Here is a 59521-nt window from a genome sequence, read left to right on the forward strand (position 1 = left end):
TACCGTCGTCACAGAACTTTAAAATCCCTTCCAGGAACTGATCTAAGGCGTGGTTCGTGTAACAGACAATCAAGATTGGAGTGGCTGGTCCAGTGCCGAACACAACATCCAAGTTTTTCATGATGGCCTCCATGACCTTGAGACCTACATACGTTTTTCCTGTCCCTGGAGGACCTTGAATGAGCACCATTTCTTTTGTCAGGGCTAACACGGCGGCTTCTCTTTGTGACTTGTTTAAACACATGCTCTCACATGGCGGCCATTTTGTTGTCGTCAGTACTGGACATTCCCAATCCTCGCAACTTTTCATCAAACAAGATAAATTGTATTTTGGGACGGTGCGACTTTTGTAATAATTTAACAAATATCTCGGCGGTTTTAATACATTGCTACACTTAAGGATATAATCTGTCAATGGAAGATCTGTATTGCTTGCCTGTAGTCCCTGCATTACATGAAGATAAGGTTCGAATAGAGTTGTTGATTCAGCCATCACGTACTCATCATCTGGATGGTTGCTATAAATAACATCATATCCACTTTTCAGAACTATGGGTATGTTACCTTTCACTTTATCATCCACACCCCAGAAATGAACGGTGGCAAATACAAGGCTTTTAAAATTATCCTTAGACAAACACACAAAAGAACCGTTGATAAGACGTTTTGATACTACCCAGTTGATGTTTTTGAATTTTTCCTTGTCAATTGAAATATAATGAACTAAATCTTTCTCAACCACCTTCAAACTTCCGATTCGAATATTAGGATAAAGTCTAAGATTTAAATCTGTTGTTTTCAATTTTTTCTTGGTTCCGGATTTTCTTATTTCTAATATTCCTTGACGCAACGGAATGAGAAAATCTTCTCTCATCAATCGGAACTGAATGTCTAAATACTGGGAAACATCATCGTAAACGCCCTTTGATTTAGAAGGACGGATAAATATTGCCTCATTTTCTTTAAAATCACTCGATGCTGGAACTACTTTCACAGTTCTAAAGTCATCAGGTGGTTTCACGTTGTCGTCTTGGGGCAATTGTTTTCCTGATTGTGTTATAGCATTTTGTTTTTCAGAGCTGTGTATTTCTTTAGCAAGAGTTCTAATGCCTGTCAACCCTTCCAAAAGTTGACTTTTCCCGACAAACTCTGAAGCCGTAGTTAAAATGTTTACTAGCTGTGTCACACACGCCAACGCTGCCGAAAGTTTAGAGGGTAGAACTTCTAGAAGTCTTCGAACAATTCTTGAACTGGCTTCCATCTCTTCATGTCCAGTGTCCCACATGTCGGACATGCTAATGTTATAAAAGTAATGAACCAAATGTTGATTAAAAAACTTGGTCTGACTAATTATCTCCAACAAATTTTGTACAGCAAATTTCTGATGGTGAGCTGTGAGGGCATGGTCTACAGCTTTCAACATCAGAGAAAACATTTTAGGAGAGATTTGATCCGATTGTAAAAACTGCTCCAGTTGTTTTCTCTCAGCTGACATAAACAGTACAAGCTGCCCTGGGTCAGGCATTTCTGCCCATGTTTTTAGTCGTCCATACGTCATCGGCCTGGGCGCACGTGCAGAGACAGTCTTGGCTGTTGTCTTGGAGTCCATGTTGTCAGGAGCTTGATAAAATGTGTCTTGTTGAAGGACTTGTCTTTACAATCATACGGCATATAAGACTATTGTTTGTCATTGTAGATACCTGCTATCCTGTTGCTGTACCCATAGCCTGTACAACAGATAAATTATATATATATATATATATATATATATATATATATATATATATATATATATATATATATATATATATATATATATATATATATATATATATATATGCCCTACATATAGTAAACTGCAATCACCATCCGCTAGCGCTCACTAATCTGGAAGGAAGAATTAAAGAACCATCTCTTTTTATAATGTCGGTTACTGATATTGAAACTGAAAACGAAAATATTATGCCGATAACGACGTTATCTATTGGTGTATTCACAAAAGTCTCTGCTACAATGTTCAACAAAGGCTGCTCATAATTCGATAATATCGCCTTATCAGTAAACTTTCCTGGATAATTTCGAATCCTAATAACCACTGATGTAATGATGGGCGTTCGAGCCAATCATATCAAACTATTTTTAGGGTTGACAAAAACATTCCAACAATCAGTCATACATAAAAACTCAGGCAAGCATACATACAGCTGCTTTCATTTGTAATTAAAAAAAAAATACTCAAACACATATAAACAGACGTATTGTATTATATTAGAGGTATATTTAAAAGTAGAAACAAGATTTATAACTTGGAGTATTTGTATTCACCAGCAGATCTGTCTTGTTCTATACAAGTGTGTATTTTCTTATAAGTATCATCCCGACGAAGTTTCAGTTTTTAAGCTTAAACAACGACATACACAAAACAAATATATTTTACCGTCGAAAGAGCATGTATACATGCCTTTAAATTAAATTAAAGACACTGAAAAAAAAAACTTACAAAAGCGTAAGCAGCTGAACTTTATTTTATTTCTAGAACGATCAACTGGTACAACAAAATATGTTTTCGTGTGTATTTAAAATTAGAATAAAGATAAAAAGATGCATTAGTTTATTACCATACCATGACGCCATAACATAATATGCAAACACGAACTAACAAGATATGTTTAGATCGTACATTTGTAGAAAATTAATTTAAATTTTTTTTCAACATTTAAAAAAGAAATTAATTTCTTTAAATCTAAAATAATAGTTTCGCTGTCTGTCTGTGTATCTATCTGTGTATGTATCTGTTGGTAACGCTTTTGCTATAGAGAAAACACAAGGAAAGTAAAAACATTCATAGTAATACGAAAAACGAAACGTGACGTCACATGGAACATATAGTAGGAAATAGTCTAAAGCCGGGAAAGTGCAAAGCCCCTACCCCCACCCCTGGGTAGAAAGTCTAACCCTCCCCCCCAGAGTTTCTTCCAGGCATCTCTTCGGGGGGGTGGGGCGACGCAGCCCCCCCCCCCCGAAGAAAGTCTACCGCCCCACCGAATGAAATGGAATTTATATAGAAAGTATATACTTTTGACAGTGTCCGCCCCCCCCCCCCCCGGCAATTGTTGCCCCCCCCCCCCCCCCCGGAAAATTTCAAGTGCACCCCCGGAGAAAAAAAGTCTGGAGGAAACACTGCCCCCCCCCACCCCAAACGAATTATAATTTATAAGAAAATATATACTTTTATCAGTGTCGGCCTGCCCCCTCGCCGAAAAGAAACTCTAAATGCGACTTTTTTGTTGATGGAGATTAGGTGCAAGGTTTAGGGGTATGGCTACGACTATATTTAGTATCAATGTGCAGTAACTACGTGTAGATCGAACTTAAATTCGATTAAAATGCCGATGTTGGATAACAATCCTTTTTCAATGTCATTTTTCGTTTTCGAATTGTTTTTGCATTGTTCAAATAGAGTCAAAAAACGTGAAGAAGCTTCTAAAACAAGAACGCAGTAGTTGATGTTGCGATACTGATCTTACATTAAAATTATCCGATGTTTCTGTCTCTGTCCTGTTGAGCAGGATGGCCAGCTTACAATGTCTCTGTAAATCTATGAGTATATGTTTCAGTTTTCATTTAGTTGAAAATGTAGTTGATTTAATGTGAAGTTCTGTCAATGAAGTGGATAAAATTAAATGTAATCTACGTGTATTGAGTGTCTAGCAGCACTGCTGACCTGGTATCGCTCGAAGTTTGAAGGAGTTTGGGGACTGGACCAGATATAAAAGCCACACTTTAAATTTAAATTATATAAATTGATTTTAAATCCTACAGTCAGCAATGTGTTTTATCATTAATATAATTTATATAGTTCTAAAAAAAAAATTCGGGGGGGGGGGGAAGGTTTAGCTCCCCCGAAGAGATGCTTGGAAGAAACTCTGAAAGCAATGTTATACATCACCGAAATGTATTTTCTGTTCCCGTTTGACTGAATGTCTGCTATCAGAAAGTTTGGGTTAGCAGCTTAACCCACTTAAAACACAAGATGAGAATTTAGATTTGTTTGAACGTAGATTAACCCACAAAAGTATATTATATTCAGCTTAGAAAAATATGTTACTTATTATTAATGGTTTTAACTGTTTGCATAGTTTTAGGCTTATTCAGATTTCGACATGTCCTTTAAATAATTAGAGTTCGATATTTGACATTAGCCAATTTGATGTCACCCTTCTTCAACTAATATACAATCACATTTCTGTAAATTGCGGTTGAAATTAGTCTATTAAACAAACTTGAAAATTATCAGAAAATAATAATTAGTTCGTCACCCCCCACCAGAGTTTCTTCCAGGCATTTCGCCCCCCCCCCCCCGAAATTTTTTTAAAGCCCCCCCCCCCCCCCAAACGAAATAAAATTTATTTAATTTATATAGAAAATATATACTTTTAACAGTGTTCGCCCCCCCCCCCCCCCCGAAGAAAGTATACCGCCCCCCCGAAAATTTCAAGTGCCCCCCCCCCCCCCCCGGAGAAAAAAGTCTGGAAGAAACACTGCCCCCCCCCCCACCCCACTCCTCAATTTTAAATATTGCCTATATACGCTTTATGATGTATTCTCTTTTATCAGGCTATTAAGCTTTTTCAAATAAATGTTGCTATATCTGTGAAATGAACAATTTGTCTCTTTCGAATCTCTGTTTAATAATCTATTTTCTTTTTTTTCTGTGTGTCACACGAGGCGGTCCGCTGCCCCCCCCCCCTCCCTCACCCTAGACAACAAAACAGATGGTTGAGTGAGTGAAGCTTGACAGTTGGGTGACTTTTGGTTGGATCATTGAATGATTGAAGTTCGACAGTTGATTGAAGTCTCTCTCTCTCTCTCTCTCTCTAAATATATAGGTTACGGTCAAAGCCCGAAGTCGGCCAAAGCACGCATTGGCCGGCCAATGCGTGTATTGGCCAATATCGCCTACCATTGACCGGTCAAAGTGCGAAACTTTACTTTATTTCGGTCTTTGGCCGGCCAGTCCACGGACTGGCCATTGTGGACCGGCTAAAGTTCGAATTAGAAGATCATGAGCAGCTTTTGCGTTTTTCATACCTCAAGGACCATGGAATTAAGTCTTTATTTATTGTTCATTAAAGTAAATAACAAAAAACACTCAAATTATATTATTTTACTATAGTCTCAATCAATATTATCACTAATTACTAAGAGTTGAACTTTTATGGCATTTAGAATAACATAGTAGCTGGTTGTTTTAACGCTTGCAGCGATTTATTATGCACTTGGTTGTGTTTCTTCTTCTTCGTACTTAATTTTTGGTGTTGGAAGAGATCGAGTCTTATCTACTTTAGGGTTTGAACTCGAGAGTTTTTCGAATTTATCAACTATGAGCTTTTACCGACTCGACCACGCCTCCATCACAATTAAGGATACGTGTCAACTGGTTAAGCGCCATTGAGGCCATTCACTCTGATTTCAGCCTGCTTTTCTTTTTGGATTTGCTTCCATAGCCTTTGTCCAACCAAGAACAAACTTCAAGGCAGCAGTTGTTTAATTTTGGAGTTGTCTCTCCTAGAAGAGTGGCTGTCCCCAGCTAACGAGCCTCATCTGTCCGAGGGTTCGAACTCGAGACTTTTCTGTTTAGCAACCATGAGCTTTACCGACTCGACCACGCCGAGCCAAACTTGGTTGTGCAATTACAGTGAGTGTAGCCTTGGCCGCCGGTCAGTGATTGTAAAGGAGCGTTGGTTCGTAGTGATTTTTTATCAGTGCCAACGGACGACAATGTGAGCAGTTTTTCTTAAAGAATCGAACACTCACTTTTAGCGAACAGTTGTTTTAAAACACCATGTTCCGTTTCTAGTTCGTAGAAAGCTTGTTCAACTTACAAAGGTAGCATCGAACGTGGCAAAGTCTTTTGAACGTGACCTCTTGTTGCACGTGGTCGGTGACGCTGACTGTCTTGGATTTTGTTCTTTGATGATCAGAGTTTCTTCCTGGCATCTCTCTCTCTATATATATATGTATATACTCTTTCTCTCGCTCTCTGTTATATATATATATATATATATATATATATATATATATATATATATATATATATATATATATATATATATATATATATATATATATATATATATGTATGTATGTGTGTGTGTGTGTGTGTGACCTACTTAGTTTATTTTATGGACTTGTATACATTATATATATATATATATATATATATATATATATATATATATATATATATATATATATATATATATATATATATATATATATAATATATATATATAGGCCTATAGGCCTTATATTTATTTATTTATTTATTTTTATGTATATTTACAGTATGTGTAATATATATATATATATATATATATATATATATATATATATATATATATATATATATATATATATATATATATATATATATATATATATATATATATATATATATATATATATATATATATAATATTTATGATAGCTTGTTTTTTAAAATGGTTTTATTTATTAATGGGTATAAAAATGTAGTTATTCCGCGAGAAGGTTATCCCGCTTGAATTTCAAAATTTTAAAGTAGAGCAATTAAGTTTTCATCCAAGGGGAATAACAATGAAATCACTTCTCTTTGTAATTATACTTTTTTATACTGAGTCTACCTCCCTTCTTTTTTAGCAAACATTGTTTTCAAATTAATTTTCGAAATCAAATAGAAGTTCAAAGTGCACTAAATATCACCAATTTTTTTTTTATAATCTTATTTATTTCTGAACGTTTTTTTACAAATTAAAAGATTTAAATATTAAGTGTATCATTTAATTTCTTTAATTTCAGAGCAACGATATGAACATGTAGGCCTATATATAAACATTTTTTTTAAAAAACATTTGAAACTATTCAAACAGAAATGCTATGCTTTTTATTGTCTGTTTGTTAGTTTCGTAAAAGTTGTCCAGCTTTTAATTTTAAAATCGTTATTACGAAGCAATAAAGCTATGTTCAAAGGGGAATAACCATGAAACTACTTCAATTCCTAGCTATACTGAGGAAACTTCCTTTTATATTTTGTGTAAACATTTAAAAAAAAATAATTTCGAAATCACATAAAAATTCAACGTATATCAAAACAATAAAATTTTGATAATCTCATATATTTTTGAACATCTTTACAAATTAAACGATTTAAATCTTAAGATAATCATTTCATTTCTTTAATTTATAGCATCAGAATGAACATGTATATATAAAAAAAATTATTTTAAAAAAACATTTGAAACTATTCAAACAGAAATGATTGTGTTTTTATTGTTTATTTGTTAGTTTCGTATAGGTTGTCGAGCTTTTAATTTTAAAATCGTTATTATGAAGCCATAAAACGATGGTCAACGGGGAATAACCATGAAATTACTTCACTTCGTTGTTATACTGAGGCGACCTCCCTTTATGTTTTGTGCAATCAAAAAAAAATTATTTTCGAAATCAAATAAAATTCAATATATTACAAAATATATTACAAAACAAAATTTTGATAATCTCATATATTATTGAAAATCTTTACAAATTAAATGACTTAAATCTTAAGAGAATCATGTGGTCCAGCTTTAATTTTAAAATCATTATTATGAAGCAATAAAACTTTGGTCAAAGGGGAATAAACATGAAATTATTTTTTACTAAACACTTTCGCCGTAGTTATCTCGCATGGTTAATTTGATATAATATATTGAATTTTATTTTTTAACATCCTTAAAAAAACCACTCCCAACTTGAAGAAAATTATATCATTTATTTATTTTAATAAATGAAACAGACATGAGTGTTCGCCTGAGTTAAGAATGGCTAAAAATATATATTTTCAGATAATTTTTTTTTAGTTTTTATTTTTTTTTAAAATATTTCATCCGGGTTATTGAGGATGGAAGTGCTCCGGCGGGAACGGGTGTGTGTGGTGGGGGTGGGGGGGGGGGGGAGAGGGGGGGGTGTTTGGTGCTTGAAGTTCTTAGGGGGCTCCTGGTGTTTTATTTGCAGACGTGTTTTACTTTCAACACCCATTTGAGTATTTTGTTTCTGCTAGTTGTGAATCTCCTTAGCTAAATCTATAATATTTTTTAATGAACTAACAAGTTGATGCTTGTCTTTAAACTCCTGAGTTGCATCTAAAATATTTAACAACTGAACTATACATGCATAAGCTGTCTGAACATTGGACGGCACCAACTCTATAAGTCTACGTAAAACACGAGTGCTCGCTTCCAACTCTTGTTTTCCCATCCATTGGCCATGCTCATTTCATTAAGAAAATTAACCATATGCTGATTAAAAACTTGGTTTGGGTCGGGCATTTGTGCCCATGCCCTTAATTATCATAGGCTTTGACAACACTCGATAGCTTTCCCGTAAATCTCCATGTCCACTTGAAAGATTCCAGTCTAGCTGACATGAATATTAATATTTTTTTCAAAGGAACGTTACGTAGTCTGACTCGTAAGCTACAATGGTATGCATATTAAAAATATAATATTGGAGACAACGAAGCATTGCATGTATTTCCGTGTGCTGGTCACTTATAAATCTTGTTGATGGAGCAGCTGTTTACTAATGTTTAGATATTGTAAACATGTTTGGATTTGTTTAAGTTATTTACCATCTACACATCGATTGGCAGTAATCATGTGGTTATTTAATGATGATTTAAAAGTTTATTGTACCTTAAAAATAGCTATAAAGAAAAATTAAATCGGAAATATTTTCGCTAAATCAGTGTGCAAATAAATATTTTAAAACTTTGAAAAGAAGCCTATAGTACAAATATAAAATGTGTTTACACACCCACGTATAGCCTATATCTGCATAATAAATACTACTGTGAAATTAACATGTTAAAAGTCTGAAAGTTTGTTGGCAAATATATTTGGTACTCTCCCTTTCTCTGGGTGACATGGCCCCTTAAAAAAGCTTCTGAGTGTAGAACTGACTATGCTATATTTAAACAACATTTGAACTTGCAAAATTTTAGGACAACCGTAGGTCGTGAATGACTAGACATATAAAGCACTATTCTTACACCCTTTTTGAGTCAACAAAGGAGTGAGTGACACCATGATGATATTCTTATTATATTTTATTTAAAATGATTCTTACATTTTTCATTATAATTAGAGAGCAAAATTCTAACAAATTTTAAAGAGCGCATGCAATTAGTAGAATAACATTGAAAAAAGAAACTTTTTACATGTAGGCCTACTAATGTAATTTTTCTCGTTAATCAGCCATTAAATAAGATTAAAATGTGTGTGTCTGAGTGTGTTTGTAAGTGTGCATGGGTGCGTGCTTACGAGTATAGATGTGTGTGTGGGTTTTTAAAATTTATTTTTAAAAGATTATCATTTTTAACAGATAATAAAAACAATTACTTCTGTTTAAAAAAACAACAATGGCTTTTTTATGTTGAAATAAATTTTGTCTCTATTTTTAACACGTATTATAAATTATCAAAGTTTTTAAAAAAGTACAAAAATTAACTTTTAAGAACTCTAGTTTATGTGCACACCAATTTTATTATCATTACTTTTCTTTTTTTAAAGTGTCAAATAACCAAATTTTTTTATTCGGTAGACAATTTTGATAAAGAAATTTGCTCACTTCAAAATTATCGCTTTCTATTTTGTCTTTTTAGTTTATTTTTTTTTTCCTATTATTTTCTAAATGATTTTCTAAATGATTTTTATTTTAAAAACACACAAAAAAAAATGAAAGACTTGTTCTTTTAAAAATAAACTTCATTATATCATGAAAAATAATGTTTAAGTGTTATTTTTTTTTTGCCTATTTTTTTTTTACTTCGTTGTATTTTGAGTGTGACTCTAGCAACGGCAGATTAGATGTATATCTTGCATCAAATAAATACAATATTAAAATAAAATAATGACAATACATTTTTAAATGTTTAAAAAATAATTGTTAAAACCAGCTTTTTATCTACACACAGGCAACCATGACCGATTTTAATTTGAAGGTACCTAATCTAATTGTTTTATTTGCTGGAGTAAACACCATCGAACATAAAAGAACAGAGCCATTATATCCCAAATCCAATGTATATACGGCAGGCAAATTTTCAGTATATTTTAACGTACATAGATTTGAAGAATAATATGCAATAATATTTATGGTCCGATTGTATAAACATCCGAACGCGATGAAAAGCCTAAATTATAACGAGTTCTCTGTTTATCATTCCCATGATAAACGGTTGCATAAAAAAATAATAAACGCTGTGTAACAAGTACTTTTTTTCATTGTGTTTTTTTTTTAAGTTTCCTGAGATCATTTATTATTTTCTACTGATTTTGTACATTAAAAATACTTTGTAAAACTGAGTTTAAAATAAATAATAAAATAAAAATAAACCGGGAGTTATCTCCCCTAAACTTTCTCGAATATTCTTATATAACGTGAATAATAGACATGATTTTTAATTACGTAAACTTTTAAAAATAGAATAGAATCTCATAGAAGAAGAATTGCGCACCAAGCGAACGCCAAAACAAAATGTGCATAATAGTGCGCAATATTATTAGTACTTTATAAATTTACATGCGTTTTTTAAGAAATCGAAAATAGCGTAAATTAGTACTTCCGGTCAACGGAAATTACTAAAAATTTGACAGAAAGCAGAAAATTAGATCTTTTACCTACATGTGAAATTTCATTTATCTATCTGAAATAGTACTCAAGTTATAGGCTTTTGAAAAATTCAAAGTAGAAAAAGTACCACTTCCGGTTATCGGAAATCGCTCAAAAGTTGATCAGGATCTAAGATTTTTAAAATTACTTATATATGAAATTTCATCAACCTAGCTGTAACGGTACTCAAGTTATCGTGTTTACACACAGACAGACAGACACACAGACACACAGACATACGGACAAGATTGCAAAATTATGTTTTTCCGTATCAGTGAGGTGTAAAACGTCGCGATTTGTAAAAATCTCGATTTTTTTTTTTGCACGATTACATGACTTTCTCTATACAAGAAAGTAAAAAATATTAATAAAAGCATAATAATGAAAGCAATAATTAATGTTTAAAACAAAAGTACATTTATACATTTAAATATCCAGAGAAATGAAAAAAAAAATGTTTACGAATAGATTTATAGAAATGTGGGTATCGATGTTGTTATTAATTTTTCATACTGTTTAAATAAGTGAAATGATTTTTTAAAACTATTTCTGCTGATGACTTGTAAAATTCTAAAATTACTTTTGCGAACTTATTTATTCTCCTCTTTCTCCGACACCAGTGTATTTTCTTCATTGGCTGAGCTGGTTGACGACTTCCGCTTAGCTAGCCAATCAGAGAAGTCTCTGCCTCCCGAAGCTCCTGTGTCCAGTCTCCACGATGCTTGATCAGATTTGCCTCTCGTCGTGTAGCTACTGCTGGACATTCTCCAGGAGCCTTCTTGACCAGACGATTCAGGACCACGTCGTCTCCAGTTGAGTGAGGCTGAATTTTCTCTCGTTGTGTTTTCCATAGACGACTGAGATCTAGAAAAATTATATAAATTATTTCTTCAAATTAAAATACCAATGACACACACACAAATAATACACACACAGACACACAGACACACAGACACACACACACACACACACACACATATATATATATATATATATATATATATATATATATATATATATATATATATATATATATATATATATATATATATATATATATATACATTTATAAATATATATTTATAAATATATATATATATATATATATATATATATATATATATATATATATATATATATATATATATATATATATGCATAGTGCATGTTCCAACGCCATTAATAGTAGTTGATGTTTCTCATTATTTATTAACGGTGTTACTATTTATTTCATTAGAATGTGTGTGTTGGAAAAAAGAATTAGGACATTACCTACCTGAATTGGCGGGGATTTACAGTTCGAACGTCTTTTCTATTTTGGAATCGAATGATTTTGCGTAAGGTTTCTCCTTGAGCTTTGAGTATAGTAGCATCACTATCCCCAAAGTTATCACTAAACCTCTGTTCACTTGCTGAAGTAAGTTGAACTATCATTGAATTCTGAGAGTCGTTATTGATAGAGTTTGTTTGTTCATCAGCTCTGAGATCTGGACTTTGTTTTATTTCTTTGATTTCTTCCACAAGATGAGATCCACCAATAGCACCAGAAAGTTGTTTCAGTGCTTCTCTTCTTACACGCCGCTCCTTTAAAATGTTGTCATACCTCAAACAGTTCATAATGGGATGTGAACATTCAGGACAACCAATATATTCTGTGCCATTTTGGTCAAACGTTTTCATGTATTTATCCAGTTCATCGACATAGAAAATATGAGAACATGATGGAATCTTCAATACTAATCGCTCAGATTCTGTTCTTTCATTTATATTGGGAATTAAAATATTTTTATCAATCGGGAAAATGCGTTCACAAATGGTACAGACGCAAATTTCGTTACACAAACCAGAGCATGGATGTCTACAAAAATACGGTTTGCCATTTTTTAGTAAGAACATTTTCAGGGTTTTGGTACACTTCATCTCACATGGGGGTGTTTGCCACATTTCTTTACACAATTTTGTCATCTTCTGATGTGGACACTCGATGACAAGTTTCTTCATGCACGGCTGACATAGCTCACCACATAAAGGTTTGTTCTTGTTTGTACGACAAGATCTGTGTCTGCAGGAATTAGGACATGGCTGTTGGCAGGGTGGACAGGGTTGACCACATTTACTAGGACACGCATGACCACATAATGGAATCTTGTTGCACCTGGCTCCACATTCTTGATGTGTTTTTCTTTCATTACACTCGCCACATTTCCCTACACACGTGTGACCGCATGGTAGAATCTGGCTGCATTTGTCTTGACATTCTTCGTGTGTTTTTCTTTCATAACATTTGCTACAATTTCCAATACACTTATGTCCACAAGGTAGTGTCTTGTTGCACTTGTCTTGACACTGAGGGTGTGCTTCGCTTTCTTTACAATCCCCACATTTTCCCCTACACTTGTGTCCACATGGTAGTTTTTTCTGACATTCTTGTAAACATGTTGGGTGTGAGCTCTGGGAACAAACTCCACATTTACCCTGACATTGATGGCCGCATGTAAGTGTACTCTGACATAACTCTGTACACTGAAGATGACCATCTAAATCACACAGTCGACACTTGCCCTGACATTTATGCTCACATGGCAACACTTGACCACATACCTGATTGCATGCGACATGCTGACCATCTAAGCAATCACTACATACACCGGTACAGCAATGTCCACACTTTAACACTTGTCCACAGATTTCTTTACAGGGACTGTGACCATTGTTGGCACAATTTAAGCAATTTCCAACACACTTGTGAGTACATTTTAAGGTAAAACAACATTTCTTATTACATTGGAAGCTGGTCTGGTGGCTTACATGACAAGGTATGTCATCTACGTGACCACACGTCCAGGTGTAACTGACCTGAACAGAACAGACGACATGTTTGTCACTTGAACAAGTAGAACATGTTCCAGTACAACTGTGCTTGCAGTCTAAAATAGTTCCACACACTCTCTTGCAAGCTGGGTCTGACTTGGTCTTGTAACATGGCATCTCAGCTACATCACCACAGGAAAATGTATGGTTTACAAGAACTTGACATTGTTTGTGTTGTTTAGATTTTAAACAATCCCCACATTTTCCAGAACATTGATGAGAACATTGTAGAACAGAAGAACATTGACTTAGACAAATATATTCTTCTGGTTTCTTGCCACATGGGATCTCTACATCATGTCCACAAGGTAGAGATTTTAAAACAGGAAACTGGCATTGTCCACATTCCATTGCACATTGTTTGGTACAAGGGTGGCCTTCGCTACAGGTTTTAGAGCAAGGTTCACTACATGTGTGTATTTTTTGGTCTAAATCATACGAATGGCAAGGCAATGCACACGAATGTCCGCAAGAAAGCAATTTTTCACATTTCAACCCACATCCACTATGTGTAAGTGTTATGAATTCATGAGCAGTTTTTATTTCAATTTTATTTTCAGGATGATTTCGACAAAATATGGGAAGACCTTCACCAAACATTTTCTCCTTTTTGGCAGCACTGACAATTTTTGACCACAGCTTGCTCTGAGAGGCTAATAGATCAAAGTTCCCAATAACATACAAACCTTTTTTTGCTCTAGACAAAGCTACACAGATCCTGTTGTCCACCTTCAAGAATCCAACATTTTCATCTTCATTGCTTCTTACAAGAGAAAGTAGAATGATATCGTTTTCTTCTCCTTGGAAGTCATCAACTGCAACGATTCGCACACTGCGATCGATACCTAACTTTTTAACGTGGTTTCTTATAGCTATTACCTGCCCTGTATAAGTTGTAAGTATTGTAATTGAACTGGGACTATGGTTTTTGTTAATAAGATATTTACAAAGTCCCGCTATGTATACTGCCTCGTGTATGTTTTCTTTACTTAAGCTGTCATCTACTTGGGATTCACTAAAATTGTGGTTGATAAAAAAAACATCTTTTCCCACTCCCCTGATGTGCTCATATTTCAACACAGAGTCATCGTCTTCCAGCTCAGGGTAAATGTGACGCATAAGTTTTGATATCTCAGGCCGCATTCTGTGCTGTACCTTAAGCACAACATGCGGGACGTTGTTCTTGATGAGTCTCTCAAACAAGGAAACCTCTAGACCGTAGTGTCTGGCCAGCTCGTAGACGTTTGGTTTCGGCCTCAGCTGTTGGTGGTCACCAATCAGGATCAGATGGTTGCACTGTGGGTTCAGTGCAGTGATTATATGGGACTCAAATACCTCGGCCGCTTCCTCAACCACTACAATTCTAGAGCCAACAGCCTGGAGAACGTCTCGATGTTTTGCAGCACCAGTTGTTGTCATCCCGATTACTTTTGCTGTTTTGAAAATAAATAAAATCTCTTCATCGTCCAATTGTTTGATTCTTTTTTTAATATCTTCTATTTTTTCTACACATTCTTGAATCTGTCTAATTAAATCATCCCGGTAGCGTCGGCACCAGAGGTTATAAAGAGAAAAACGTTCTCTTAATTTTATTTTGGAAATATCACTGATAGTCTTTGCAGTTTTTTCGTCCATGGCATCTTCTGTTAGTAACTTGTAAACATGTTTGGATTTAACTCTTTGTACTTTGATCCAATTGCTTTCACCCAATTCCTTCACAACTAAATCATATAAGTCTTCAATCTCAACTAACGATTGAACCTCAGTCCTGTAATCTTCTCTAGAAAAAACAGTTTTTTCAGAATTTGACTCAGTATCTTCACCACCAGACTTTGTCACACTTGATCTTTTGGTGTTGTCATTGAAAAATCCAGAATCACGAACCTGTAGAGCATTCTTCAATATTGTTGCATCGTGTATCTGAACTTCGTTGTCGTTGTTCAGACCTAAAACCCAGACTTTAAATAGTTGTCCCATATGGTGAGACACGTGTGTTTTAACCAACTCGTTGTTTATTTCATCTGTCAGATATAGTTGAATATCCTGATCCATTAAAAACCGGTGGCTCATTGCATTCATTTTTTCTCCAAGTCTTTTAATTTCATCGTCATCCGAACTATTTTCAATGTTGATTTTTAAATCTTCCTTGTATCTGGATGCCACTGTACAGTAAAGGCTGGCTCTCTGTATTATATCACAAGGCAGAGTTACCGTCATGTCGGGAAGTACCAGGTCCCATTTTAATACCAACTTGGTGAGAAGATCTTCCAAAATGGTTTGTGGGTTATCTTCAGTTGTGCTGTGTGGGGCATGCAGCCATTGTGATAACTTGGACTTTTTGTTGTCAGTAAATTGACAATCTTTATACAGGGATAGATAGTGTTGTTCATCCATATATTTTGATAAAACGTTTTCATGCATAATTCTAAATTTTAAATTGTCTATGTGATTGCCATATGAGTCTAAGTTTATTATAATACTGTTTAGTTCGTCTTGATTTTCTTTCTTCAATACACTGACTGATTTGCCATTGAATAAGTTCTCTTTTCTAGTGCTTTGTTTTTTTTCGTTGAGATTAAACTCCTTAAGTTGTTCACTTTTACTTCCCCCGCCAACCCTAACTATACCGTCGTCACAGAACTTTAAAATCCCTTCCAGGAACTGATCTAAGGCGTGGTTCGTGTAACAGACAATCAAGATTGGAGTGGCTGGCCCAGTGCCGAACACAACATCCAAGTTTTTCATGATGGTCTCCATGACCTTGAGACCTACATACGTTTTTCCTGTCCCTGGAGGACCTTGAATGAGCACCATTTCTTTTGTCAGGGCTAAGATGGCGGCTTCTCTTTGTGACTTGTTTAAACACATGCTCTCACATGGCGGCCATTTTGTTGTCGTCAGTACTGGACATTCCCAATCCTCGCAACTTTTCATCAAACAAGATAAATTGTATTTTGGGACGGTGCGACTTTTGTAATAATTTAACAAATACCTCGGTGGTTTTAAGACAGTCCTACACTTGAGGATGTAATCTGTTAATGGAAGATCTGTGTAGCTTGCTTGTAGTCCCACTAATACATGACGGTAAGGTTCAAATAGCGTCGTGGATTCAGCCATAATGTACTCATCACCTGGATGACTCTTATAAATAACATCATACCCGCTTTCCACAACTACGGATACCAAACCGTTTTCTCTGTCATTCTTATCACGTAAGTCTACTATGGCAAATATCATTGTTTTAAAATTGTCGCTAGAAAGACACACAACGGACCCATTGATAAGTCGTTTTGAACCCTTCCAATTGACGCGTATTGTTTGCGCTGTATCAAAGCTGATCCAATGAATTAAAATATGTCTGTCTAATTCCCAACCGTCAATACGAACATTACGGTACAATCTAAGATTTAAATCGCCAGTTTTCCAATGCCTGTTAGTTCCATGTTTTCTCAGTTCTGATATCCCTTGACGCAACGGAATGAGAAAATCTTCCCTCATCAGCCTGAACTGAATATCTAAATACTGAGAAACGTCATCGTAAACGCCCTTTGATTTAGAAGGACGGATAAAAATCGCCCCATTTTCTTTAAAATCACTCAATGCTGGAACTACTTTCACAGTTCTAAAGTCATCAGGTGGTTTCACGTTGTCGTCTTGGGGCAATTGTTTTCCTGATTGGGTTATAGCATTTAGCTTTTTAGAGCTGTGTATTTTCTTCGCTAAATCACTAATACTTTTCAAATCTTCCAAAAGCTTATTTTTTCCGTTAAATTCTTGAGCCGTGTTTAAAATGTTAGCCAGCTGTGTCACACAAGCGAAGCCTGTTGAAAGTTTGGATGGTAGAATCTCCACAAAAGTTCGAACAATTCTTGAACTGGCTTCCATCTCTTCATGTCCAGTGTCCCACATGTCGGACATGCTAATGTTATAAAAATAATGAACCAAATGTTGATTAAAAAACTTGGTCTGACTAATTATCTCCAACAAATTTTGTAGAGCAAATTTCTGATGGTGAGCTGTAAGGGCGTGGTCTACAGCTTTCAACAGCAGAGAAAACATTTTAGGAGAGATTTGATCCGATTGTAAAAACTGTTCCAGTTGTTTTCTCTCAGCTGACATAAACAGTACAAGCTGCCCTGGGTCGGGCATTTCTGCCCATGTATTAAGTCGTCCATACGTCATCGGTCTGGGCGGACGGGCATAGACCGACTCCGTTGTTTTGTTTGAGTTCATTTTTATTACTTCTTCAACACAGTGTTTCTTAGAGCAATATAATATATCTTACAATTTATTCTGACATTTGCGTGACTTTTTCTCGTTGGCACTACAGATATGATAATCTGTGGTTACCCTCTGGTCCTGTAACAATAAACTTATAAATATTATATATATATATATATATATATATATATATAAATATATTGTTTGTCGTTGACATACTTCTAAGGATTTAAGTGTTAGACTATTATCGTGCTCATAGTCTAAATTTATGAGTTAAAAAATTACTATTGAAAGTGTTGGGAAATAATTTTCATTTTTCAAACTGATAGTAATAATTGTCGGCATGTTCATTAAACACAATTTTTAAAAAATAACAAAAATTATAATTATGTCTGAAAATTATTTATATTTAGTCCTTTAGCACTTACTTCCCTTTGATAAATTAGGAAAACACAATTGCTTCTTTTATAAAACATTGCATTAGTGGAAAAGAATTTACTTTTTATTACTTTGTTTTGGTGTTGGGAAAAAAAAATAATTACATAATTAGCGGGGATTGATCAAGTGCAAATGTTGTAGGTATTTTACGAATAAGCTTGGAGTATTATAATTGTTCATTTGGTTTGGTTTGGCACCTACGTTCTTTTATGTGAGTGCAAAAGACTATGAATAAGTTGGGGTACTATAGTCGATTATTAATCTGAAACAGGCGATTCTGCCCCGGGCTAGACTGTGAGCACTTTGCGTTTATGTTCGCGTTAGTGTTTTCTTTGTGTTTGGTTGGGTTTGCGTTAGTGGTTGCGTTTTGAACTGGTTCGTTTTTGTTCTTTCTTTTTTCGTTTTCGTTTGTGTTTTTTTCTTTGGGTTTGTGTTTGTATTTGTGTTTATGGTTGGTTTTGCGTTTGGATTTGGTTTGTTTTCGTTTGCTTTTTCGTTTGTGTTTTTTTCTTTGGGTTTGTGTTTGTGGTTGGTTTTGCGTTTGGATTTGGTTTGTTTTCGTTTGCTTTTTCGTTTTTTTTTTTTCTTTGGGTTTGTGTTTGTGGTTGGTTTTGCGTTTGGATTTGGTTTGTTTTCGTTTGCTTTTTCGTTTGTTTTTTTCTTTGTGTTCGTATAGTGTTTGTGGTTGTGGTTGGGTTTGTTGTTAGGTTTTTGTTTTCGTTTGCTTTTTTGTTTGTTTTTTCTTTGTGTTTGTATTGGTGTTTGTGATTGTGGTTGGGTTTGTTGTTAGGTTTTTGTTTTCGTTTGTATTTGTAATTGTGTTAGCGTTATGTTTGCGTTTTATTGTTTTGGTTGGTTGTGGTTTGGGTGGGCAATGACGGGTTTATGATGATTACTAAACACACAGGTAATGGTCTTTAACAGAAAGGTTTTTCACATAAGCCAGAGCAGGGCCATGGCCGGGACGGCTAGTATATATATATATAATAAAGTTCAATTCTGGATGTTTGTTTGTAAAATGTTTGTAATCGAGGATTACAAAGGAATATAAGAAAAAACGATACTTCTATGGATTCAAAAAATTAGATAATTAAAGTGCTCATGGTCTATATTTATGAGTTTAAAAATTAATATTAAAAGTGTTTTAAAGTAATTTTCATTTTTAGTACTTAAAATAATAATTTTCAATATGAACATTATATAAAATTTTAAAAATAAAATTTTTTATCAACGTTTATAAATTTTCAAATTTTGTCTGAAAATTATTTGCATTTAGTCCTTTAGGCTCATTACGTCCCTTGATTAGAAAAACACATACTTCCCTTTAAAAAACATCGGGTGGAACAGAATTTACTTTTTATTCCTTTGTTTTGGTGTTGGGAAAAAATAATTACATAATTAGCGTTGAGTGATCAAGTGCAAATGTTGTAGGTATTTTTAATACTGCCTTTTATTTATTCTATACACTGAACTTACTGTTTAATAATATTTTTTTTTAAATCATTACCAGTTAATAAGCCAGGTCCTACATGTCCTATATTTTTATTTCTTTCCGTTTACGGTTAAGCTTTGAGTATTATAATTGTTCTTTAAATTAAAACAGGCGCGTCCGCCGGCACCCCACCAGGGTTCAATTTGGCGCCCTGTGCTATTCTGTGAGCGCTATGGTGCATAATTTAGCTTTACACAGTGCGATAGAGTATGGAAAGGAAAGGTTACTATAGTCTTTAAGTGAATCGAATACGGGAGTCCTCATGCGCCCAGACCAGGTGCTATTTGGGGCCCGGGCATTCCCGTGTTCGGTTTGGCGCATACGTTCGTTTAAGTGAGTGCAAAATACTATGAATAAGTTGGGTTATTATATTCGTTTATTAAGCCGGCGCATGGTGCGATTTGGCGCCCGGGCTAGACTATGAGCACTGCGTTTATATTCGCGTTTGTGTTTTCTTTGTGTTTAGGTTGGGTTTGCGTTAGTGGTTGGGTTTGCGTTTTGATTTGGTTCGTTTTCGTTGTTTCTTTTTCGTTTTCGTTTGTGTTTTTTTTCTTTGGGTTTGTGTTTGTATTTTGTTTGTGGTTGGTTTTGTGTTTTCGTTTGTGTTTGTGGTTGGGTTTGGGTTTGTGTTATCGTTTGTATTAGTGTTTGTGTTTATGTTATGTTTCCTTTCTTTATGTGTGTTTTGGTTTTGGTTGGTTGTGGTTAGGGCGGGTAATGCCGGGTATATGCCGTTTATTAAACACACATGTCATGTTACTTTACAGATAGGTTTCAGAAAGCTCTTTTATAGACACCTGCACCAAACTACAAGAAGATATACAATTTTATATAATACTAGCCTCCCGGTTTGTTTTGTGTTTTGTTTGTGTTGTATATATATATATATATATATATATATATATATATATATATATATATATATATATATATATATATATATATATATATAATGTATCAAGAGAAACTAGATATTTGTAACTTACCGTGTGGTAGGCCCACTTGTTTTCTTACAAATCAGGCACTTAGCGCTTATCGAATCAGCTTTATATATAGCAGCTTTTGAAATGGAAACTGAAATCGATAATGCTTTTACTGCTAAGGTCTTTATCTAAATGTCTATTCTTAGATGTTGTTTTCTTAATATTCAGCAGTCGCTGCACATATTATGATAATGCAAATGACAGTGACGTGGCTATGGGCGTATAAGCCTATCCCGCAACACTCTCAAACACAAGCTAACATTCCAACTTACGCAGTAAAAGTCACAAACACAGTCTAAAATACTCGCGCTTGCACGCCATCACAATATGTACGAATTACTTTCTCCAATCCTGATCATAGAAAGATAACTAAACTGATACTATCAAAAACTTGTGCCACTCAGTAGTTTGGAAATGTGCACATAAACGCTTAAAATCCCGAGAAATTTTTAATTTAACTGTTTGTTTTACTGTAGCTTCGAGCCTGCTGTTTGAAGCTCGGTTTTAACTAGCTAACAATTACAGTAAAAAATTGGACATCTTCACTTGATTACTTTCCTATTTTAAGTTATGTAAATTATAATATACAACCATTTATTTATTTATTTATATAGTATAGAAATAATACTTTATCTATGTGTAGAAGTGCTCCCCGCGACACACATCCAACTTGCAACATATGGACATATGTAAAATATGTATTTTAAAGTCTGAGTGACCAAGTTGTGGTTAAAATGAAACCGAAACAAAAAGGGGAATTATTTGCGCTAAAAATAGTTACATTCGCCTTTGGGCCAGACTACAATACGTGTTCTCACACATTTTGAGCCGGTGTAGTGGATAATTATTGGGGCTAGAAATTTTATGACTTCAGAATTTTTTTAATTTACTGATGGTAGCCCTAACGTCATTTAAAACAAAACACAGAAAACTGAGATCTTTATTTTATTACTTCTCTGAGTACCGAACGTTTCTTGCAAAAAATCATTCAACTTTTCGTCATGTATAAATGAAATGTTAACACAAGGTTTTTCTGATTCATGGCATTGGATATGTAGAAATATATATCGTGACATAGTATGTTAATATCAATAATTTTTATTATAATTACTAACTAATTAAACCACACCACACACAAATATTGTAGAAACATGTTTTGAAACTTTTAATTTTAAATTAAACTAAAACAAGAGGTAAGGCTGCAACTCTGTAATGATCATAGGCTCTATGAGAATACGTGAATTTACCAACGCTTTTTAATGATCTTCCTTTTAAGAGGAATAATGATACTAACAAAGCGATTAAGTAAAACATCGCTATTATAAATAAAGATCAATTGTTTAAATATAATTGTGATAAGAATTTGGATAGTAACGTTATGGCTCATTTCTTGTGTTCTTTTTTCAATAATTAGATCTATATTTTTTCTCAACAAAAAAAAAACCCCACAATATCTGTACCTGTAATTTATATATATAATTCTCTACGTAGGACAATGCGGGACACCACCACCGCGTACACACGCCCCCTCCCTCACTCTCCAGACATGCGCAACAGAGCATATCCCTACCACCCCCACTCCCACCAATCTGGTGAGCTGTGGTTCACTCCGAATGTTTACAGTCGTAGAGCTGGTCGAATTAGTGACGGCTATTAGGGACACATATTTTAAACTATTTTAAACCAAGGGAAGGTAACAAGTTCTGCTTGATCTTTTCATTGTAGTTTGTAAACTGTCGTCATGGACGGCTGCTTTCACCGGGGTGGAGAATGCGGGAGAGGGGAAAGGGAGAATAATCGTCCTTCAAATCTACTGATAGTGCTTTAAAGCTGAATATTTTCAGTTGCAGCATTGGTAGTGTCGAATTTACAAAATTAAATTATGAATTACTTAAAAATAAATGGAAAATAAAACAACTAAATAGAGGCGTATGCTACGCCGCGGGTCACCTCGTGTTATCTAAACATTTAATGAAAATCATTTTAAACATATTATTTATATGTAATAATCAAGTTATAAATATTAAAAATGCATTCACAATACATACATAACTAAATATTCACTCCTGCTTCATTGTATTATGAAACGCGAAGAGTGAATAATGCTTAAAATATTCACACAAACCAACTGAATTATTTAGAAGAATCAAAATATTAAAATTGAAAAAAAATTATTAAAACTATTGTACAAGTGTAAAATAATAAAAATTCATTTAAATAAATACATTCTTACAGAATGTTTTTTAACCAATGTTTAAATTGCCATTTTAAAACATATAGCCTAGTTGTTTTTTAATGGTTGACAGTTTTTATCCCCTACCGCCCTCCTAAATGTTAGCAAATTATATTTGCCCTGCTGTGTGATGAATACCTATTTTTAAAAATTCCGGCCATCATAAATGTTAGTATTTACGGTTCCAGTAGGAGTGGTTCTTGCGCCTCAAGGCTTCACGTTTGTTTGGCTCTTGGGTCAAATCTTCGAAATAAAATCTAGCAGAACTTGTATCGTCTCTTTGTTCAGAGAGTGTCTGACGTTCAGCTAAAGATTCTGAGTTACGATGGTGTTGTTTAGCTCTTGGTGAAGATGTTTCACTTAAGCCTCGATGCCTTCTACTGAAGTCCCGTTCCATTGATCTCCTACTACAGTCCTCAGTGGAGTTTACCGAACTTCTATTTGCAGTAAAAGTTCCGGAGTATCCAGAACTATGACCATCATTCATGTACGCGTGTTGCTTGCCAGATTGGTATCTAGGTTGTCTGTCAAATGTGTTTCCTCTAGAGGTGACATTCTCAAACCTCGTTGTAGGGTGTAATATCATCGAGGTAGATTTGAACATCTTTCTGGAATCATACCGTTGAGTACGCACGATTGAAGGGTGTGGGCTGTTAATAAAAGTAAACAACTCATTACTTATACAACGGTAAATTAGCGGCTAATTATTAAAGTGATTTTTATCACAAACTTGAAATGATCATTGTCACTATTAAATTGTAGATATTTTTCTTAGTTAGATGTATGAGATAGTTTGTCCATTGTATCTTTTGTTCTGAAATATTTATTTTGTCTTTGAGATATTTTGTCTCGGATTTATTATCATAGTCATGGAACCATATATATATATATAAATAAATAAATATATATATATATATATATATATATATATATATATATATATATATATATATATATATATATATGTGTATATATATATATATATATATATATATATATATATATATATATATATATATATATATATATATATATATATATATAATAGCTTTAAATAGTACTAATAATTCAACTTTACCTATGTCTGTTGTGATGAAAGCTTTGTTGCTCATCCAGATCATTTAATCTACGATGTGGTTTCATCAGTTTCTGTTTGGGCTTCCGTCTTGTTTCTCTTTTTACCTCCACAAGATGAGATGCAGCACCAGAAAGTTGTTTCCTTGTTTCTCTTCTTACATGCCGCTCCTTTAAAATGTTGTCATACCTCAAACAGTTCATAATGGGATATGAACATTCAGGACAACCAATATATTCTGTACCATTTGGGTCGAAAGATTTCATGTATTTATCCAGTTCATCCACATAAAATATATGAGAACAAAACTGAAGCTTTATCAAAAGTCGCCTTGTTGTTGTCAAATCCTCTCGTTCTGCAACTTCTTGTGTCGATAAGATTTTCTGATCGATGGAACACACGCTCTCACAGATGGCACAAACGCAGGGCTCGTTGCAGATTCCAGAACATTCGTGACGACATGTGTATGGTTTGACATTTTTCGTAATGTAAAAATTTAATGTTTTGGTACATTGCTGTTGACAAGGCTTCTTTGTCCACACCTCGCTGCACGTTTTTCTCATCTTGGTGTGTTGACATTTCACCACAGCTGTGTTCTCGCAAGGCTGACAAGGTTCGCCACATTTGTGCGCATATTTCTTGTTCCTACAGGATCTGTGCTTACAAGAATTCGGACATGGATTTTGACAGGTTGGACAAGGTTGTCCACATTGACCTGTACACGCATGTCCACATAGCAGTGTTTTGGTACACGTCTCTTGACATTCTTGATGTCGTTCTCTCCGCTTACACTCCGAACATTTTCCACTACACTTGTGTCCACAAGGTAATTTATCCTGACATTCTTGTAAACATGTTGGGTGGGAGTTTTGGGAACAAACTCCACATTTTCCCCTACACTTGTGTCCACAAGGTAATTTATCCTGACATTCTTGTAAACATGTTGGGTGGGAGCTCTGGGAACAAATCCCACATTTATCCTGACATTTATGTCCACATGTCAATTCTTGACCACAAATCTCTTCACATAACTGATGAGATCCATTAAGACAACTGCTGCATCTACTTTTACAGATGTGATCACATTTTAAAACTTTCTTGCATGTTTCCATACATAAATTGTGACCATTTTTAGCACAGTCCGAGCAAATGTTTCGACACCTGTGACTACATGGTAGTGAAACATTACATACCTGTTGACATGGCGGATCAGAGCGACTTACATGACAAGGTACGACACACACGTGACCACACGGCCAGGTGTGACTGACCTGAACAGAACAGACGACATGTTTGTCAGTCGTACAAGTAGAACATGTTCCAGTACAACTGTGCTTGCAGTCTAAAATAGTTCCACACACTCTCTGGCATGCTGGGTCTGACTTGGTTTTGTAACATGGCATCTCAGCTACATCACCACAGGAAAATGTATGGCTTACAAGAACTTTACATTGTTTGTGTTCTTTAGATTTTAAACAACGCCCGCATTTTCCAGAACATTGATGAGAACATTCTAGAACAGTAGAACATTGACTTAGACAAAATATTTCTTCTGGTTTTTGGCTACATGCCATGCGTGTCTCATGTCCACAAGGCAGAGATCTTACAACTAGAACCTCGCATCTGCACTCCATAGAACAGATTTTCTTACACGGGTGGCCTTCACTGCAGGTTCTTTTACAAGGCTTGTTACATCGTTTGTGTTGTAGGTCGTATCCGTGGCAAAGCAGTTCACATGTGTGACCACACTCTGGTGGCTTATCACACCTCATGCCACACCCACCTTCCGGGCGTTTCTTAAACTCTTCTGCTGATTTTATGTCCACTCTGTTTTCCGGGTGATTGTGACAACATACAGGAAGACCTTCACCCAACATGTTTTGGCTTTTTGCGTCTTCCACAATTCTCGACCAAAGTGAACTCTGAGCACATAAAATGTTAAAGTTTCCTATCACGTAGAAGCCTTTCTTTGCTCGAGACAAAGCCACACATATTCTGTTGTCAATCTTCAGGAACCCAACGTTTTTCTTTTCATTACTTCTCACAAGAGAAAGTAGAATGATATCGTTTTCTTCTCCTTGAAAGTCATCAACTGCAGCAACTCTAACTTCTTTATCAAGATACTGGGATGCTGCATTGTTCTTTATAGCTAACACTTGCCCGGTGTACGCCGTAAGAATTGTAATAGATTTTGGGCTATAGCCTTGATTTAGAAGATATATACATAGCGCAACAATGTATTTAGCTTCATGCAAATTTTGTTTGCTACAGCTGTCATTAACTTGGGTTTCCCTAACAGTGTGATTGATGAAATAAACATCTTTTTCAACCCCCCTGATATGCTCATATTCCAACACTGAGTCATCATCTTCCAGCTCAGGGTAAATGTGACGCATAAGTTTTGATATCTCAGGCCGCATTCTGTGCTGTACCTTAAGCACAACATGTGGGACGTTGTTCTTGATGAGTCTCTCAAACAAGGAAACCTCTAGACCGTAGTGTCTGGCCAGCTCGTAGACGTTTGGTTTCGGCCTCAGCTGTTGGTGGTCACCAATCAGGATCAGATGGTTGCATTGTGGATTCAGTGCTGTGATTATATGGGACTCAAATACCTCGGCCGCTTCCTCGACGACTACAATTTTAGAGCCTACAGCATGGAGAACGTCTCGATGTTTTGCTGCTCCTGTTGTTGTCATCCCGATTACTTTTGCCTCTTTTAAAAGACAAACCGTTTGTCTTTTTGATTCTCTGTCTTTATTCATTTTCAAGTTTTCAAAATTCTTTGTGGTCTGTTGAAGTTCATTCAACAGCTCTCTTCTGTAACCCTGACACCACATGTTATATAAGGCAAATCTTTTACGTATGTCTAAACGTGATACATCTCTTATCTCCCTTGCTTGATCTTCAGTCAAAGGCGGCGTCGAAAGATTTTCAATGAATTCTTTAATATTCAATCTACGCTCGGATATTTTTTTGTCTCTCTCAATTTCATTTAATATTGCTCTGTACTCTTCTTCTAGTTCTTGTATTGCGTATATTTCTAAACTGTAGTTATTTCTAAAATAACTTTCATCTTCTTCGTCTAACATCGGGTTGGATAATTCAAGATTCGCGACACCATTATTGTCAGCTGTTGAATGTTGGATGTTCGAAGCTTGAGTTAGTGTTGTTAGATCATGTAACAGATCGTCCGTATTGTTGTTTAGTCCTAACACCCAAACTTTAACCATCGTATCTTTATCAGAACGTTCTTTTTTTGAATAATATTTTTTAATTCTTTTAAATTCAGATTTGGGCAGATACGTTTTAAACACTTTGTCTTCGACAAATCTGAATCTTAATAAATCAAGTTTTTCTTTCAATGCCACTTTTTGCTGGCCATTGCTGCATTCAATCTGAGCTTGTAATTTCTCTTCATACCGTGACACGACTGTCCGGTAGAGGCTGGCTCTCTGTTGTATTTCACTGTGTGAAGACACCCTAAGAGAAGGCAGTTCTGTATCCCATCTTAGTACCAACTTTGTCAGAAGATCTTCCAATATTTTACGTACGTTAACATCTGGAAGACCGTCAGGTGCCTTTAACCATTGTACCATTCTTGATTTTGTGTCGTCGGTAAATTTACAGTCATTACACAGGGACCTATAATGGTTCTCATCCATAAATTTCCTCATTACGCCTTCGTAGACGATTCTGTATTTTAAGGAGTCTAAATTTTTACTTAACGATTGCAGTGTTTGCTTTAGAGAATTTTTCTCTGAATAATATTCTTGATAGTTAAATGAATATTGATCACATTTTTTTCCCCATGCTTGTTTTTTTAATTCTTTCAGATTGAATTTTTTAAGTTTTTCACATTTACTTCCCCCGCCAACCCTAACTATACCGTCGTCACAGAACTTTAAAATCCCTTCCAGGAACTGATCTAAGGCGTGGTTCGTGTAACAGACAATCAAGATTGGAGTGGCTGGCCCAGTGCCGAACACAACATCCAAGTTTTTCATGATGGCCTCCATGACCTTGAGACCTACATACGTTTTTCCTGTCCCTGGAGGACCTTGAATGAGCACCATTTCTTTTGTCAGGGCTAAGATGGCGGCTTCTCTTTGTGACTTGTTTAAACACATGCTCTCACATGGCGGCCATTTTGTTGTCGTCAGTACTGGACATTTCCAATCCTCGCAACTTTTCATCAAACAAGATAAATTGTATTTTGATACGGTGCGACTTTTGTAATGATTTAACAAATACCTCGGCGGTTTTAAGACAGTCCTACACTTGAGGATATATTCTCTTAGTGGAAGATTTGTATAGCTTGCCTGTAGCCCCTGCATTACATGAAGATAAGGTTCGAATAGAGTTGTAGATTCAGCCATCACATACTCATCATCTGGATGACCGCTATAAATAACATCATATCCACTTTTTACAACAAATGGTATAAAACCATGTTCTTTATTATATGTCTCACAGAAATCAATGGTCGCAAAAACCATTGTTTGAAAACTATCCCTCGACAAACACACAAGAGAGCCTTGTATGAGTCTTTTTGAGACGGCCCAATTGATTTTTTCTGTTTGCTTTTCGTCTAATAGAATCAAATGCGCTAGGTGGTCCTTTAAATTCCAGCTCACAATCTGGACATTGTGGTATAATCTAAGATTTAGTTCTGTTGTTTTCCATTGTCTGTTGGTTCCAAATTTTCTTAGTTTAGATATTCCTTCACGAAATGGAATGAGAAAATCTTCTCTCATCAACCTGAACTGAATATCTAAATACTGGAATGTGTCGTCATAGGCACCCTTCATCCGCGCAGGACAAAGAATTGGTGCTACACCATCCCTAATATCGTCCATACATGGAACAACGTTCATCACTCGGAAATCTTCAGGTGGGGTCTCGCGATCTTCTGAGAAATTATAATCTCCTCCACCTCCATCTGTGATATTTGGTTCTGAATCTAGCGTATCGGATAACCTTTCCATATTACAGTTTGTTTTCTCAGGTTTCATTTGGTAGGAACTGTTTATAAGATAAAATGGATTTGTCATGTTACATTTGTACGAATATTTGGAATATTTGAAATAGATGTGAAAATAGGGACTGAATATATATATATATATATATATATATATATATATATATATATATATATATATATATATATATATATATATATATATATTTACATGTGTGTGTACGTATGCACGTATGTATACATTATTTATCAATACATTCATGCTTAATTATAAAATAATGCTTTGGTTTTGTTGAGAAATATGTCAAAGAAGAACCAACAGCAAGAAAAAGGCTTATGTTTATTTATGATATTGAGCTAGTCTGGTAGGATATAGAGCCCTATAGATCAATAACTGTCACAAATATGGAGAATCGGAGATTATATGTATCTATAAAATCGACATTTCATTGCTATTTACAATAAATCTATATCGTTTTAAAATCCATTTACTGAGCAAATAAAAAAAGATATATATCACGTACTATAGAGCCATTTGTGCAACGAAACAAAACTTACATTTAAATGGCATACAAGATTAATATTTCCACTTTTCTTTCGTCTTTAACGCCTGCGTCACATTTAAATCTTTAGCTGCTTTATTTAGTCTGCTGTGGGCTACTTTCTTTCAGACGTTAATCTTTTGATCTGCTCTGGCAGACTACCAAGAAACGGTCCCTTAAGTTTAATTTTTAACTATAAGAAATGCTAAAGTTCTTTTAAAGAGCCACAGCAAAGCAAGTGAAGTTTACCGAGAAAGCCGACCAGGAAGCCATACAAGGATTGTGATTACCTGTGGCTCGCGTTTCTAATGGTTTGCATGTGCTTCGTGTTTTTAATTAATGTTCCCGTGTTTTGTGTTTCTAATAACTTTTACTTGTGGTTCGAATAGAATAATTATTAAAACACAAATAAATATTTTAAAATGTTCCAAGTTTGTTCTGTTCTGTTATTATTTATAGCAATGCATGTTTGACAAGTTGTTGAACTCGCTGTTTTTTCATTTAGAAAATCAATAATTTTAAAATTAAAAATACTTGGATAAAACACCAAATAATTTAAAACTAACTTATATGTAAAAAAAATGTAACTAGCTAAGCTTAAACCAGATACAATTCTCACCCGGTTAACCGCTTTTTCGTGGCTCAGGCAGTAGTTGCATCGAGCTAGTCTGACATTAATAATTCAATACAAACTTTAGGTAAGGAGTTCTTTAGCCAGGGTAGTGCCTGGCTGGTACCGCTATGATTACAAGTATAAAATACTTTATGCCATACAGAGAAGTTTAAATACCTACAGGGACATTTCAATTCCAGTTTAAACTTAAACATTACGTCATTTGAAGAGAGTAAGATTTTTTTCTATGAAAAGAAAACGAAACTAAAATGATTTATTGGGTGTTTTCAGTAATCGATTGATTCCGAGTGTTACCTTTATCTGTGAACCTACTTACATAGAAACTGTCTGATACCTACATAGCGCTAGATACTGGTTCATGGTCGGGAACTTATAATTGCAGGCTAAAGATTATATTTTGTGATATTGACGTGTGGGTGGTGTGGTGTTCATCAAACGCTATGTTGTGTAGTTTGGTCGTTATGTGGGTGTAGTCTAGGCCCTATAGAGGTGTAGTCTAGGCCCTATAGAGGCGTAGTCTAGGCCCTATAGAGGTGTAGTCTAGGCACTATAGAGGTGTAGTCTAGGCCCTATAGAGGTGTAGTCTAGGCCCTATGGAGGTGTAGTCTAGGCCCTATAGAGGTGTAGTCTAGGCCCTATAGAGGTGTAGTCTAGGTCCTATAGAGGTTTAGTCTAGGCCTTATAGAGGTGTAGTCTAGGCCCTATAGAGGTGTAGTCTAGGCCCTTAGGAGGTGTAGTTTAGGCCCTATAGAGGTGTAGTCTAGGCCCTATAGAGGTGTAGTCTAGACCCTACAGAGGTGTACTCTAGGCCCTATCGGTGTAGTCTAGGCCCTATAGAGGTGTAGTCTAGGCCCTATAGAGGCGTAGTCTAGGCCCTATAGAGGTGTAGTCTAGGCCCTATAGAGGTGTAGTCTAGGCCCTATAGAGGTGTAGTCTAGGCCCTATAGAGGGGTAGTCTAGGCCCTATAGAGGTGTAGTCTAGGTCCTATAGAGGCGTAGTCTAGGCCCTATAGAGGTGTAGTCTAGGCACTATAGAGGTGTAGTCTAGGCCCTATAGAGGTGTAGTCTAGGCCCTATGGAGGTGTAGTCTAGGCCCCATAGAGGTGTAGTCTAGGCCCTATAGAGGTGTAGTCTAGGTCCTATAGAGGTTTAGTCTAGGCCTTATAGAGGTGTAGTCTAGGCCCTATAGAGGTGTAGTCTAGGCCCTTAGGAGGTGTAGTGTAGGCCCTATAGAGGTGTAGTCTAGGCCCTATAGAGGTGTAGTCTAGGCCCTAAAGAGGTCTAGTCTAGGTCCTATAGAGGTTTAGTCTAGGCCTTATAGAGGTGTAGTCTAGGCCCTATAGAGGTGTAATCTAGGCCCTATAAAGGTAATGTAGGCACTATAGGGGTAGTGTAAGCACTATAGAGGTGTAGTCTAGGCACTATAGAGGTGTAGTGTAGGAGGTGTAGACAGTAGCGTGTCTAGGTCGGGTGTCAGTCTGTACAACAGATAACACATTGTGTCACCACCCTACAACAGGCCACACATTGTGTCACCACCCTGCAACAGGTAACACATTGTGTCACATTGTATCAAATATATCTTGCTCCCAATTTCCAAAAATATTCACAAGGCTGGTGAAGTTTTTTTCTTAACATTTCTACAAATTAAGCACTTAGTAAAATTGAATCGTGTAATAATGATGAGTGATAAGGCAATGCATTTTTTCCCATTTAGCCTTGACGGTGCATAAATGTAATTATTATATCTAGCCTTTATAATCTCCGCCCTATGTAAAAGTGAATTCTACGCCCTCAGAAAACATTATTTCCTTCTGGAGAAAAGAGTGTAGACTGCGCCCTCTGGAATAGTGGCGGAACTAGAAAAAAAGGGTCACGCCGCAAACAATTTTTCCCATCCCCCTATCTCTCTCTCTCTCTCTCTCTCTGTATATATATATATATATATATATAGCATGTGTTAGCTGCTGTATAACATCACTACTGTAGTAGAATTCAAATCATACACATTTACTATCACATATCTTGTAAAACAAAAATAAGTAAACATACATAAAATAAAAATTATTGTTATTAAATTATTACAGAATAGTAGATCTACCAATACAAAACACGTACATTTTACATTGTAAAAATCACAATTCATAGCGGGCCCCTTTCCAACGCTATAAAGAAGCAAAAGTCGTCTTAATATCTAGCTGTCTCTCGCGCAATGGACTTAGATTTTTTTTTTCAAAAGAATTTCGCCTAAAACAGCGTGTGTTTAATTGGAGAAAGAGGACTCGGCTTTCATAGTGGTTTAAAAACAAAGGGAAAAAGAATATACAAGAGCGTGGGATGGTGTCTATAGAATAAAGATAATCCAACCGCGGCTATATTATTCTTTTTACAAAACTGCAATGAAGTTAATTTTTTTAACTATAAAAAAATTGATTATGGTCGGCTGTGGGCCCCCTAAACGGCGTGCCCCCCCCCCCCCCCCCCCCCACGCATTTTGGGGTCTGGCGGCACTGTAGTTTCGCCCCTGCAGTCGAGACCATCTGGAGACATGGATAGGCCCTCTCGATAGGTTGCTATATGCGACCTTGTAGTTAATTAGAGAAGGAAAATTATGTGTAGGTTGAAGGATACGCCAAAATATTTTACAGATTTTTATTTAATAGAAAGAAACTGCTTCATTCTTAGTAAACGCGGACATATTCAAATGAATATTTCATGTTTTTTTTTATTACAGTTGACCTGAATGTTTTGAAATTCATCTTGCCTGCCATGCCCCGTGGTAACACATGACTGAAAACCACACGGGTCCTTTTCTCATTAAGGTCGGTGTGACCCAGTCTGACCTAGATCGCTGATTGTCCCGTGATGACGTGTGTTATCGATGATGTGTGCTGGAAAACCGGTGTGTAGGTTCTGACACACCTGAACTCACCTTTTAATCTCACCTGTGTATAGTTATTGTACCTTAATCTAATTAAAAATTAGAAATTTTGGTAATTGACCTTTCCTCGTTCGTGCCCAAGACAGATTGATGAAGTTCATCAGATTTAGGTAGATTCAGGGACGTTCCATTGTCTTGAACCCGGTCTCGAAATCGAGACTTTCGGGTCAGCAGTCTAGCTCTCTACCTCTAGGCCACCCCACCCCATGCAAGAAACTTTAGGTAAATTAAACCAACATAACCCCCCCCCCCCAGATCTTAATAACTTTGAGTAAAAAAAAAAAAACCGCATAACAATCCCAACACAGATACAAAGTGTAAGTTGTTAGGGCGGAGAGACGAATTTTCTCGCTTTTCATTACAATGTGCTGAATTATGTGGCTCATAAGGGTGTTAAGTTGTGTGGCTCATAAGTGTGTTAAGATGTGTTTGGCTCATAAAGTTGTTAAGTTGTGTGGATCATCAGTGTGTTAAGTTGTGTGGCTCATAAGGGTGCTACGTTGTGTGGCTCATAAAGATGTTAAGTTGTGTGGCTCATAAGGGTGCTACGTTGTTTGGCTCATAAAGATGTTAAGTTGTGTGGATCATAAAGGTGTTACGTTGTGTGGCTCATAAAGATGTTAAGTTGTGTGGATCATAAAAGGTGTTAAGTTGTGTGGATCATAAGGGCGGGGTGGGTTGTACTGTGGGACCCGACATTTTCATAAGGTACATAATGTACATAATGATGTGCATAATAAAACTTTTATTTTCGTTAAAATTGCGATTATTGGGAATGGGGAGAGACAGGTCAGAGGCGTAGCGAGGGGGGGGGGCGGGGGGGGGACATATGTCCCCGGGCGCCGACCTTAGGGGGGGGCGCCAAATTGAAAGTTTGAGAGGGGGTGCAAATGAAAAGTTCGAGGGGGAGTGCAAATCGAAAGTTTGAGGGGGGGGGTGCAAATGAAAAGTTCGAGAGGGGGGGTGCAAATCGAAAATTTGCTCCCGAGGGGGGCGCCAAATTGAAAGTATGTCCCCGGGCGCCGGGAAGGGTCGCTACGCCTCTGAGACAGGTGGATGTAAATCTCTCTGTAGTCGCCATTTTGGTGTTAATACAAGAACTAAAGAAATAATCAGAGACAGTTCAACTTCTCCGTGTTCAGAAAACATTTTTAAATGTTGTTGTAATTTTTAATTTATAAGCTATTAAGCCTAACGGTGTCTGTTGTATATTAGGTGGAGATTGGGTGTAGGCAGTTGGCTCATAATAATATAATTACAGCAAAATAATTAATCAGTTAATCCGATAATTAGTAATGTTAGTGATTAATTATAACTTGCAATAAAGATTATAAAAAGAGAAACACGCACGTTTAAACAAATTTTTTCAATATTTGTTACTTGCAGCTGGAGGCAATACGAATGCCCTCCCCTGTCAAAATATTGTGTCTGCATCAATCTTATTTCTACACTAGCTTCAAGTGTGTAGCAAGGCTATGTGACAAACCAATGCTTGGGTGACTCATTCGACACATAATGTGTGTATGTGAGAGAGAGAAAGAGACTGTGTGACAGTGTGTGTGTGTGTGTTTGTTCGAGCGAGTGTGTGCGTGTTTTATAGGGGGGAGGGGTGAAGGTTGGGTGTTACTGATTACATGGGGTGCTAATAAATTGTAGGAGAGGGGCTTGCCAAGCTATTATTATTGATAATTATTGGATTAGGTTAAGCATGAAACAGAAGCGTCATTCTCTTTTAAAAGGCGTGTTACATTTTTTAGGATGAGAGTTAAGTCTATGGTAAGGATTATAAATCTGATTTAGGTTAAGATTTAGATTAGGTATCGTTATAAACAGTTCAATGAAAAGTGGACAGGTTGTCTAGTTTTATGCATCTTATGTAAGCAAACTTTTGATTTAAATTATACAACGAACAAAGGATTAAATTTTACAATGTCTGCCTGAGAAATTTCTATCCATGTAAAAATGTACTGAATTTTAAGCCAACATGGTCAGTTGCAGAGGTACTTTTGTCATTGATTGTGAGGGGGGGGGGATTTAATTTGCCTACGCCACTGTTCATCGTAGCGATACATGTTCATAGATTTAGGTGCTGTGGAATACTTTTATTAACTGCACGTCTTAAGATTATCTGTTTATTAGCGTACTAATATTCTCCAGTAATTGTTTATTTGTTTGTAACGGAAAACGGCATCACTGGCGCTAGTCAATTAATGACTTGTTACAATAAATTAATCATACCTATTTAATTAATTGCTTACCCCTCCCCCCACCGTCTCAGTAATTAAATAAATGTACTAGATGACTGTATGGATGGGGGGGAGGCAAAAGACAAACGACTGGTAATTGTTGTTTAATGGCTGCTTTTCCAGGAAACGTTCTAAAAATAGATCCAGCGAATCGATCCTCTTTGTAGCGACGCTACCACTCCAGTACTCTTGTCGTCTGCGGCTTAAGCCTGGGGTCAAGGTGACCAAACCTATTTTAACTACGTACATAGTCGTATATCATTTCTACTTTCGTTATCGTTTTCTAGGAATCTACCTTAGAAAATGAAACTCTTCAGAAGGTAGAACACTGAATCGTGTAGGACTGACATAATCGTTTGCCGCTCTGTGAGCAGGTAGGTTAATTTGTGATGGTAATTTTCGCATTTTATTTCAGTCTAAAACATGGCAGCTGTTGTATGTAATTTAAGTTTGGTTTCTTGATTTACATTGATAAACACGGTGTAAGAAAGTTTTGTTGATTGATATACTGTGAGAAACAGGTAATTATCATCAATAGTTAAAAAGTGTTTAAAGTTATTATAAAACTACAAAATCGCGAGTACAATTTTACAATTTTATTGTAGAGCACATTCTGTGATGAATCAAACTATCGATAAATTGATTACATTGATTTTTTTAATTTAAACATGCTTGTTTCTTTTCATGTACAACATATCTGTCTAATATCGCCATTACAATCTCAAACTGGTTCTTTACCCTAGCCCTAGACATAAGCCTAACAACAGTCGGCGTTACAATTGTTCTGTAGTTGACTTATTGGAATAGTCGATTCCCATGACACTTGTACGTCAATACATCTAATCGATACCAACCAAGCTGATAAAGTTCATGTGTATGCAATGTTCTAATAATAGCTAGGCTCGGTGCTGATAACGTTGTGACAGCTAGACCCAGTGCTAACATTGTGACAACTAGACCCAAACGTTGTGACAACTAGACTCAGCGCTAACGTTGTGACAACTAGACCCAGTGCTAACGTTGTGACAACTGGACCCAGTGCTTACATTGTGACAACTAGACCCAGTGCTAACGTTGTGACAACTAGACCCAGTGCTAACGTTGTGACAACTAGACCCAAACGTTGTGACAACTAGACTCAGCGCTAACGTTGTGACAACTAGACCCAGTGCTAACGTTGTGACAACTGGACCCAGTGCTTACATTGTGACAACTAGACCCAGTGCTAACGTTGTGACAACTAGACCCAGTGCTAACATTGTGACAACTAGACCCAGTGCTAACATTGTGACAACTAGACCCAGTGTTAACGTTGTGACAACTTGACCCTAACATTATGACAACTGGACCCAGTGCTAACATTGTGACAACTAGACCCAGTGTTAACGTTGTGACAACTTGACCCTAACATTATGACAACTGGACCCAGTGCTAACATTGTGACAACTAGACCCAGTGTTAACGTTGTGACAACTGGACCCAGTGCTAACATTGTGACAACTTGACCCTAACATTATGACAACTGGACCCAGTGCTAACATTGTGACAACTAGACCCAGTGCTAACATTGTGACAACTAGACCCAGTGCTAACGTTGTGACAATTAGATCCTGCGCTTACATTGTGACAACTAGACCCAGTGTTAACGTTGTGACAACTTGACCCTAACATTATGACAACTAGACCCAGTGCTAACGTTGTGACAACTGGACCCAGTGCTAACGTTGTGACAACTGGACCCAGTGCTAACGTTGTGACAACTTGACCCTAACGTTGTGACAACTAGACAAAGTGCTAACGTTGTGACAACTAGACTAAGTGCTAACATTGTGACAACCAGACCCAGTGCTTACATTGTGACAACTAGACCCAGTGTTAACGTTGTGACAACTAGACCCAGTGCTAACGTTGTGACAACTTGACCCTAACGTTGTGACAACTAGACAAAGTGCTAACGTTGTGACAACTAGACTAAGTGCTAACATTGTGACAACCAGACCCAGTGCTTACATTGTGACAACTAGACCCAGTGCTAACATTGTGACAACTAGACCCATTGCTAACGTTGTGACATCTGGGTCAAATGCTAACATTGTGACAACTGGACTCAGTGCTAACATTGTGACAACTAGACCCGGAGCTAACGTTGTGACAACTAGACCCTAACGTTGTGAAAGCTAGACCCAGTGCTAACGTTGTGACAACTCTACCCAGTGCTAACATTGTGACAACTGGACCCAGTGCTAACGTTGTGACAACTAGACCCAGTGCTAACATTGTGACAACTAGACCCGGAGCTAACGCTGTGAAATCTAGGTCAAGTGCTAACTTTGTGACACCTACACAATGTATTGTCTTTGTGACGACGTAAGCTACACTGAACGAGTGCACACCGTGTTGTGTATAAAAGCTATGTAGTTGCCAGCTTGCCCCTGCCAGTCCATATCACCTGCATACCCGCCCCTTTCGTGACTGTCACTTTAGGAACAAACTATACCAGGAAGTGGGTTTTTCTAGTACACAATGGCCAACTGTTTCTTCCAGACTTTTTTCTTCCGGGGGGGGGGGGGGGAGAGAGGGGGGAGGCACTTGAAATTTTCGGAGAGGGGGGGGGGGGGGTCCTACGTTCTGGCGTCGTTACAAAATTCTCAAATCCACCCTCATTAAACTGACACAAGATTCAATAATCTTCCGAAACAAATATAATTTGAACCAAAGTTATGTCCATGTCATTTTATTTTTAAAATTTTAATATTTTTTAGAATACATTTTTATTTTACTTTTCTCACTTTTTTTTTACATTTTTAACCACCACCAAGCCGTCCAGAGGCGTAGCGACCCTTCCCGGCGCCCGGGGACAAACTTTCGATTAGCACCCCTCCTCCTCGAACTTTTGATTTACACCCTCCTCAAACTTTCGATTTGCCCCCCCCCCCCCTCGAACTTTTCATTTGCACCCCCCCCCCCCTCAAACGTTCAATTTGTTGTTCCAACCCATTTTGGCGACCCCCCCTAAGGTCGGCGCCCCGGGACATATGTCGTCCTCCCGCCCCCACCGCTCGCTACGGCATTGCGGCCGTCCACGTAACGTTGCACATCATAACAAAAGTTAGCCTCCCTCACTGAAGTTTAGTTTGTGACTAAAATTAATTGATGAGATAAGCATTGGGAGTTGGGTGCCTGGAGAAAATGGTTTATGTGAATGTTACAAAAGCAACTGTTACTCCAGCCTTGCACATGTTACTTCACACTCTATAAAGCAGCAACAAGCCCTATTCTATGGACTACTGCAAATTTAATCTGTTTACATTTTGCGAATCATGTATTGATTTTATATTCTACAAACCCGATCGCTCTGTTTAAACTATTCATAAACTGTACCCTTTGACCCTGCCCCGTATGTTAAAAAAGCTCCTCAATGATTCCTTGCCCTTTTAAATTACATAGTTTAAATCAATGGTTGGTCAACGTGTTCTCAAATCTCTGATTGGGTGTACTAAAATGGTAAGTCACTGGTGAGATCCAGCTTTGTCCTGGTGTTGGGTGTTATTGGGACAATGGTTCACAAAACTCTGGTTATATGTTAAAAAATATACGGTGATTGGCATAGTTTGTCAACGGTTTACTAGTCTGTTTTTACACGTGGTTTGTTCTTGCAAAAATGCATCCCCACGTTCAATTTATTTAGATAACATACTATAACGATATCAATACAGTTAGGTGTAACTATTGCAGAAAATTGTAGAAACAAGGACAGGTGCAAAGTGGCCTACCTTGAGCTAAACGCATGGGCATAGAAGAAAGGTTAAATATTACTTAATCGATATGTTATTTTAAGCCTGGGTACTTTGTACGCTACAGTCGATTTACAGATTTTACAGGTGTTTGAATGTGTAGAATTATCACATTGATCGTTTGCAGTTTTGCGAACGTTTATAAAAATCATTTCTTTTTTAAGGGGCAGTATCACCCAGACTAAGGAAGAGAAACAAAAATATTCATACACAAAATAAATATTAGACATACACATGTCAAATGTTTACAGTGGTAGTAACGATGCTTCTGCTATAATACAGTATAAAATTTGTCGGGTATAACACAATGTTTTCTAAAAATTGATTTTTGTCATATTTTAGTACATTTCTACATTTTTTGTAAACAATTTTACGAAACCATAAGTAGAGTACTTAAAATTTGGTATAAAGTTTCCTTACGTTACAATCTATCGTTGGTACAATCATACAATTCTAATGCAAGACAAAGTTTATAGAAAATTTCAAAAGTCCCTCCTTAGCATGAAACAGAAGCGTCATTCCCTTTTGAAAGGCGTGTTACATTTTTAGGATGAGAGTTAAGTCTATGGTAAGGATTATAAATCTGATTTAGGTTAAGATTTAGATTAGGTATCGTTATAAACATTTCAATAAAAAGTGTATAGGTTGCATAGTTTTATGCCTCTATGTATATAAGCAACCTTTTGATTTAAATTATACAACGAACAAAGGATTGAATTTTCCTATGTCTGCCTGAAGAATGTCTATCCTTGTAGAAATGTACTGAATTTTAAGCCAACATGGTCAGTTGCAGAGGTACTTTTGTCATTGATTTTGGGAGGGGGGGGGGATTTAGTTTGCCTACGCCACTGTTCATCGTAACGATACATCTTCATAGTTTTATGGGAATGCTTTCATAAACTGCACTTGCTAAGATTATCTGTTTATTAGCGTACTAATATTCCCCAGTAATTGTTTGACTGAAAAATTCTAAAAAGTATAACATTTGTCACAATGAATATCTTCTAGTTCTAACGGTAGGCTACCGTGCTATGCATCTCCTTGAGTATTTTCAGCAGCAAGGGCCTAACTGTTGGAAAACCGCAGCCCAATATTTCGTATTAAAAATTTTTGAGGAAAATTATTTATAAAAAATGTTTGCATCATACGTTAAGTTTATTTTATGTGCTGTTTTATAGCTTCTTGATAGTAACTATTATGGTAAAAACAAATTATGGGTGTATGTATAATAGGTTTTTTTGCTAATTTTTTCGTCAATTTTCAAATGTCTGGGTGATACTGCCCCCTTAAAACGTTGTTTATAAGTTGGCCTGTCCTTTTGATATTGAAGAATTTATTTATTTTATTTTTGCAATCCTACTTATTTCTTATAGGGCTTCTGGTGTTGAGACCAGCTTCGATGATTGAACCAATGCTTTAGGATGAAAGAAAAAGGTCAAGGTGAGTGTCCTGATCAGGATTGGCCAATAGTTCAAAGTCGTGGACGAAAAACTGTGACACTTGAACAACAGGCAAATGGGTTGAGTTTTTTCTGGTCTGCCGATGAACTTGCAGGTGAAGTTCACCAAAATGGCGGAATACCAAACGCTCAGAGTGAGACACCAGCCGTGAAGTACGCTGAGGTCGCCAAGCTGAATGGAGCTGGAGCTGTCACTGTTCAACAAAATGGCGTTGTATCTTACCAAAGCAAAACGAGCATTACCGAATCTAAACAAGATACGAAACAGCAAAACAAATCACTAAACAAAACGCAGCAGAGTGCCTCGAGAAACGACCCAGTTCACAGCCAGCCTGATCCCACAGCCGCACACAGACCCCGCAGTAAGGGAGAAATAACGGACAAGCTGTTGGCAAGATGGCTGAGGTCGGGTAACCCGGCGGAAGTCCTTTGTGCTATGACATCCATGCAGACGGCCCTAGAAAGGTTTCTTATGTCAGACTTCATAAACAACGACTCGTTCTTTTCTTTCGTCAAGGCGGTAGAACTGGCCACAAAAGCCGCGTATATAAGACAAACTCTATCCGAACTTCTGGAAATCTTGTGTGACAATAAATTCTTTAGCAAGCACGCCATCAACTTCTTTCACCTGACAATACCCAAACACGGCTGCAATACTCGAGTGGAAGCCATGAAATCATTAGCTGATATATTGATGTGTACTGTATACGTTTTACCAGCAAAGGCCACTACTTGCATGACGACCAGCGTGCAGTTACAAAATATCAGAAATAGTTCAAAAGATTTACAAGGAATGAAAGAATTAAAGGAGAAATTCGATACACTGTACAAGACGGCTAAGGAAATGTACACATCTGTTAATAAACAGACCTCAGCCTCAGAGATGCAGATTTCTGATGTGGACCAGAAATCACCAGAAAGTTTCCGAGACCTTCCTGCATATCCCACCCTGATGGATGTCAACAGAACTTCTGACACCTACCTGCAGAAAGCTGTTGTTCAAGGCGCTTACATAGATGTTGAGCACTACCTTGATGTCCAGTTTCGGTTGATGAGGGAGGATTTCATCATACCCCTGCGTAAGGGCATCGCAGAGTTAAAGAACAATCCTGACAAGATACGTGACAAAACGTCGGATCTAACACTCAGGTTATACCGCGGTGCTAGGATAACTCGAGTATTCGATAAGCACCAGCTAAAATACTCTGTCAAATTTGACAAAATGAGACGAGTCAACTGGAAAGCCTCAAAACGACTTATAAATGGTTCGCTCGTCTGTTTCTCCAAGGATAATTTTACGACAATTATTTTCGCTACTGTGTGTAGTCGAGATCAGATTAGTGGAGAAATAGAAGTCGACATCAAAAGCGGTCTCGATGATTTACTTAGCAACAGTCCATACGATATATACATCATGGCGGAGGCGACAAATCTATTTGAACCCTACTTTCATGTACTTAAAGGATTTCACGAGATGTCCCAGTCCATGCCATTCCAACAATATGTGATCAGGTGTGAAACGACGCTTAAGCCACCAAGATATTTGCTTTCAAAAACCCAGACTGTTCCTAACTATAATTTGTCCTGCTTTATGAACAAGGACAAATTTTGGATGTGTCCAGTACTGACGACAACAAAATGGCCGCCATGTGAGAGCATGTGTTTAAACAAGTCACAAAGAGAAGCCGCCATCTTAGCCCTGACAAAAGAAATGGTGCTCATTCAAGGTCCTCCAGGGACAGGAAAAACGTATGTAGGTCTCAAGGTCATGGAGGCCATCATGAAAAACTTGGATGTTGTGTTCGGCACTGGGCCAGCCACTCCAATCTTGATTGTCTGTTACACGAACCACGCCTTAGATCAGTTCCTGGAAGGGATTTTAAAGTTCTGTGACGACGGCGTAGTTAGGGTTGGTGGGGGAAGTAAATGTGAAAAACTTCAACCATTCCTTTTAAAAGAACAACTAAATAAGAATAGAAACAACAGCACCAAAAATAGTAACCGCTATTCCATTTTTAAAGCAAAAAATGAGTGCTTTGAAAACATGAAGGAGATTGTGACAGAAATAAATCGGCTGAGTCAGCAGCTTGCTACGATAAAATCTGGTGTGAAATCTGAGGAAGAACTAAGGAAATACATAGACGATGTCCACTACGACTCTCTCTGCAATGATTGCCCAGAATCTGGCTACAACATTTCCAAAATGTCGCAGTGGTTGAATTCTGATGAGGAGGATCACCAAGACTCGCTGCGGAAAAGAATTGAGGATTTTTTATACAAACTGGTGTTAAACTGGGATTTTAGGATCAATCTTGACGAAGCGAGCAAGGTTGTTTCCATGGATATAACCGGACGAGCCAGCTTATACTACACGGCTGTTTTAAAACTTAGAGAGGTGCTAGAAAACGAGATGGCGGTTCTGTGCATGCAAAATGAACCTGAAGAGGTAGCTACAAAAATAGATGAGTTAAAACAAAAGATTGATCAGACTAGAAGTCGAATAGTACCGGATACAGAGATCGAACAGTTCTTACCTGAGTTCGAAACTATTCAACGTTTTATGAAAGGCAAGAAAGTGCAAGAAGAGGGAATGTTGATAAAAACTTGGATCATAGGACCAAACAGAGGAATTAAAGACCAGTTCGATGATATTGAGACTTTAGTTAAAGACATGGGGATTACAGGTGTAGATTACTTCGAAAGTAGCGACATTTTATGTTCCATTGAGTTGACAACAATAGACAACGACGACGTTGATGACATTGATGAATTCGACGACTTAAATGATGTTGAATACAGTAGCCTTGACAGAGACTCAACAGACGAGAGTCATGAGCTGACCATCAAAGACTACATGAACTACAATAAAATGTCGGACCAAGTAACCCGGTTACTACATCTCGTGCAGAACAGCGAAGAGAGTAGTTGGACAGTCGTGGACACCAAGAAAAACTTGCAACTCCTTCCTGGCTGGATGACAGAGGACCATATGGCCGAGGGGCAAGCTGCATCTATCACAAACATTTGGAAACTTAACGAGACTCAAAAACATTCTTTGTACAATTTGTGGACTCAGCGGTTTCGGCTGGATATTCTTGAAAGTTTGCAATCTTTGCTTGACAAACACAATTCGGAAGCTCAAAAAATGGAAGAGTTTGGGAAAGAAGAAAAACTGTTAACTTTAAAATCTGCTAAAATTATTGGCATGACAACAACTGGAGCAGCTAAACATCGTTCTCTGCTTGAAGCTGTGGGTTGTAAAATTATAGTGGTTGAGGAGGCGGCCGAGGTATTTGAGTCCCATATAATCACAGCACTGAACGCACATTGCAATCATCTTATCCTGATTGGTGACCACCAACAGCTGAGGCCGAAACCAAACGTCTACGAACTGGCCATTGAATACGGTCTAGAGGTTTCCTTGTTTGAGAGACTCATCAAGAACAACGTCCCACATGTTGTGCTTAAGGTACAGCACAGAATGCGGCCTGAGATATCAAAACTTATGCTTCACATATACCCTGAGCTCGAAGATGATGACTCAGTGTTAGAATATGATCACATCAGGGGAGTTGAAAAAGATGTTTATTTCATCAATCATACCAATGTAGAATCCCAAGTAGATGACAGCTTAAGTAAAGAAAACATATACGAGGCGGAATACATGGTGGCTCTATGTCAGTACCTTCTCGACCAAGACTACAGCCCACAATCTATTACCATACTTACAACTTACGCCGGGCAACTGCTAGCTCTAAAAAGGCTAGCAAGGGATGAATCTCTGGATCCGAGTGTGAGAATTGCTGTCGTTGATGACTTTCAAGGTGAAGAAAACGACATCATCCTGCTCTCTCTTGTGAGAAGTAACAAAAAGAAAAGCGTTGGGTTTTTAAAGATTGACAACAGAATATGTGTTGCTTTGTCTAGAGCTAAGAAAGGTTTATATGTAATAGGAAATTTTAGCATGCTGTCTTCGCAAAGCAGTCTGTGGAGAAAGATTGTTGAAGAAACTCTGAAATGTAACATGATAGGAGATGGCCTGCCAATCTGCTGCCCAAGTCACCCTGAGAACACACTTGTGATTAGAAGTGCTAATGACTTTAGGTTTCGTCCTGAAGGGGGGTGTGGAAACCCGTGTGAGAAGCGACTCCCATGTGGACATGTGTGTGATCGCCCCTGTCATGGGAATGACCCAGAACACATCGAACACAAATGTAAGAAGAGGTGTGCTAGGACGTGCAAAGAAGGTCACACGTGCAGACGGCTGTGTTTCAAGGACTGTGGAATGTGTGAGGTTTTTGTTACAAAAACTCTCAAATGTGGACACGAGGCAGCCATGCCCTGTGGACGTGATCCAGACGATCACGATTGTGAAGCGAGGTGTCCTGAGATTTTTGACTGCTCGCATCAATGTTCTGGAAAATGTGGCAGATGCTCAAGACATAGGGAGCATCCTCGTTGCGAAACTAAAGTAGCCTACCAGTTCCAGCCGTGTGAAGATGTAAACGATATTCCTTGTTACAAAACCAAAGAGGACCCACCTTGCGAGAGAATTTGTAACGAAATCTTAGACTGCGAGCACCGATGTAAAGGCATCTGCTCTGACTGTTCAAAAGTTGGTCATAGAGCTTGTCCCGAGATTTGCAATAAGATTCTTGTCTGTGGTCACGCGTGTAAAGGCAGATGCAAGAATTGCACCAGCAATGAAGAACACTCATCATGTAATGAAAAATGCAACGCGAAGCTTGAATGTGAGCATCAATGTCAAGGAAGATGCGGAGATTGCGCAGAGAACCCCCACCCGAAATGTAAGCAGACATGTAAAGGAATTCTTGCTTGCTCTCACCAATGCGCAGGTATTTGTTGGAAGTGTACAGAAAACACGCATGAACAATGTAAGAAAATTTGCAACGCTCTTCTTTCTTGCAAGCACAAATGTGAAGGTCAGTGTGGTGTCTGCTCACTCAAAGGCCACGGCACATGCATGAGACCATGCAAGAAAGAACTCGCGTGTAAACATACTTGCAATGGACTTTGCGGCCAATGCTCGGAAAATGGACATCCTAAATGTTTATCGACATGCAGTGCTACGCTGACGTGTGGTCACAAATGTATTGGAAAATGCGGGGACTGCTCAGAGAAAGGTCACGCAAAATGTCATGACAAATGCAAGAAGAAGCTGCCTTGTACACATAAATGTAAGGGAGATTGTGGCGAATGTTCGGAAAAGGGCCATAGCAAGTGCCCAGAAATATGTAATAAATTACTTCCTTGCAGACACAAATGCCAAGGAATCTGTGGCGAATGTGCAGAAAACGGCCTACATTCAAAATGTCTGAAACCATGCAGTGCTGAACTTCCTTGTAAACATATTTGCAAAGGCCAGTGCGGAGACTGCTCTCAAGGAACCCACAAGCAATGCCAAGATGAATGCAAAGCTCTTTTTCGATGTGGGCATCATTGCACTGCTGTGTGTGGTAGTTGTAAAGAGGGAGGTCACAAGCAATGCCACGCTGATTGTAATAAACATCTTCCGTGTGGGCACATGTGCCCTGGGGTGTGTGGTATCTGCCAGAACAGTGGTCAGCACAACGAGTGTCAGGAGAAGTGCACAAACACCCTCATATGTGGGCACAAATGTGCTGGCACATGTGGACAACCTTGCGTGCCGTGTAAAGAAAAATGCCCTTTTAGTTGCAGACACGGTTCATGTTGCGGCGAGGTGGCTAAACACTTGTGTGGTGAGCCTTGTAATCCATGCAGAGCTATCGATTTCTTCCGCTGTGATCACGGTGGTCAAATGATCAGAAATTGCTTTGATAAATGGCCTAAGAAACCATGCGAACTGAAGTGTGCGAAGAGAATGAAAGTCGTCTCGTTTAACAATGGGAAAAAGACAATTTGTCGACACCCGTGTGCGGGTATTTGCGGCGAGATTTGTGTCTGTAAGGTCTGTGAGCAGGTACGGCCGATAAAAAAATTTAAAGTTCTAAACATTTCTTCACCCCAAAACCAAAAGCCCATAAAACAAGAGCGGTTGATTATCAAACTCCCTTCCTGCCTTCACGTATTCTACGTGGACGAGCTAGATAATTATGTTGATAACTACGACCCCAATGGCACCAAATTTCTTAAGTGTCCAGTCTGTCAGAAACTCATCACAAACTGCCCACGATACGAAAATATTTCTAAAGAACGTTTCGCAAAAAGGGAAACTCTCAAATCCCAAGGTATCGTGTACATTCCAGGGCCTGTTAGCAGAGAACCCAAGAACAAGAAAAAGAGAGAAGATAAAAATGTGCCAACAAAAGAAGATGAAGCTGATATCCCGGACTACGTGGCGGCTGCTGTAGCAGCTACTGAACAAAGTCAGAAACGTGGGGCAAAGAAAAACCAAGCGAATGATAAAACTAACGGAGACAGTTCAGATGATGGGGCTCGAGGATCAACTGCAGTTGAAATCGACGAGAAGGGCCACAACCAGAGAGGAAATAACACTGGTGATGGTAATAATGGAAAAGACGGCTCGGGGGGTGATGAGTGTGGTGTGGAAGAATCAGAAAAAAAGAACCATAGTTCCAGAAAAAATAGGAAAAATAACAAGAATTTGAAATCAAATCAGCGGACATCAAGTTCATCTACGTGTTCCCAAGCAAGAAGTGAACAAGATACGCGCGATAGAGTTGCAAATAACGATGGCGCCAAAGGCGGAAATACGCCAGCTGTTCAAGGCAAACTGACTAAAAAACAAAAGAAAATGAACAAGGTTTTGAGCAAGGTGGGCGGTCATGAAGCGGCTGCTTCCACTTCATCTGGGACGATGACAACTGGCAATGGTTTCCAAAATGGTGATATTGAAAAGAAGAAAAAAGAATTCAACTATTCTCCGTTCAAACGTCGCAAAATGATCAACAGTGCTATGAAATCTGCCGAACATTCCTCAACGACTGATGATGCCACATCGTCTGCAACAGCCTCCGGGGGTAAAAGCTACAACTCCTCAACAGATTCTGTAGGTAAAAGCTACAACCCCTCAACAGATTCTGTAGGTAACAGCTACAACCCCTCAACAGATTCAATAAGGAAAAACAGTGAAAGCTCTGGAGGTTTTGATCACCCAGACAAAAGAAAAAATAAAGGAAAGAAATCTTTTATGGAAGATTCCAAAGCTCAAGGTGATAGACAACAAAAAGAGAAAGATGAAGACAAGGACTCAAAATCCAAGAAATTTTCTGCTGGAAAAAAGAAACACCATTGAAGTTTTCTTTTGACATAAGACAGAATAGCCGATAAAGTCTGAAAATGGAAAAGAGATTACTTTTTTAAAGTAGATCTAACTAATTTCTTTATACATTACCTGTACATTACCTGTTATAGTTAGCTAACATTGTTTACAAGTGTTGCTTATTACAATGCCTTGAATCCAGAAGAGTATTTTTATAAACCAAACTGCTTTACTAATTACTAGTATAATTCTTATTCCATTTGAGTCATTTTACTTTAAAATGTGTAGGCATACGTGTGTTTTGTTTTATTAGCAACTGATAAAGCACAAAATCTAGATACATTTTAAATATTCAATTTATTGTGTAACTTTTATAGACTTTTTTTAAAAACTTTGCTAGGTTGGCTATGCTTTCTTTATTACATAGATCTAGATGCTTGTTAATATGTTTTAAAACTGTTGATACATTTACCATGTCGTGCTGTTTGAGAGACGTAGGCCATGTAGACAAGATTAATCCATCTCTCACAGAAGCAAGCCTGCGTTTACATTTACGTGCTTTTTGTCAAACAGTGTTTTTTTTAATTTTAATTATTTCTTTATTTTGCAATTTCTTGCTTTGTTGTTATCTAATCTTTCTTGTAGGATAATACAGGGAATACTGTTTGAGTGTTACTTTAGATTTACGTGAGGAAATCATTTACTCATATGCTCAAGAATGATATTTTCAAAGTATATATTTTCGTCATTGTTTATTTAACTTTATTATTCTAGGCCTGCTTATAGTAAAGAGGGAACGGCGGGTATGAGGGACTGAGATTGTGGTGACGTCAGTTATCAATAACAATTTATTGGTTATATTGTCAAATATTTAAAATGCACTAATTATTAAGAAGTTAACTTTCATCGATATTGAATTAATATTTATCTTTATACCTCTTGTATTACTGGATTGTAATTTAATCACTTCGAAAGTAGACTTTATCAAGTGGATCTATCTATAAGATCAGTCATGATGAATACTTATATTTTTTTTAAAATAAGTTTAATAACATAAGAGTCATTATACAATATTTATTCACAATCTACTATTTTGTTTATGGTTTTATTTAGTACCCTACTTGATATAAATGTTTTTCCAACTAGATCTAGTTCTAGTCATAATTTAATTAATTTTGTATAATGAAACTTACTTGATGTTTCCATCCATACCAGATCAATTTGTAAAGTTTTCAGCCACTTTCTGTTCGTTGGGAATAGTCCAGTTCCACAATAGCATGCCATTTCTAAACTAAATATAGTTTTGTATTTTTTATTGTATATACAATATTTTATAGTTGTTTTTTTATGTAGTTTTTTTTTTAAATCTTTAATGACAAAGCTTGTGGGTTTTTTTTACGTGAACTGTTATTCTTCTACTGCAGTTTCATTTAAACTATAAACTTGAATCGCTTTGTATAAAATAAATGTCAATTGATTTTCCCACGTTTTCTTTAACTTGCTTTCTCTGTTTGTTTGTTTGTTTTTCCAATCAAATCTTGCGATCGAAATTTCTGGCACTTCCCAGTTAGCTAGCGAGCTGAAATTTTCAGGGAAGCTTTCTTTTGGATGACCATAGAATATTCAATTGTTATTATTACTAAATTGATCAATGGAAACATTTTATTGAGCATTTTAGACCGCTATATAATCTATATATATAATTCTCCTCTGCGAGCCATTAGAAAAAAAACGAGCGACGCGTAGCTCGCCTCTCTCTTGCCGCGCGCAGTGAAGCGAACGATCCCACGTCGCGACAGGCTTAGGGGCAGATAATTTAGTTTGAACCGACTTTAAACTTACAGGAGGTAACTATTACCACTGGTGGCCAGTTTGGGGGAGACGATATGGTCGAGTGGTTGGGCACACGATTGCTATCCCACTCGACACGGGTTCAAATCTATGTGTTCTAGTCAGTAACCAGCCCTCGTCCTAACCGCTATCAACTAACCTCTGACAATCATTCACTTGCGATTGAGACCGAAGAAGAAAGGGTCTCTCGTTTTTTACGAGTTGTCTTTTTACGAGTTGTCTTCGTTTACCCAAAAAAAAGTTGTAATAGATTGAAATAATTGTGAGGTCAAGGGAACTCACTCTTCTGTATTAGTATTATATTTATATTGTTATCTTGAGTGATGTCCCTTGCATGTTGTTATGTATATAAGTCTCTCGCCACTTCTCTCTTCCTCTCTTTGCTTCATGGCGTCTGTACATAATAAAGATTGTTAACACCAACGCGGCTTCTCGTCAGTCATTACAATCCACTTCATTTGGCGACGAAGGATAAACATCTACTAGAAAGAGCACCTACTTACGCAAAAAAGAGGTTTGCTAGAGCTTATTAGCTAATTATTTCTAGAATTATGGCGCTGTATGGCCAAATAAAAGAATTTGATGCGAATGATGAAATCATTCAAGATTACCTAGAGAGGTTAAGCTTTTACCTAGAAGCTAACGACGTGACGATAGAAGCCAAAAAGAGAGCTGTTTTGTTAACAGTCATAGGGCCTCAACAATTTAGGCTACTAAAAGACTTATGCGCACCAGCTAGTCTAAATACCAAGAGCTTTAACGAGCTGAGCAAATTGCTAACAGACCACCATGCGCCTACCCCATCAAAGTTTTTATGTAGAGCTAGATTTGACAGTAGGACTCGTCAACCAAACGAGTCAATATCAGAATATGTTGCTGCTTTACGTCATTTAAGTAGATTCTGTGAATTTGGAGAAACGCTGTCTGACAGACTATGTGAAAAGTTTGTGACAGGTGTAAACAGCCCTGATATTCAAAGAAAGTTGCTGCTCGAGTCAGATCTAAAATTAGAAAAAGCAATACAACTTGCAATGTCATTCCAGCAGTCATCAGATGCGGCGAAATCTCTTACGCCTTCAGGGATCCATGCAGTAAACAGCAGGTTAGTCAATAAACATCAACCCCATCAGAGCATTCCAACTTATGCTAAACAGCCTGCTCGTTCAAATCCTAGATCTAAATCTAGTAATAATTATCAAAAATGTCATCGATGCAAAGGTCCCCATGCATCTCATCAGTGCAAGTTCAAGTCTGCAACTTGTTATAAGTGCAGTGAGCAAGGTCACATTGCTAAGGCCTGCTTTGCAAAGTCTTCGTCTGTTGCTAAATCTAGCCAGTCAAGACAGTACCGCAACCAAAGGCAGCACTATGTTAACTCTCACCAAGACTACCTAACCCAACCAATGAACCACTCTACCTGTGAAAATGCTCAAACTGATTCGCAGCCGGATTTCAGCCTGTTCTCTGTAAAATCAATAAGTCATGCTCCCATCAATGTACCAGTTAATATCAACGGTAAGAGCATCAGCTTCCAACTTGACACTGGAGCATCTCTAACAGTCATAACAAAGAAAGATTTTGACGCTGTCACAGAAGGATCAGTGTCTCTACAGCCATGTCACAAGTGTCTAACAACATACACTGGTGACAATGTTCCGGTAATAGGAGAGTGTATGGTTCATGTAAGTTATAATGGTCAAAGTGTTAAACTTCCTCTTCTTGTGGTTGAAGGAAATGGACCGCCATTACTAGGTAGGAACTGGTTAAGTGATCTTAAGTTAAATTGGGAGAGTATTTGTTCATTGAAGAATGTAAAAGAATCTAGTCTTACTTCACTAGATAAAGTAATATCTGAAAATAAATGTGTTTTTGGTAATCATGGATTACTAAATGATAGAACAGTGAAGTTAAGCATTAAAGACACAAATCCAAGATACTGCAAAGCTAGAGTTCCACCTTATGCAATGAGGAATAAAATTGAAAATGAGCTAAGTAGATTGGAATCTAATGGCATTATAAAGAAGGTAGACTATTCCGATTGGGCAACGCCCATTGTGCCAGTGTTAAAGAAGGATGGTTCTATAAGAATTTGTGGAGATTATAAAACTACACTGAATAAGCAAATAGAGCTAAATAGGTACCCTATACCTAACATTGAGGAAATTTCTTTGAATTTGGCAGGAGGAGACAAATTCACTGAATTAGACTTTAGTCATGCTTACACTCAACTAGAACTGCATCCAGATTCAAAAGTCTATACGACCATAAACACACATAAAGGACTCTACCAATATGAAAGACTATGTTTTGGCATATCATCTAGCCCTGGAATTTTCCAAGCTGTCATGGACAGTATTTTTAAGGATATTCCAAATGTTTGTGTGTACTTTGACAATGTGTACATAACTGGTAAGAATGACACTGAACATCTTAAAACACTTGATAAAGTCTTGAAAATTGTTGGTGAAAAAGGTTTAAAGATAAACAAAGATAAATGTCAATTCATGCTGACAGAAATTAGTTTTCTTGGTTATATATTAAGCAAGCAAGGTATCAGACCTCAACCTGAGAAAACAAAAGCCATTAAAGAAGCACCCAAACCTGAAAATACCCAACAACTAAGAGCTTTTTTTGGGCTTGATAAATTACTATGCAAAGTTCATAGGAAATCTGTCTGGTAAACTATCACCACTGTACAAGCTGCTACAGAAAAATGCAACTTGGCACTGGGGTAAACAACAAGAAGCTGCTTTTAATACAGCAAAAGAGGCTTTGTCTGCTGACACCTTACTAACTCACTATGACCCAGGGAAAAGACTTGTATTGACATGTGATGCTTCACCAGATGGTGTAGGAGCAGTCTTGTCCCACATGGATGAGAAGGGTGACAGACCCATTGCTTTTGCCAGTAGATCTTTGAACCAGGCTGAGAAAAATTATTCTCAGTTAGATAGGGAAGGCTTAGGCATCATTTTTGGTGTTAAGAAATTTCATAAGTTTCTGTTTGGTAGGAAGTTCACCATCTTTACAGATCATAAACCATTGCTAGGTTTATTTGGAGAAAACAAAACCCTACCTGAGCATGCCTCACCAAGAATTCAAAGATGGGCTATCACACTAACTGCATACAATTATGAATTGAAATACAAACCTGGATCTGAGAATAGTGCAGATAGTCTTAGTAGATTACCTTTAAAAAACCAAAGCCTGAGCTATGTACCAGAAGATGTATTTGTTCTCTCCACTATCATGGATAACTCCAATATAAATGTGAATGATATTAAAAGAGAAACACAAAAAGATGAGTGCTTAATAAAAGTATATGAGCACTGTATGAATGGTTGGCCTGAAGAGTCTGTGAATGATGACTTAAAGCCATATAAAATAAGAAATTAAAACCCTTTGTGAAGATAATATAAAAGATGGAGAAGATGCAGTCCATTATCAGTCAGAGTTGCCTAAACAAAGTACTTGTAACTTAATAAATGATTATGGTGATATGGCAATTTCAAATGTCTTAAAGAGAATACATTAGTAAGAAGGAATGTGATCATCAAACAACTTTGCTAACATCATTAGCACTTACAGAAACTAAAAGGGTAACATCAAAAGAAAAGAGCAAAGATTTTTGCCATTGAATACACCCACTTCAAATACTGGATCACAGTTGCAAAGTGATATTGTCCAGGATATTACTTTTAAACAGTATGTTTGGTTACGAAAAAGCACTATCAGATTACCTGAGGAAATTGATCAATCAAAGAAATCTATGCCAGTTAAGGATCTGAATAATAGCATAATACTTTCAGATGCCAATTAAAAAAGTAAATCATGACAGAACACCCATTGAAAGAGAATTTGGTGTTAATGAGAATGTGTATCTGAGAAATTATGGGAGAAAGGAAAAATGGATACCAGGTCAAATTGTTCAATGTACAGGACCTGTGTCTTATAAAGTTAAAAATAACTTGTGCAGATAATAAGTGTGAATCTGCCAATCCCACCAAATCTGAACAGTTCACACCAACTCAGTTTGTTTCACAACCAAGTTCTGTTGATATGAGTGAACCAAGTTGTCTGGAGTCAGAAAATGTAAATTCTGGAGTTAATGATTTAAATCCTAGACCTCCTGAGATAGAGAATCCAGATGGTCAGAATATTGAGTCACCAAATCAAAAGCCACTGAGAAGGTCAAGCAGGACAATCAAGGTCCCAAATAAGTTAGACCTATGATTCTAAAGGTCAAAAGGACTTTGACATTATTGTTTTGTATCTTGATTATGTTGTGGCATATTGTGCATTGTTTGTAAGGATGTAATCTACCATAGTGTTCATGTTACAATATAATTGGTGATTTTAGGATACTATCAATTGTTCTATTGAGAGATGTGTTATTGTGTTCTAAGGGTAAAGGGATGTAATAGATTGAAATAATTGTGAGGTCAAGGGAACTCACTCTTCTGTATTAGTATTATATTTATATTGTTATCTTGAGTGATGTCCCTTGCATGTTGTTATGTATATAAGTCTCTCGCCACTTCTCTCTTCCTCTCTTTGCTTCATGGCGTCTGTACATAATAAAGATTGTTAACACCAACGCGGCTTCTCGTCAGTCATTACAATCCACCTCAAAAGTGAAAAGATAAAATCGATAGCAAGATTTCAATGCAAACAAACAGACAAAGACTAAAAAGTAGAAAATAATAATCATTAAAAAAGTTTTTAAAAAACCACGTTTTCTGATTGAACTAAAAAGTAGAAAATAAATACTATACATCACAATAATGCAAGCGATCACTCTACTATAAGCGATGAAAAACGTGGGGCGCCGTGATTTTCTTACAGTTTCTAATACTGTTGACTCTCTACAAGCTCCCTAATAAAAGTCAATAGTATTATCTAATCAATAGTAATATAACTTTTACTTCGGCGCCCCACGTTTTTCATCGCTTATAGTAGAGTGATCGCTTGCATTATTGTGATGTATAGTATTTATTTTCTACTTTTTAGTTCAATCAGAAAACGTGGGTTTTTTAAAACTTTTTTAATGATTATTATTATTTCTTCGGGCTGATGTTTTAATAAATATTGCTATTGACTACACGGTAATTAGTTTCAACAAAAAATACAAATATATAAAATTGTACATTGTAGCCTAGTGTTAATTGTTAATTGTTTTATATCACCCCTATGGCTAAAGCAGGAGGACAATTGTCTTTTTATTATATTTCTTTCATAATAGTCAAAATTAAGATTTCGAAAAAAAAATTTCTATATTACGCTTTTAAAAGATTATAAAAAGCAAAGTAAAGGTCCCCTTTCAGACCGAAAGATTCATCGGGCTGATTAAGCAGAGTTTATGTGTTTCTTGACCATCACTTTACCCAACGTGTCAGAGCTAGCTGGACGCAGGGACTATAGTCCCCAGTCCTGTCCGAGACTCTAACATGAGATCCCCGGGCTAGTAGCCAAACTCAGGGACTATAGTCACGAGTCCTGTCCGAGACTCTAACATGAGACCCCCGGGCTAGTAGCCAAACTCAGGGACTATAGTCCCGAGTCCTGTCCGAGACTCTAACATGAGATCCCCGGGCTAGTAGCCAAACTCAGGGACTATAGTCCCGAGTCCTGACCGAGACTCTAACATGAGATCCCCGGGCTAGTAGCCAAACTCAGGGACTATAGTCCCGAGTCCTGTCCGAGACTCTAACATGAGTTCCCCGGGCTAGTAGCCAAACTCAGGGACTATAGTCCCCAGTCCTGTCCGAGACCCTAACATGAGATCCCCGGGCTAGTAGCCAAACTCAGGGACTATAGTCCCGAGTCCTGTCCGAGACCCTAACTTGAGACCCCCGGGCTAGTAGCCAAATGCTCTACCGTGCGACCCCGCCGTCCCACATATGATTATAATTAAGACTTAATGTATTGTATAGTTTTACTTTCCTGGCTACGAATGTTCAGTTAGAAACCAGATATGTTTGAGCGAAGGCCAGGTATTATTTTGTACCAAATTTTAATACATTCTAGCACTAGTAGTAACACTTATTTTTCTCATTAGAAAGATTGTCTTTAAAATATCCTTTTCACATAGCCAATATGTAAAAGAAACATGGCATGTTTTATTTTATTACAACCGGCTTTGTGTACAAGGTGATGTGTTGCTGTTTGACAATAAACTAAAATAAAGTATACGAGCCGGCCCGCGGCATAACATACGCCGCTATTTAGTTGTTTCTAATTTTCAATAATTCATAATTTGTGAATTCGACAGTACCAACGCTGACACTGAAAATATTTCTTTAAAACACTATAAGTAGCTCGTTAAGGACCATAACCCCCCCCCCCCCTTCCTCCCCCCCCCTCCCCCCCCCCCCCCTACGTTTAAAATCGTTGGCTCTGCTTGTAAACATTTAGAGTTCTGCTTGTAAACATTTAGAGTGAACACAGCTCACTAAAACCATGTAGGGGTGGGGAGGTAGGGAGAGCGTTTGCAGCTTGTTTTCTAACGGCTCGAAGAGGAGAATTATATATATAGATTCTTCATTTGTATGTTTATTCTGATTTCACTACTTTTGTTTACGTCTTGTTGTCAATGTTTGTGTATGCATTAGTGCAGTGGCGTAGCGAGGTCGGGTGTCACCCGGTGCGGCACTTAATGGTGTCACCCCCCCAGAGGCGTAGCGACCCTTCCCGTGGACAAACTTTCAAACTTTCGATTTGCACCCCCCCCTCAAGTTTTCGATTTGCACCCCCCCCCCCCCTCAAGTTTTCGATTTGCACCCCCCCTCAAGTTTTTCTATATATATTTTGCTATTTTTTGCCTTGGTGTCACCCGGTGCGGTCCGCACCCCCCGCCCCCCCCCCCCTCGCTACGCCCCTGCATTAGTGTTTGGGGTAACAATATGTTGGACAGCCGCATCTAACGTTATTATAAAAAATATTATAGCTTGATATGGGCAAGGTACCCGTCTCAGGTTTAACCAGGGTTTAACCAGAGCTTCAGTGGGACGTGTGTAGCAGAGCCAGTCAACACGCTACCTGTACCTGTCATTAGCTCTCCTTGCTATTGCCTGCACCTGTCATTACCTCTCCCTGCCACGCCTGCACCTGTGTTCGCCTATCCCTGCCATCACCTGTATCTGTAATGACATGTGTCTATTAACACAGACACATTCCCTAGTTAGTTAATCAATCGAAGCGGTCATCACATTTACCTGTCATGCCTATATACCTTCAACACTTTGCCTGTACAAAACAACCGTCTTTCTTGACGGACATCACCGGCTCAAGAGGTGTCTCCCATTAGCCAGGCAAGACCACCGTCATATGTTGCATGAACTGTATGTCCGGAAGGTAGAGCAAACGACTGGTAACCTAAAAGTCTCGAGTTAAGATCCCGGATCTAGCGAAATCAAAAGCGGCTGCGCTTAGACTAGTACTAACAACAATATCCCTGTACCTGCCGGGGTTATTGAGACAGATGAACTCCACTGCATCTGCTATATGTGTTGAGCACTCACTGGAAAAGATAATGAATACTTGTAATAAAGCTGAGTGTTGTTGACTAATAAACCACTTTGGTGTGAATGTAAATATTGGTGAGATAGATGTAATGTGCGTGTATTTACAAACGAGTCATGTCTAATTTAATTCCCCGAAAGTACGATGGTTGCTCCATCAACCGGGGTCAGCAGACTGACCCCTGAAAACCCCACTCAGGGAACAAGTTTGTAGAGTGGTGTGTTGGGGAAATGTTCAGTCGTCTACGTCACCAGAGCTGGGTGTCTCCTCCACCGTCAAAATTTAAAATAAAATAAAAGAATAAAATGAACCAGTTGTTTATTACGTGACTTTGATCACAGGCTCAAGCAAATTTTACTGAGAGTACAGAGAAACGTGTGCGTGTTAGTAACAAAATAAAAACATTGTTATACTTTTAACGTGAAGTAAGGAATATGATGTGCCGATGTCAGGTTGCTTTAAACATTTCATCTATTCGATAAGAGTCATAATTCCGCCAGGTCTTGAGTAAGTTGTCATGCAACAATTAAATATTTACAGATCAAATCACTGAAAGTAAAATCCCAAGTTGAAAGTCAAAGTAAGGTTATCCTTCATCGGCTAGATATGTTGTTTTTTTTTAAAAGCCGGTTAAATTTACATTAGAACTTGCTTTGTGTTTAAACCATTCACTATAATTATTTAATACAATCTGTTAGTTTATCTTTCTAGTTTCAGCTCTCAGATAGCCCGCTTTATCTCCCTGTTGTAATTGAGCTACAATCTATTAGCAGTTCATTTAAGACTAGCATAACTTACTGATCATCATCATCATAATCATTTCTTTACTTAACCCCTATTGTGGCCGTTGGCAAACCACTGTTGACTTCATAATTCTTCGCCATCCATCTGCCGATCTGATTAGTTCTGAGACGAGCAGCCCCGTCCAATTCTTGATGTCATCGCTTCTTCCCCTTCTTCCCCTCCTGGTACAGTGTCTTTAAAATATTGTTTTGGTTAGGCTTTTTTAATCTTGTCACATGCCCATACCAACTTAATGTTCTTGTTTTGACCATGCACAGTAGACTCTCAAAGTGACCAAGCGCATTTGTGATATTTTCTCGGGCTTCTTCGTTAGTTATATGATCTTTGTATGAGATCCCTAGGAGTCTGTGTAGACATCTCATTTCCAGGGCAAGGATTGTTCTAAGAAGGTCTGCCGTTGAGGGTCCATGCCTCGCATCCATACAGGACATACACGAGTTACCGCATAAGTTCAAAGTGACTGACTGATTCTATGTTCTTTGTTTTATTCACAAATAGTAATGCCAGAAAGTAGTAATAAAGACAAACAAATAACGTCGGATTAATTGTGTTTTATTAATAAACAATAACAATAAATAAACAATAAAACAGAATAACAGCTAAGAAAAATTCAGTGCAACAGATGTGTGTGGAAATATCCACTTTTGTATATGTGTATCTTCATCAACTAAAATTTTTCTTCTCATACTAGACTTCGTTTAGGAGTAAGATATATATATATATATATATATATATATATATATATATATATATATATATATATATATATATATATATATAACATTATGATTCGTGGATCTCGAGTGTAGCACATAGGTTACTGCCCTTGGATCAATATGTTCAGTACTAGCTTTTTTACTTGGGCATTGCGAATTAACATTAAGCAATTAACATAATTAATACAACTACAATTAATGTATATAATACCATCAGTTTATTTTAATTTAAAGGCATGTAATTGTATATTATGTGCAAATCTAATCTTAAAATAATCAGAATGAAATAATAGTAATCTTTAAATGTAAATATCGTAATATAATATTGTAATTGAAATAAAAATTTAAAAACGTACAACTTAGTATGCAAAAATAAATATCTCAAACAAAAATAACAATTCCTAATTGAAATCTTAAATTTAAACACATAGTGCAAATAAATATGTTAATGCAGATGTGGCTTTGTATTTTAAAGCTGTTGATAACTTTATTCTAATAATATGTACACAAACAAATCACTTAAAATGTACATGATCACATGGTTTTAAAAAACCTGATGAAAATGTTGATTAGATTTTTTTTGCCTAGTTTAATTCGACTAGTATCTAACGCGTACATAAAAATTAACATCAAATCAATAAAACTTTTACTTCATTCCCACTCCATACAGAATTTTTATCTTAATTAAATGTGCCTACAATAACAATAATTATTAAAATAATATAAAAATTGTGTAAAAAATATTTACTCACACAATTTATGGCTAGTGCTTTATAAAAAGACAATTATTAAAAGACCTTTTTTT

At 37.1% G+C, this 59521-nt stretch overlaps 3 protein-coding genes across 3 annotated transcripts; 1 reads left to right on the plus strand and 2 right to left on the minus strand.

The window, feature by feature from the left end:
- Positions 1–10912: 10912 nt before the first annotated feature.
- On the minus strand, positions 10913–17913 carry LOC131951292 (NFX1-type zinc finger-containing protein 1-like). The gene is made up of 2 exons (XM_059313650.1): positions 11969–17913; positions 10913–11556 (listed from the first exon to the last, which is right to left on the minus strand). Exons 1-2 carry the CDS (start codon positions 17794–17796, stop codon positions 11283–11285), a joined length of 6102 nt encoding a protein of 2033 aa, XP_059169633.1. The 5' UTR covers positions 17797–17913; the 3' UTR covers positions 10913–11282.
- A 4494-nt stretch (positions 17914–22407) lies between these two features.
- Positions 22408–29056, minus strand: LOC131951288 (NFX1-type zinc finger-containing protein 1-like). Its single transcript, XM_059313646.1, has 2 exons — positions 24009–29056; positions 22408–23580 (listed from the first exon to the last, which is right to left on the minus strand). Exons 1-2 carry the CDS (start codon positions 29054–29056, stop codon positions 23100–23102), a joined length of 5529 nt encoding a protein of 1842 aa, XP_059169629.1. The 3' UTR covers positions 22408–23099.
- An 11461-nt stretch (positions 29057–40517) lies between these two features.
- LOC131951289 (NFX1-type zinc finger-containing protein 1-like) lies at positions 40518–49324 on the plus strand. The gene is made up of 2 exons (XM_059313647.1): positions 40518–47582; positions 47649–49324. The coding sequence occupies exons 1-2, from the start codon at positions 40562–40564 to the stop codon at positions 47855–47857; spliced, it is 7230 nt and encodes a 2409-aa protein (XP_059169630.1). The 5' UTR covers positions 40518–40561; the 3' UTR covers positions 47858–49324.
- Positions 49325–59521: the final 10197 nt, after the last annotated feature.

Source organism: Physella acuta, unplaced genomic scaffold, assembly GCF_028476545.2.
Source record: "Physella acuta isolate Inbredline_101_S28 unplaced genomic scaffold, ASM2847654v3 ptg000806l, whole genome shotgun sequence".
Taxonomy (NCBI): Eukaryota; Metazoa; Mollusca; class Gastropoda; family Physidae; genus Physella; species Physella acuta.

Coding starts and splice junctions, on each gene's coding strand:
- LOC131951292 (XM_059313650.1), bottom strand. CDS start 17,796: ATGAACTCAAACAAAACAACGGAGTCGGTCTATGCCCGTCCGCCCAGA. Junction 11,557..11,968: donor GTAAATCCCCGCCAATTCAG/GTAGGTAATGTC, acceptor TAATTTTTCTAG/ATCTCAGTCGTCTATGGAAA.
- LOC131951288 (XM_059313646.1), bottom strand. CDS start 29,056: ATGACAAATCCATTTTATCTTATAAACAGTTCCTACCAAATGAAACCT. Junction 23,581..24,008: donor TTTCATCACAACAGACATAG/GTAAAGTTGAAT, acceptor TTTTATTAACAG/CCCACACCCTTCAATCGTGC.
- LOC131951289 (XM_059313647.1), top strand. CDS start 40,562: ATGAAAGAAAAAGGTCAAGGTGAGTGTCCTGATCAGGATTGGCCAATA. Junction 47,583..47,648: donor GTCTGCAACAGCCTCCGGGG/GTAAAAGCTACA, acceptor CAGATTCTGTAG/GTAACAGCTACAACCCCTCA.